We start from the raw sequence: 55,952 nt of genomic DNA, 5'->3' as shown, positions 1-55,952 counted from the left end.
GTTATATACTATCATTGAGTTCATTGATTGTATTATTTTTATGTTTAACATCTTGAATATAACTTGATAAATCCTGAGTTATCACTAACAACAGTCACTGGCATTGGGGTAGGAGACAAGAATCCATCTGTCTATCGCACATGAGATAGTTTAAAGCAGCATTACTACTGCAACTGTGTTCGCAAAGCGCATCGGGACCCTAGACGGCACTACTGCAGACATCGAGAAAACAGAGAGTTTGTAGAGATATCGCTCATCACGAGTTGAGAGTCGAGAGGGCACTGCTACAGCCAACGAGATATACAAGGGGGGTTAAATATCCACACACCTTGGAAGAGAGAAACTGAGACTGCTTCTACTACTTCATAATGCGGTGAGCTCCAAAGTGAGACTCATACTACAAATGAGAAGACAAAAGTTGAAACCTTTGCCGAGTTACCATTCCGAAAAACTGACTAAGTCGGGCATTGAGGGGCACTACAAGAAGCAGACAGACGGGACGAGTCCACCAATGAGAAACGGACGTTATATCGTACGATAGGTCCAAAGGTATATAAATCAGCCCATCGGTTCATGTTGTGAACAATTTAAAATTAAGCAAGGGGTCTTACTTATTCTAAACAATAGAAATAAAGCCTACTCTACCTATACCTGTTGCAAGTATTAAACAGATTAATTATAAATGTTATTATGGTCATTATTTTAATTTATCATATCTATATTAGTTTTTCTTTAATTCGGTTTTTACTTGCTATGTTGACACACACTCCTCTCTACCTAACTATGTTGTATTTGTTATTTTAAACTATTTATACCAGATTTGGTTGTATTGGAGTTGTAGAGTATTAAATTGTTGGGAAATTAGCTTTGTAGATTGTCTATGTTGTAAACTGTTACAAAAATGTAACACTACTTTGTTTTTATTACACCATCACACGACATATGCATTCATGATACACACGATTAGTATTTAAGAATGATAACCGACAACTAACCATGTTTTGAACAACATATTGAGATTAATAAAAGGAATAAGATAAGACAATGGGAAGTAAACAAAGCATTGGCGATTCACAGAATATGATGGTGGGTGGAAGTGTGTCGGTCATATGTGCAAGTGACATTGTTATTCCAGCTTGCATTGTTATTATTGTTGGGGAGAGACAATTAGTAGTGATTGCTATCAATTTCTCTTTGGTATGATTGTAATATTTCAGTATTTGCTTTGGTAGCGTTATAAATGATCATAATTAGTTTATCATGCTAACGACTTCATGAAAAATACTTGAATTTGTTATTTAAACCTCCCTGGACAGCATAAACAATCTTATCACAGCATCCAGGTCTAATTTTCTCTTCAACACATTCCTGCTTTGCTCAAGTAATAGACAAGTTTAATACCAAAAAGAAATAAAATATTATAGTACTAAAAAATCTTTCTGGTGCAAAGAAAAATACTTGTTTTTGGCGGTGCATGCATTACCATTCCAACCTCTAATATTTTCAGCAAATAAGTAAGCAACATTTGAGAAAACCCCATTATGCATCTCATTATTTGTATTTTGGAACAACATTTTTTCTATATATAAAAATGGTCATTAAAGCTTAAAAACATATTTTGTACTCATTTGTCAGTATGAGTGTTTGTTGATATTTTAAAATGTTTTTCTCTAGTAAGTACTATAATCCGATTCCTCTAGCTTTTAAAATGTATTTCAGAAATGGAGGGCAGCAACGACACCTCAACTGAAACATGACAGGACATCGTGAAGCGTAGAACGGGAGGCGGTCGAAGTTTCAACATTATCAGGGCCTAGTTCTGCTCTGGGACCGAAGGCAGCACGTTTTCTGTATTTTAAAAATAAAACAAATGATATATTGCGATGTATTGTTAGTTATTTAATAACAAATACAGCACTTCACTACAAGACTGAAATTCACTGTGAACAGAGATAAGCTAGTCATAACCACTCACATATGAGTAATTTATGTTGACGCTTTTATAGTATCGGTATAACAAAACAGTCACAGAAGATTATGACCACCAAAGTGACATTTATAATGAAATTTAATTATTGGTATCCGAATATGCATTGTTGTATCCCATTCATCAGTCTCACTTCCATAACCTGTTCTTGCTTATACCACCTATACATACGATGTCCAATCAAAAAGTATCCTACCTTTTGGTGCAACGTAAAACTGAAGTTACCTGAAAAAAGCTGGCATTAATTTTCTTCAAAATAAGCACCCTGAGAAGCAACACAACGATTCCAGCGACGTTTCCACTTCTGGAAGCAGTCTTGAAAATCACTTTTCGGCATCGCCATGAGATCAGCTGTCGTTTTTTTTCATAATTGCTTCTCGACTTTCAAATCTGGTGCCTTTCAATGGTTTTTTGAGATGGGGGAAGAGCCAAAAATCGCATGGAGCCATATCTGGAGAGTACGGAGGCTGAGGAACTTGCGGAGTGCCGTGTTTCGCCAAAAAAGTTTGAATGAGCTGGGAAGAATGAGCTGGCGCATTGTCGTGGTGTAGCCGCCAATTTTGAGACGCCCACAAGTCAGGTCTTTTTTATTTAATGCAATAAACGTTGTTCCACTTTTTTCCGTCATCTTCACAGTTAGAGAAAACCGATACGCGCACTTGACTTATCAGTACATACTGAACCGTCTCCGGCGAACCAGTCGGGGGATCAAGATAAGACTTTGTACCTTTCCTTATCATAGTAGGAACTATTGTCGCAACAAATCTTATCTCATTATTGGCAGCAGAAGCCGCGATACACGACGAGGTCGGATACTTTTTGATTGGACCTCGTACATTACAGTTAAATGGCATAGACAATTTTTTTGTTAACCCTTCAAAACACTACAACCTAACCTAACAACAACCACATAACTGTACCTAAACAAAACACTACTTAATATACATACACCTGGTCACTAAAGATATAAAGTATAAAGAGATATAAATAACTTCACTCATCATCGGATTCTGTCAACAAATGCTGACTCTGCATAATAACTTGTTCTTTTTCGGTTTACGTTGACGGTTGTTTATGTCTCGTCACACTGCTTCTTTGTTTATTTGGTTATGTTCTAGGGCTGATAAAACTATGTACACTTTACAATTGTATACTTTACCATAACGAAGCAAAATTTTAGTGATCTACAACTTAGTCAGCATCGTTTCCCTACAGATGCCTAAATGTTCTATAGCACACAATCATTTTATTAAAACATTTGAAACTATAACAAGAGAAAACTATTTTTTTGATATAAAGTTAGTTTTTTGCGATGTACAAAAGATTGTAATTTTACTTCCTAGATTTAAAAAAAAAGACGCTATAAATCTTGTCAAAATAGATATAGAACTGAAATTTGGAAATAATATAGACAAACAGTAGTAGAATCGGTAACAATGTCATAAGGAATAAATCATGATTCTAGCTAGACGCAATACAAGTTAAATTATATTGGTTTAAATTATGTAAAATTCCTCAATTGATATCGTCTTTTGGCTAGTAAATCTAATTTTTGCATGGTCTCTAAAGGGCTAATAAACACATTTTTAAATTCTGACATTTCAGAATAATATCACGTATCTAACAGAACATCTCAATAAGTAAATAATCATGAATATGGTGATATTAATTATTATATGGACACAATGCATTAATAGAGCAAATGCACAGGGATACCTTTTGAGGTTTATGGATTTCATAGCTTTAATTTATGTGTAGTTACTATACTTACAAAGATAACCTAGCAGAAATGCAAATAAGAGTAAATTGAGAGCTTGCTGACCTGTCAACTTCTACCCAAATTAACCAGTGCTAGTTTAAGTGCTAAATTTATTTTTATCAAAATCTCTAAGATGCATGTTCAAGCTTACAGCGAACAACTAGAAATCACACTGTGCAATATCTGGGGAATAGGGAGTCTCACATAATACAGGGATACTGTGGTTTGCCAAGAAATGTTGAACTAGGTTGTAAGAATGCTCTGAAATATTGTTCTGATGAAGCTGCCAAGATTTTGTGGATATTATGACTACTCAGGACATTACGCCAGACTGCATCACGAAGGCAATATCCAAATTCTAGATAGTACTATTTAGTGATAGACTCGAGTGCGTACTCGTGATGTCTACTCCATTGCAGTAAAAAACACAGTCCACAGTCAATGTGACCTTGATTTTGGTTGAAACTTGACATGCTTCATGTGTGTTCCCACTGGAAATACTGCACTTTAGTTTCTGAGTCTTACCCAAATACCAATGATTCATTTTCTGTTATAGGAGTCATTCAGTGTGTATTCTACAATATCCTGAGCAATTTAGTCACATCTGCTTTTGTTCTTCTGAAAAATTTCATTGGATCAAATATTGGAATTACTTACTAAATACTCTGTGTGTGGCAAAACCTTCTGTTAAAATCAAGCAATCTGAATCACTACTGCTGCTTATCTCTGTAGCTTATTCACTGACAATAATGCATGAATCTTCCATCACTAAAATGCGAACTTTATAAATAACTTCAACGTTTCGAATTGTTGCTGAATTTCCAATATGAGGTTGAATTTTTCAAATCGCTTCAACTTGGGAATCACCAAGCTTTTGACAAAATTTGATGCTATATAGTTGTACTACATATTTCGTCCTACTGCACAAAAGAAAAATGAAATGAGCATTCAGCAAGTCAGCTGACTGACACAATATCGAGGTCGTATAACCGACCTGAGCGTGTGCGCTACAGTCGACTGCATCTGTATGCGAGTGCTAACCTCAGATCAGTCACTTACTAGAGTAATAGAAAGTGAGATTGGATCCTTATTGAACACTACTCGTACAACTTTCTTTCAGATCATTTGAAAAGAATCAGACAAGTGAAGAACTTAATTACAACTCAGGAAATGGTCTCTCATGGACATACTATTCAGAAGATGGATTTATTATCTACACACTAAAACTTTTCATATTGTAAAGTCACTCTAATTATTTTGGTTCATTACGTTTTTATGCATCTTTTGTATTCTAAGTTCATAAATAGAGTATCTTGTATCTGGCTGGTATTAATGTCATCTTACTTAATTTTTCTTCACTGTAAATTGTTTTTTTTAGACAAAAATTATAATTAAAAACAACATTTGTCCGTAATTATTGCTTGTATCTTTCCTAAGTTTTATTTACGTTATGTAACTAAAAACGAAAAAAAAAAAAAAAAAATAGTAAACCAAGGCACAGAGCTTAGAACAATTGAGATTTTATAACCTTAAATTATTCAGACGCTAGTTTATGATTGATAAATTAACACATAAAATCTTATGAGAAAAAAGGGAATAAACATAGCTCTGGTACAAGCCGGATATAAAAAAAGTCCCATACAAATTTATTTTATTTTTTAAATAAAGATTGAAAAAAAAAATCATGTTTAAGTTTCAAGTTTTCAAGACCGACACCATATTGGAAAATGATTGTAAATTGTGTGGTGAAGCAATCAAAACTCGTCAATTTATTTGATCATATTTTATTCATACAAGTCTAAGCTTCAAAAATATATGTCAGTAAAAAGTCCATAGAACCTTTTGTGACATGTTGTTATAAAAGTAAAAACCATAGAGGAAAGTTTTAATATTATGTAATAAATATAAATAATAATTCCATTTCGTCCTATGCAATTGTAACACTTTAAATAAAATATACATAATTCCAGTTTTTCTGTAATTAAAAAACGATAACTGTATGATGCATGACAGTATAGTACATAATCAAGAAAAATAGTTATAATCCACCTTATTAACACGTTGAGTGCTGCATGCCAAATCCCGGGCCTAAAATTCTTTTTACATAAAATTCTTATATTAACATACATGGACCTCAGAAATGTTGATAGAAGTCAGCTGAGAAGATTCTATGGTGCTGATAATGACGTCACATTCGGCGTCGGGTAAACCTGTCACCAGGCCCACAGATGAGACACACATAATTTTAATAGTTCTAAGTTAAACAAAATGAAGTATACAGATTTTCTTATTGAAGTTAATTTCTTTAACACTTTTAAAAGTTATTTTTCAGGTTCTGGGAACAAAATTAGTCAATTACAAAAATGTTGGGTATACCCATCATCAAGCCACTGAACTTAGTTTACAAGCCACACACAAAAAATAAGACGAAGAACAAACATTTTTAAGTTAGCACTGTAGGATAATTATTGTTAATGTTTATTTACACCACACATGTTGTTTAAAGCTATTTACATCCCACCTACCCCCATAAAAAGGTCCAAATTTTATTCTTTGTGGTACTTGTCAAAGCACCGCACTACACACAATGCTGGCTCTTCAGGACACTGCGAACAGAAATACATGCTTTCTTTTCTTTTCCCTTCTCTGCTGCACACTCTGCACCTTCTTCCTCTGGATTTTCCACCAGGAGTTTCAGAAATTTTCGAAATGACATGTTCAGTCAATCGCTGTCTTTTTGCTGGGACATTAGGTATGTCGTCTTTTGGTGGAAGAAGTTGCTCAATGATACTCAACCTAAAGTCGTATAAGGGAATTTTCACTTCAGGATTTGCAAAGCAATAAAGGCAATAGGCATTGGTGACAAACATCTGCAATACGTGGACAAAAACCTTTTTATACCAGCGCAGGGACTTGTGATTACACGGGTAGTAAGATAAAAGTTGGTCATTGCGATCAACACCCTTCATTTTGGCATTGTAGTGTATTATTGGAATGGATTTTTGTTTCATTTGTCCACGCCTGTTACTTGCCTCACCCATGTCGTTTTCAAACTCTGTTGATATATAATTGACAACTCTTTTATCTTTCCACTTGCCTACCATAACCCCCTCCGCATAACGTTCTGCTTTTTCTCCCTTCTTGAGTGTAATAGTTTTCAAGTCTGGTGGTGCTTTTTTTCTGTCTTTGCTGAGAGTTCCAGTGCAATAAGTATCTTTTTGCAGAAGTTCCCAAGCAAGTGTAGGACTGTTATAATAATTATCCATATATAATGAATGCCCCTTGTTCAATTTTCCAGTCATCAAATATTTTACTACTTTTGAGGTATGACTTTTCCCTGACAGGATTCGCTCACTCCCACTGTAAACTGTAAAATTAGTAACAAGGCCATCAGGTCCAGTCAAAGCATAAATTTTTATCCCATACTTATGCTTTTTGTTTTTTATGTGCTGCCTGAAGCTAAGCCTGCCCCTCCACAATATCATTCCTTCATCTAGAGAGAGATCTTTACCAGGAGAGTAAACCTGCGACATTTTATTATTAAATGAGTCAATAAGCAGGTTTTACTTTAGACAGCTTGTCAGTGGTTTCCAGAGTATTATTATTGAAATGCAAACACCTCAAAATCAAAAGAGATCTGTCTCGACTCATTGAGTTCCTGAAAACCTTGAAATCAAAAAGTAATTAGTCTTCCAGTAATCTTTAATTCTGTTCAGTCTGACAGTACCCATGTGCAACAATATTCCAATAAAAGTTTTAAATTCATTTACTGTCAGGTCTTTCCAACCCAACTGAGGTTCCAAGTTGGGGCCAAAAAATAGTTCCCTGGCATTGAAGTTGGTAAATTGTATTATATTTTCAATTAGTATAATGTCAAACAAAACCCAAAGCCAATCAACTGGCCTATTTTGTGTTGGTTTTGGCCAAAGAAGTTTGTTTTCCCCTGTAAAAGGGATATTACGATGACCAGATGTAGTAGGACTCCATGTTGGATCAAACATACCTTCTTCACCTGAGTCGGTGTCGTATTCTTCCGCGCTGTCTTCGCTGCTTGAAAGTTCATTTTCACTGTCTTCTGAATTGTTACCAGAAGTTTCCGCCATATTCATGAACAAAGTACTCAAAATAATAACCAAACTTATCACTAAACACAGCACAATACAATGTAAACAATAAAGTATAGGTAATACACTGATATCAGAATGGAAACCTAGACTGGCGCGCACAAAGAACAAAGGAGTAATATCTGAGGGCCTGACAGTGAAAACAACCTCCTCATTCAAGAGCCGAGATCAGACTGAGCCATGCTGCGGCAGTAGACAAGCGTGACGGGTATACCCGTCGCACCGCACCGAATGTGTTAATACTTAACAGTTCCAGGTAAAATTTATATTGCAAGCAAAACAATTTTAAAATTGAGGAATATAAAAAAATACAAATGTTTTATTTTTAAAATAAAGATTGAAGAAGAAAAATGCATGTTTAAGTTTCAAGTTTTCAAGACCGACACCATATTGGAAAATGATCGTAAATTGTGTGGTGAAGCAATCAAAACTCGTCAATTTATTTGATCATATTTTATTCATACAAGTCTAAGCTTCAAAAAATATATGTCAGTAAAAAGTCCATAGAACTTTTTGTGACATGTTGTTATAAAAGTAAAAACCATAGAGGAAAGTTTTAATATTATGTAATAAATATAAATAATAATTCCATTTCATCCTATGCAATTGTAACAATTTAAATAAAATATACATAATTCCAGTTTTTCTGTAATTAAAAAACGATAACTGTATGATGCATGACAGTATAGTACATAATCAAGAAAAATAGTTATAATCCACCTTATTAATACTTAACAGTTCCAGGTAAAATTGAAATTGCATGCAAAACAACTTTAAAGTTGAGGAATATAAAAACATTTTAGTGTAAAGAAAGTAAAAACCATGCTACAATAATATATTATTGTTAATAATTTGTCTAATAATTAATAACAGCGAATAAATAAAGCCTAACAAACAGAACAATAACAAAACGTTTTGGATTTAAATATTTTTAAATTATAGCAATAATTACTGTAAAATTCAGTAAATAATGATAAATTATCAAATAAAACATATAAAAAGAAATGGGTTTAAAAATTAAAAAAAAAGATAGTTAGAAAAATCTATAGCAATTTTATTTGGAAGAAGGAGGCTATACACTGAACTGGCAGTTTTTCCCTTTCCTTATTTCACCAACCTTACTCTTGTGACCAGTGGTTACGCTTCTGGTATGGCAAACTTGGTAAAAAACCACGCCCAGTAAAGCAACCTTAAACCACTGAGGTAGACTTAACCTTAACTTATATATAGTACAGGACACGCAAATGGCAGCAATTCTTCTACCAAAACTTCTGGGGTTTGGTTAAGTCTTATGTCAGTGCTATAGTAAACAGTTTTTTGGCAAAAAATGATAGCCACACCTGTATCTTCAAGCTCCACAACCTTGTATTTGTCTAACAAAATTATTTTGTCCTAGATGAAGTTCAGAAAAATATATCAATGAATCTGTCAAGAATTACTTTCACCGATTTTAACCCATTTGATGTGGTGTAGATTATGGTACAAATTATTTTGCACTCTGCTAAGTCATTCCTGATCAAAGGCGTGCTCCTGATGTCCTTGCTTAAAGTGGATAGAAATAGGGCACGTTTTAGATTATGGTCCCGACAAAATTAAACGTTTAATGTTATACTTTCACCTATTTTCTAATTTATTATGACTAGATTGTATTAAAACATTCAACACTAGTTAATAAACAATAACAATATTTACCTCAAACTGCTGAAAGACTATTCAATGAAAGAAAATTCAGCATTCAGTAGATGAACAGACAACTACATTGCTCTCTACTGGTTGAGAACGATTGCAGTGCAATCGAAAATTTCTAATTATGTGAAAAATGTGTACTTTTATTTTGTTTTTTTAACTGGTGGACCCAACAAGATAATTTTCATGGTAAGCCTGCTGATTTACCTATCTACTAGTAATAATACTTACCTTTATGTTTCGTAGGCAACATATCAAGGTTCTGCCAAAATATTGTTTGTGAAGTACTAATTACGTTTACAATAATTAATGTTGTAACCAACGTAAATCACGTTCCATAATTGAAACGACAACAAAAAGTCAATATCAAGCTGAATTACGACAATTCACTTGCCATCGTTAACTAATGATAATGCGAGTATCAGTCTCTTGTCAGCCCACACAACATAGGGTTCAGATAAGACAAGATAAGATTCAACATGCTAGAGACCTTAGGAAACAAAGGATATTCACTGAATATGCTTGTGATTTTAGTCCATTTTATGCAGGGACATTCGGAAAATATCTATGGTCCGCAATAGATTAAACTTCTTCCAATCTATCCAATAACGTTTCAGAAATTTGTTAACAAAATAGCTTTCTAACTCATTGTACGTGTTGAAAAAAAGATTTAAATAAATATTAGATAATGAAAACAAAAAAAATCAAAAAACGATTAAGATAACTTAAACTGTTATCCCACCACTAGATAGCAGATCATAAATATATGAACAGTTTAAGGTGAAATGTATCATACAAGTTACTCTCGTTACTAGTATTTGGATTGCCTTACCTTATTATAAGAGAGTCTACCTCAGTGGGATATGGTAACTAGTAATGGCCGCAAAAATGAAAATACATGTTTATCTTAAGAGACCATTAACGACAGCTTCATTCGAGAGGAAGAGAACCTTTCCGTCGTCATCAGTGTGAGTGAAATGCCAGCGTTTCAACATTTATATCCTAATTACAGCAGTAACCTATAAATAAATACATTTGATGTGTTTCTCTTATTGTAAACCAATTTTGTGGAACTGTCCTCATCTCTACACAATATTTGATATAGTCTTCTATATACTGGCTAAATGAAACGGATATTACCTAGTTAAACAGTCATAAATTTGAACAGTAATTTTAAAATGAGTATACAACAAGCTTTTAAAATTAAAAGAAAATGTCCATTGTGTTCCTATGCCCTTAAAAAACATAGGACTTTATTTTGTAACAAGGAAATGGCCCCAAATACAGGTCCATAGTCCACGGTCTACATATAACTGTAGTTGAGGATCTCATCCCAGTTAACAGATGTTTGGAACACTTCTTGCTGCAGCCAAAGGTCATAATGTTGCTTAAACTCTTCCGTCAGTTTGACACTGTTCAGAGAGCCAAGGACACTGGTGATGCAGGTGTCTACAGGCTCGTAGTCTGGGTCCTAGACACAAGAGAACGTTGTTGTGAATACTGCACAAGGTAATAAAGATAACTAATTGTCATCAAATGTGTCATTCAGTCTAATTAAATTAATTATTGGCACCTCTCTATGGTGCCTGTTGCCGTCAATTAAATGTTCTCTTTTTACATCATTCATCTACTTCATGTTCACGTAATAAAGGAAAAAAAAAAATCTTAACAGCTTACTTACACATTACAAAACTATATGTAAGATTTGGATGTTACCTACACAATTTATTATTTCCCAAATATTTTAAATCAGGATTTTCATGTGTGGAGGCACAGAATATTGTGTTTAACACTTTCCAACAATTCATCAAATGTAAATTTGATAAAACGTGTTGTATTACATTGTTTATACAAAGACAACAAGTCACTCAGCCAAGCGTTAGAAGCCATTCTGAGGAAAAATGGATTGAATCAAGTTAATTCAATTGGATCGTTGCTGTTCCTGGTCTAAATAAACAACATAACTAAAACAGATATAATAATTATGTCAAATGATACTAAGCTATTATTATTATTTGTAAGTTGTTCATAATACTGATACGGTATCCTGCTCATGGAATTAGGCATATTAACGATTTATCTCCAGACTTTGTAAACAATTGGTTTGATCATAATTATTATTAAAATTGATTTTTGAAAATAAAATGAGTTCTATGCTACTCCTTTGTGTCTTAATATTAAAAACCTAAGTACTGTTGTGTGTTCTTTCTCTCTATTGCATGCTGCTACGTTTTCAGTTTACCTTCAGCAACTTCATCCGAATCCAAATAATAGTCTCGCTTACAGTCCAGATCAGTATTTTAATTCCTAGTTTTAATTCCAATTGTATTTGTCCTGTGGTGGGATTTATTGTTAAAATACTTTAAACAGTGCTGTCTGATAGGGAATATGCCTTGCCCAGTTCCCAAAGATCAGATTAGAACTGTTTGCTACGTTAGAGATAAGCTTATCTCAACAACATCATGTAGCAATAAAATTCAATACTGGTGATCCTCTCCTTCTATTGTTTTGAATTCAACTTCTAATATTTGCATCATCAATTGATGAATTTTTACTATAAATCTCTCATAACTGACCTTAAAGTTCCTTGCACTAAAAAAACCAAGTGCAATAAAACGAATCTCTTATTTGGCAGGTCTATAGACCATTTCAATAATGCTACAAATGATGTCCGGAAAAGAGAATGGAAAACACAGCAATAAGTATCGTACCGTATCGTAATGATGTCATTATGGGCTATATGAGGGAAAGGTCCTATCTCTGGTTCTCTGCTAATAAATTAACTGTTAATAATAACAAGACCGAGGAAATTGTCTTTAGTTTACGTAATTCTGAAAATAAGTCTGTAAAACTACTTGGTATCAATTTAGACTCAAAGCTTAGCTGAGGAATCCATACAAACCATTTATGTATTAGATTAACAAGAGTAATATTTCTACTAAAAAAAACTAAAATTGTATACAAGTCTTAATCTTGTCATTAGTGCATATTACGCTTTTTTTAATGTACACCTTCTGTATGGGGTTTTACTGTGGGGCAACTCTAGTGGAGCCAAGACTGTGTTTAAGTGGCAAAAGAAAGCCATACGCTGCATAGTAGGAATGAGCGACAATGAGTCCTGTAGGCCATTTTTTGAAGAACTGGGTATACTTACGCTTCCGTGTATATATATATATATTACACAGTTTAGTTTTTTTTAAGGAAAATCTATGCAATAACCGGAGCTAGGCTATTCAATAAGTTACCATTAAGTGCTAGATCAATTTCTGTTGGTAGGTTTAAGAATGTTGTTGCAGAGTGGCTCAAGAGAAAAACGTTTTTTCTGTAGATGAGATTTTTAATGCTAATTTTAGTGACTTACAATTTTAAACTTTTAACATAGATATAGATTGTATTTATTTTAGGCTCTGTAAGCCTACATAGTGATATTTTTAATATCATATTTGACTTTGTCAATACAATTTTGTAATTGTTGGACGACAATAAAACGATTCTGATTCTGATTCTGATACCTCCAGTTCTCCTCTTTCTTAGTTCAGCATCTGGAATCTGACACTGTCACAGACTTGACTCCTGGAATCTGGAGTCATTCCTTCTGAAGAGATTTAAAAAAGTCTGTGACAGTGTCAGATTCCTGAACTAAAAGGAAGGTGGAGCTAATAAAACTCAACATTCAATTAGTAAGTTGTCAGTGAAGAACCAATATACCAGCGAAACTAGTGTGCAATACAGAGCAACATAGTCCTACAGTGACGTCAGGATCTTACTCTGCAGACAAGTCTCTTACAATCTTTATGGGAGCATGTATAAAATTAACTGCAAATCACAAGATGGAGATCGGTTCATGTTCAGCCAAACTAATTCGTTTCAGAACATAAACTGCCTTGTGCTCGATCTAACGAAAGCTTAGGAGTAAAGAAGATATTAACAAGTAAGTCAGACAACTCACCAAACTGTTCGTGCTATAGCGTCTTGTGTTGAATCTATCTACAGAAGCTCTTAGAGCACATTCCTCAGCTTGGAAGTCCCAAGGCCTCGCATCAAGATCTGGTCAACACATTTTCACTTATACAATCATTATATAATGTGTAACTTATACATTACAGAAAACCATTTTGAGAAATACATTATTTTATTGCAAGATAACCACACACTATTCCAGTTCGGACTCATGTTACAAAACCACATTTCTAATTTCCACACTCAATCATATCAATTTTCAAATATAACTAGATTTATTAAAGTATAAATTCAAAAAAAGTCATTTTGAATTTATATGAACAATATTTCAAGAATAAAAATTACTCATACACATGTACCTTTTTTCGTATTAGAGAGCAAATTACAAATTGATAATTTAATTTAATTTCAAGCATAACTGCTAAAGATTGTTTTCAGAAGACCAATTCAATTATGAAGAGCAAATCTTTCATTATAGTATGTGTCTATAACATAATGCATGTCTTCATCATTAGAAGATGCTAGCTATACTACATCAGCATCTAACAGATTGTGTTCAAATCTATGACACCTGTAACTGAGTTAAGACAATACAACCTAAGTCGGATTACAATACTTTCACTTGTTCGTGAATAAATACAGCAGACTTGCAGTGATGCATGTACATAAATACAGATCTACAGGCAAAATAAGATTTACTGAACTAGGATAATTTGTTAATTAGGTTATCTATCTATGGTTATTCGTACACAAAGTACAACAAAATCATGTTTTCTCGATTGGTAATTTACGTAAAGCTGATGAGCTGTAATTCGGAAAGATACGCAGCAGACTCACGGTGATCTACGAACGTAAATCTAGTACTAACTGTAAACAAAATTCTATTTTAAAAACTCAGACTATTCATACTAAGATTTTTGTCGTATTTACGAATTTTCAAGTAAAAAATAAGACAAAAATGTTTTTGTAATGAGTAATTTTGCATACTGACGATCAACCGATAACTAATTACGTGGCGAGTCTCTCCAGATTCTATTGTCGAATCCTGTTAATTGATTTTTGGACCTGAATCTTTCTTGAAGATTCTGTAGATTAGAGATTTGGCTTCAGCACACATCTCTAATTATTATCACAATGCCATAAAACTGATATTTTTGACAGTCATAATCCGTGATTTTTTGGCGATTTCTGTGAACCCTCATTAAAATACGTTTCTATTCCGAGGATTCTGTGACTGGTAGACACCCTGTAAGAATAACCGGAAAATTTTCCTGGTCTATCGTGAAAATTCTCTTACTTTACTATGACTTTCTCCACATTGTTAAAATTTCCTGACTATTCCCAGTTTTCTGGTTCCTAAACACCCTGTGATATTAATGACACTAAGAGTAGTTGGAAGCAGACAATTGTATATGTCATAGCACTGTTATTGATAGGCAAATTATTATGACTTGTTTAAATACATATGCTGTAAACAGCGATGCTAAAGATGAGTAAAGCACTCAACAGTCTACAGTCATGTCAATCATCCAGCTGATCCAATTTAATGATGTTCTAAAAATTTCTGGAGTTAAGTATGAAAATAGATTGACATGACAGACACAGACCCCGCAAGTCCATATGGAAAATTTCACATCAATTCCTGAAGGATTAATTTAACATGAGGAGGAACACACAGAGTTGTAGTATGTCACACATATAGCTATAATGAGGATGATAATGGGGAGGAGTAGGAGATTTTCTTCATGCATGCTCTATATAACAAAATACACAAGTTAAACTTAAGGCAACTCCTTTTTTTAACCCGACTTTTTGAATCACTGCCTTTTATATATATATATATATATATATATATATATATGAAGAATTCTACTGATAAAATAAAGAACTATCTATTCATTTATTCATTGTTAGCTACATTAAATGTAGTGGTACAAACAAAAACCAAAAAAGTTGAAATGCAAAGTTGAAAGTTGAATGGCTGAATTTTACATTTCCACATAGACAACCTATGCACCAAAGTTTCAGATTCTTCAATGCCCATTTTACAATTTTGTATTCTTGATAACAACTTAGTGACTTATATTTAGGTTTCCAAGCTGTTTGTTTGAATCTATATCCTCAGTCTGAACCATCTTTTGTAAGTTTGTCAATCTAAACAGCCAACGACTTAATTTATTGTTATATCATACATTTGTAGAGTTGCAATCTGTTCAATAGATTCTTCTACTCTAATTGAGAACATTTGGTTATCAGCTTATTTTCCTTCATTCTTACTAAAAAGTTTTGGCTAAGTTTACATAGTAAGTTTTGGCATTTTAACTGCCTCAGATTTTTGCAGTACATTACCTTACTAACACTGTTTATATCTTCACCTCTGAGATTTCTTTCATAAGTAATTTCCTTCGTTAACAAATAAGTCAGCTTTCAATGTCATTTATACACTAAACATTTTAATAGTTTTCAAACTAATCACATATCTGCTGAATCAAAGAATACCAACAAAAATGCAACATATTTTATGTTTTGCACTGTAGCTAAAATTTGGAAACTGTACAAACTTTAAAACAGATAACTCAGAAAGGAAATCTCTGCTAAGCACTTCAAAAATAAATTAATAATGGTTTACTATAAACAACTTCTCTAATAACAATTTTATTAAACACTTGTCCTATTCTACCCATAAACTAAAGTAAAACAAAATTTCACTGTAAATTCAATAAATTCAGGTTAAATCACACAGCTCCTGCTATATTTAAATAATTGAATTAATTATTCACCAAATATGAAAATGAAGAAATGTCCAAAAACATTATTACAAATTAATGTAATATAGCATTTAACCTGTTGACGAGTGCAGCAAAACATACACAAATGAGTGCGCACAGCATTTGCCGTTTGGTCCTGTATGAGGGAGCACAGCATTTTCCATTGCAGAATAATGACTGTCAGTTCGTTCTCACTGACTTACCGTGACGTCTAGCGAAGATTTTTGGAACTTTTCAGTTGTTCCTAATAGTGTTGCTGTACAGTGTTGCTAGTCCTGTATCGTGGTGACACCTGGTGATAACTTTTAAAAACTATTTTACGGAGGCGGAACACAAGACCCGCTACGCCTCCAAGGTCGCCATTTTATAAGGCCACTCCCCCAGAATGACACAAAGAAGCGTCAACTACTCAGGCAGTGCTATGTGTGCATGCAAACACACCACTCGAACTGGTCAAAGAAGAAAAGAAACCAGCTATGAATGTTCAACATGTGAGGTCGCCCTTTGTATATATCCTTGTTTTGAGCAGTATCACACATTAGCAATGTTTTAAAATGAGGATATTGCTTTTAACAATCTACAATGTATTTTTATATACATTTAAACTATAATAAACAAGTTTATTAACATTTAAAAGTTTTTTTTGTTTTACTCCCTAAAAGTCTGTCACTGGTCAATGAGGCACTCAGTATGGACCGTCATAGCGGCACAGCAAATGCAGTGTGCACTCGTCAACAGGTTAAAGTGAATTTCAATTGTTCTATTGTAAATAAACTACATCAAAATTGGAACTCAAACATAAATTGTAAATATTTTTAAGCTTAAAGCACAAATCAAAACAAGTCTCAGTAATATTATCAGAAAATGGTCGTTCTCAAAAATGTTGTTAGATATTTTAAAAATTATGAAAACAACAGACAATATTAGCAACCAGCATTTATTTAAAATGTTTTACATTTTACTACTTAATAGTTAGACAATTGAAAAACCTACATTCCTGTTCCTTATTTCTCATTTACTGTAACAGTTTTTTCATTCTGAATTAAAATGGTATAATCTATTATTGAATTATATGCGACTAGTGAGTTATGTGTGGGAACAGCTGAACTAATCATTTTCATAGATGGTGCTGTTACAAAGGAAAGCGGCCCATACAACAAAAAGAGTTGTAACATTGGTCCATTATCTAATTCAGCATAGTTAATCAGTGAACTCATTATTTTAGGCATAATTCCTACTCATTTATTGATCAAGTTTTATATTTTTTATTCCACTCAGATGTTTCTTCTAGTTCATCAGTTAACTATCTATATTTAATTAATAATAAATACTGAAAAATGTTGTTCTCACGCACAGACTACCGAAGCTGGTGTTTAAATATTCTCCAATGTTATATTATAGTGGCCTTGTTTGCCACTCAGTGTGGCCTAAATTTTAGGCACCTTGGGGAATAGGGAGATATTTGTCATGCCTCTAACCTTTTATATCATTGAACTAAGATCAAGTATACCCCTGTGAAGAACTAAGCAGTTGCAAGCATGGTATAGACGTGGTCCTGGAAATCCTATTTTGCTTAGATGAAAATAAAGACATTATGTTTTGCTGTTTTCAAATTACTTCACTAGGATTATCAGTCCAATCAGCGATGAACCTTTTAGGAAAATAACAATTTCTTTTAGTGCACAAGTTGGGAGCTAAATATTTTGTATGTAAACAGATTATATATGGGAGATGTAGTTTTCATCCAGACTGTTTTTATAGTCCAAGTACATTTATAGTTAATCAATAGAAAAAATAGAAATGGGTGATCTACTACAAAAATTAATCTTATATTCATAAGACTAGTCTTTAATGATGTACTTGCTTTAAGTGGGTCGGTACTTCAATATTAATACAGATTCATTTACAGTTACAAAGTTTAGGTCTCACACCTTAAGCTAAACAAATGTACTTTTGATAACTCAACTTCCATTTACTTATTCAAGGTACATGAACAGGACATTATTTTTTTATTTATGTTATTTAATGTTCTTTATAGCTTCAAATACCATAGTAGAAATAAAAAATATATAATTCAGTTAATACACTTGAGTCTGATAAAAATGTTCAATAAGACATGTGCATAACTGAAAGATCTTGATTGACAAGTCATGTACATGATGTGATACGATACTTTATATAAATAAATAATAATTCATTTGATTATTACACTTTACTACTTACATAATTTTGTTAATGTGTATAGAAAAATTTACAAGCATGAAAATCTCAGATGTTAAATGTACTGACATCACAATCCGTTAATAACCAAACATAACTTTAACTTCACTAACTCATAATTTTATTGAAATTATTTAAAATTTTCGGTATTAATGCATTTAAGAAACATAATAAATAAATGAATTTATACGCTCATTTCATCCACAAACACAATTCACAGTCAGCAACACGAGAAACAATATTTATACTGCTGACTGATTGTATCTGAAAATGTTAGCGGTGTTTAAATCGTCACTTTACATAAATAACTTCTTCAGAGCCAGACATAGAACGGTAGGGCAAACTGTATATCCTTCCATTCAGTATCTAGCAGATTTATTTATTTCAATATAAACTAAAATGAAAAGACTTTATTCAGTAACACATCTGTTTACATAAAAAGACAAATTTATATACAGTGCATTAGTCCTCAAAAAGACTTAGCGCCTGCACGTGGGAACAAGTAGTATCAAGTCCTCACAACTGATCATTGTCATTATATGTAACTTAGAACAAAGATTGTTTCTTTTTGCCACCCATAGCTTCTAGAACAGTGTTGAGTAATTTTCTATAAATTATGGGTGAGAGGTAACAAGTTTTTTGTTCAATTTATTACATAAAAATTGTAATGTGGTGCAAAAAAAAAATCCAAACTGTGTATGACTGAATATAACACTCGTGGTAGTATTACCCCAAATATGAGTGTTTCCTTACTCTTGCTCAAAGAATGCTAAGTTATGAGAAACGTATAGTTGTGTTCACTGGATTAATGAGAAAGTGTCATTGCATGTGTTGTTAGTGTAGACAACAGCAGTTTCTAAACATATTATGTACATTGTATGCGAAAGTGGGTGTTATGTACACTGGAGGTCACATAGGTAGACCTTGACCTACGTCAATCCATCTCATTAGCATTCATTTCATCCAATCAGTTATGGCCAGTTTCATGTTGACCACAAAAATATATATTTCTTGAATTCTGGTACATTCGAATGAGAATTCAATTTCATCTGGTAACATGTTACTCAGGAAGCCCTGACCATACATTATTTTAGGGACAGAAGCATCATACTTGACCAATTGTCTGCTTCTTGAGGACCAAAACAGGGGAGGTGGAGGTATGAGACACTACTTATACTACTTATCAAACCCATTTCCCCAAAATTGTGTACCAAGATATTAAAAATAATACCTTTTTTGTTAATTGCTCCACCAAGATATAATTTTACAAATTTGCTTCCTCTAACAGGTCTAAATCTATATATTTTAAAAGTATATTGAATAAATGTTTTGGCTACTTATTTGGCTACTTATGTTATTTTTTATTCATATGACTTATTACAGATGTTGCCCAACTTGTGTAACTGCATATCTTGTGGTTTATTCCAAAAGTACCTTGTACTGGGCTTATAGCACAGGGTCTAAGCTTTTAATGTATTTCTGAGATAAGCTTCTTTCACTTTAGTTTACGACCACTGTCATCCAGTTTACAAAATATATACCCTATATATTTAGTATTTGCTGATTACTAAATGATAAAAATATGGTAATTAATACATGCATTTTTAAAATTACATATTTCAGAGTATATATTGTATAAACATTCTTTACTTGTTATTAAAGCTTAAAGGTAGAGAGAGAAGTGAATCTCTTTCGACGCCTAGTAGCATCGATCCTCATATTAATCTATGATCCATTTATTGAATACAATTCATGTTGTTTTACAAATCTTTCTCCGCTATATACAAATTTTTCTTCCAGCTAGACCCAAAACATTATTCGTTCATATACGAAATTTTCAATAATATTTATTGACCTCATTTAAATATGCAATTAATAACAGCAATCCAATCTGCCTTCCTTGTGGTACACCATATTTTACATACTTTTATTTACTCATAATATTTGAAACATTAACAATAAACTATTCTTTAAATAGCTTTCAAGCCAGTTCAAATAAGGACTTCTGACTCCAATCTTATGTATGGCTGAAATTATGTATTAAGGTTCAATGCCTTATACAAATCTATGAGCAGACTACTGTATGCTGCAATTGTTCTGAAACCAAATTACCAGTTAGTTACTAAAAGAATAAGGTACTTATTTAATTTATCTACAACATATACTTTCTTTACCATTTCCATATGCCCAGTCATCATTGAGACGATGCCGCACTTTCTGATAAATAGCACTCATGGTCTTCATATTTGACTTCCTCCACTGGCGACCCAAGTACTTAGTCTGCATTTTGAGGAGCTTGAGGACGTACAGCTGCATCATTGCATGGCGTACTTTGAGAGTCCTCTTGAGGATGGGGGCCGACTTGAACACCACCAGCATCTGTGGGAAGTCCAACAGTGTGTTAGGTCTTTCTTTATATATTTGACTTTTGCTGAAGCAGTATATGAAGCTCCTCAAGCATGCTGTACATACAAATTCATTAAGATTTGTATCACACAAACAAAACATTTGATCCATCAACTGACAATTCTGCAATAATAAATTGTACTCTTCTTTTTATGGTGTATTTATAAAAAGCCTTCCTGTAATGTCCAGTACGTAACAAATAAAATATGGATTAATCTGTTAGTCAAACACAAAGTTTAGGTTAGCTATATTGACCAAACATGATATAGTTGTTCATGTTTAACCCTTTGGACGCCAGAGCCCGATGCTGCTGCCCGATCTGTGATTGCCAGCACCCGAGAGGGCGGTACTACCCAAAACCGCCAAGACCTATTTGTGAACTTTTACAATGCTTTACATTTTGCTCCGTACTACCCTTATTTTGTATGTAAATTGAATTATTTCTTTTTTGTTTTGTAGCTTTTTAGATTGGCTATTGATTAGTGTAGATTAAAAGTGCATTACGAAAATAACTTATTTGGTTATAACACAGTACTTGCTAAAATAAAAGAAATTGACGTAAAATTATCACTTTAGACAAAAAATCTGTACAAAAAATATATTAATTGATAAAAGTGGTTACATTTTATATTCATTACGAAATTACAGAACTTTTGAAGAGATTTTTATAATGAGCATGAAATATAAAAGGATATTAAAATAACTCAAAACAAACATCTGTCTCAAGGCCATTACTGATACCAAATTTTAAATTGATAAAGTAAGTCCTTATTTACTTCAAAACAACATCAAATCAGCCAAAACAAAGTTTTAAGCTTGTAAATAAAATTTTAAATAATTAATTTTAATGGCTAATCACTCAAACATTAGCTGTTTCACATGAACATCGGTGATCCGATCAATTGAACGTTGGCATCCAGAGGGTTAAATTAATACTTTTATATTGATCTTCAAATAAAATTGTTTATTAACCAATAAGCTACGATAGTAAGAGGTGTCGTCAATACAGTAAAATAAACAAAACATACTAATGCTCGGTTTTTCAGGAATTTCCAATTCAGCTATCACACTAATGATTAAATACTGAATGAGCATTGCACAGTTTCATACAGGACAGAGCTGTTCAAATGTAATGCTCAATCTGAACGTGACACTGTTAGGAATATATTTGTCTGCAATTACTGAAGAAAAGTGAATTTTTAACTACCCTATATTTGAACACTTAAGAGTTAAAAGCTCTGGAACACACCATGATACGAGAGTGTTTCCACTTGGTTAGCTTGTTGAGAATGCGAAGCAGGTTGATGCAGCTAAATACATTGCGCCAAGAGTAGAGCTGGCTGTCTCCGATCTCCAGGCTCTCGGCAGTCAACTCCGGCTGGTCTCCAATGACACACGCAGGGAAGTCCAGGATCGGGATGCTACAAATATTGATTCATTTTTTTTATCTCACAGTTCCATCACTGTATAATGGGAGAAAATCGTTTACAAAATAGGTTGCATTGTTTAGCTCATAGTATTTTTAATGTACTAAGAAGGTAAATAACAACAATATTTACATGTCCAAACATTCATCGTAATATACTGGAAGTGCAAACTTACACATTTTTTGAGTTGACATATGCCACAATGTTTTGGTTGAAGAACTTGAGCACAAGGGGTATGCAGTTAGCGAAAACCAGATGTTGAGACATGAACTCGAACTGGTAGATATGGTTGAGCTTGAAGTGCTTGAGCAGTAGCAGAAGTATAGCAGAGACGGCTTTCACAACAATCTCCTTGTGCCTGTTTACATCTGTCCCCAATTTCAGTGACTGTAGGACGGTCATTCTGCAACAGTGAACAATAAACATTTTATGTAGACGTAATTATTATGTTTATATAAATAAATTCCTATGAAAATTTATTTCTGACCCTCCATAATGTCACCCTCTACTCTTTACATATCTATAAACGACTACCACAAGGGTATTTACAGTAATATTTCTAACATAGACAGGTAAACCTACTTTCCATTGTTTGCAGTTAAATTAATACTGTCTAAACATTAATCCTGAATATGTTTTGGATCCACCAGAATAACCTTAAACTACCAAATAATAATTAAAATATCCAATCAATCAAATAAAAGACTATTCTTGTTTGATACTATTTTGAAATATTCATACATGCCCACCAAAAAATAAACTACCAATCTTATCACTTTTACACATAGTCAAAACTCAAAAAGATAAATTAATTTTATATCTAGTTTCAGAATGTTTTGTGTGTTTATTAACACTTTGTACCCTGAGCCCGAGTATAGGTCGGGCCGCGTCGGCAGCGCCTGCTACCGGCGCCCGAGTATAGCTCGGGTCGTGTTATTTAATTGTATTATTTAGTTCAGTCATCTTATTTTTGGATTCAAACATTTTTATTATGTTCATTGGTTGTCTAAGTTCGTATTTGTTGGTTTTGAGATCTCTGGGTCACGTTTTAGTAATGAAATACGTATATTTTTCGTCGTACAACAAGCGAGTCTAGACAGCTGATCGTAGGCGCCGTGGCTGATTGTCGGTACTGTCAGTTTGCTTTGTAGTGTTTTGCGTTGTGTGTTGTTGTGAGTCTTAGAGATGTCTTACTAAGTTTTCTACAAATCTTGCCGACAAATACTGAAGCAAATGTTATTATAATGTATTCTAAATGTGAATTTAACTGTTTGTAAATAATTAGAACTTTAGTTTCTTACTGAATGAAGTAAAGGCAAATGCAAACAATGTGAGGTTATCCGTGTGTTTTGTTTTGTATTTACACTCGCTTTGTTCTTTCTTCTCGACTTTCCGTTGATTTTCTTTTATATTCTTTACTTATTATTTTCTGGGTGATGAAATCAAAAGTGATGCAATTCGCGACTGCAAGTATGCTCACAAAAAAAACAAGGAAGCAACTGGCAAAGCTGGAAGGAAGGAAACATCCTGGTGGTGCCCAGACTGTACAGTGCCACTTTGTGTACCATTGTGCTTTAAAAATTACACTAAGGCGAATTACCTGAACTAACAAGCTATGTAGCAAAAACTATTTTTGTATTTTTTACATAACATTCAATATTATGTAATAATTTTATTTAGAAAATAAACCTTATTTTTGTATACATTTAAAAAAAGAATGTTTCTCTATCTTTAAAATGATATACAGTATGAGTTTATAACATAATTACTGTAATAACACAGAATTTTTAAAAACATCATAAAACCCCCAGGGAGCCACGCCGAAACATGTATTAAGGGCCCAGGGTACAAAGTGTTAATTATATACATTTATAATAACAATATTTTTATTTAATTTTCATGCATAAATAATATTATACAATTGCATAAAAAGACTAATCAAAACATTTTTTAAAAACTCAACGTACTATCACGGATACATAAGTGCTCAATGGATAATACAAGCATACAATAACACAAGGCTATTCATTAAAGATTGTAACACTAGAAACAGTCTTTATCAGTATGATACTTACGGCATCTCTTCGGGTAAAACATCAGCCATTATGTTGATGGAGTCGGTTTTAGCTTTTGATGTTGGAGCAGCTGCCAGCAGTATCTTGAGCAAAGCTATCATGTATTGTGGTAGGTTTGGTAGAAGACCCTGAAAATTTACACATATTTTACACAAATCAAACATATATAGTTTACTCTCAGGTTTGTTAACATGGTATTATATAGTCTTGTTAACTTTTTTAATATAGGTTGAAATAGTAGTCTACAACCAACAACATGGTACAGTATGTGAAATCCTATCCCAAGGCAATAACAAGAGGGTTGCCTCAGGGTTCACTTCTTTGACCAGTTCTTTTTACTTTATTTACCTATTATATGCCACAAAACCCTGGTGATCTGAACACTTGTTAATGTATGCTGATGATAATACAATAATAGTAGGCGATGAAACCGCTGTTAGTCTAAAAGAACACTCTTCCCTAAGTCTGAATAAGGCCAATCAGTACTACAAGGAAAATGACTTGGTTGCGAACAATTACAAAAACAAAGCAGATATTTTTTGGAAGGGGAAAAGACACATTAGGTCTGGACAATGTAGTGCAAGAAGGCAAGGTTAAACTGCTAGAAATGACAATATATGCAAACCTCACTTGGACACCTCACATCAATAACTTGTGCAAAATAGTTTCCTCTGGTCTATATGCTGTGAAAATACTTAAACAAATTGCTGATATGAAAACTGCCAAAACAGCTTATTTTGGACTGAGTGAATCACATATTAGATATGGCCTTATTATTTAGGGTGGAATTTCACTCACCAACATGGAATGAGTATTGACTCTGCAGAAACGAGCTATAAGGGTACTTGCAGATTTACTACTTCTATGTACATATTTTAACCCTTTGAGTGCCGCAGCGTTTTGCTATATGGTATGCATAAAATGCTGAGCGAAAATGCCTGATTCTGCAAGGGTCTGGTTAAAAATTCATAACAAATTTATTTATTGGTATAATGTCTTGGGTTTTTTTTTTTTTTAGATAAATATATTTTCTTTATACATATAATACATTGATCACTTATTTAACGTTTTTATACAAATAAAGAAAAGCATTAACAAAAACTTTATGAGCAAAAACATTTAGTTTTTTTATGTTGATACAACTCAGTGTTATTGAAATATTTTATTTTTTCACTTTTAGTTGTTCTATCTTATACTCCATTTAATTCTTTACAAAAAGACATACAAACATTTTTTTTATACTTATAAATAAAGTTTGGAAAATAAATATGAAAATATGAACCACTACAAAACTAGAAATTTTCTAACCTAACCTAACACTCTGTGTATTGTCTACACTGATAATGCTTAAATCTAATGCCTGCAATACTAGGTCTTCATTGTCAGCAATATTTTTATGACTCATTGTTTATAAATATCACTGAACAAACACAAAAACTATACAAACATATTTAGTAAAGTACTCGATGCTTACGGTCGCCGTAACTCGCGGCCAAGTCATTGTTCTACTTACACACAGACTAGAACAACATACACAACGAAATAATTTGAAGATACTAACACTACAAACCCATTTACACTTAAAAACTTTCAATATCATTTGTGAAATAAACAGCAGCGCAAACTAAACACGTGATGGCTCGTCCACGTAGCGGTCGATTCTAGACTTGACTGACGCGCTCACTTTACAACCGCTGTAAAAATCAGAATCTAACCAGAATGCAAATAAACCTACATAAAAAGTTACGTCAAAGCCTCTGGAATGCGTATGTATAGTCATTGAGCCAATTTAGATAAATACTATATCAAATATAAGCGTTACTGCAGAAGTCGCTAACAGCGATTCTGGCATTTCTTTCATATAATGCGGGATCGCTGACAGCGATGCTCCGGCACTCAAAGGGTTAAAGAACTGGGAGTCATGACAGTGGACAAACTGCACATTCAAGAGATAATCATGTATGCTGACATTAAAAATCCACCACACAACTACATCCACAGCTGTCATACCAGACATCCTTCATCCTTCGCTACACCTCAACATCGCCTCACTTTGTACGAAAAACAACTACTGTACATTGGCTGCAGACTACATAATCATCTCCCAGAACAAGAATGAGAGGACAGGACCTGAAGACGGAGCTTAGCAAATGGTTTGAAAGACCCTACTACAGCCTAGCTGAGTTCTACAATGACAATTGTATACCAAGATAACTTATTCAATTTTCCTATGCAACTTTCTGAAGTAATATAAATTGTACTTATACATTCTGTAAACTGTTTTGATGCCTTTGTATTTCTCTATGAAATCACAAAAAAAATAAATTAATTATTATTTACTAAAATGCTAAGCGGCGACAAATGTACAATACGATATTATGTTTTTATTCAAGTGATACCTGGTAAAGAGTTTCAGTGGGTGTCAGAGCTACAGTGGGCTCCTTCACTGATATAGGACTCTTCGCAATATCCTCCTCTTGCTGGACTTGGATCTCTGCCAGGGAAGTATAGATGTGCTGAAACAAAAATGAATCGTTTTCATTGTGTTCCATTGAAAAATTTTAGTGAAGGACTAAACATCAAAGGCTACAAACAGATAACAAAATCTCTTTTCCACTCGTATCAAATGTAAACCTTAACAGGCCAGGCAAAACTTAAGTTTTGTCAATACTTTGATCAAAGCTAAGAGTGCCTGATTAAAACAAAAACTAACAAAATGACCTTATGTCAATACTACACTTTGATAAGCCTTGCTGGTCTCCTTCCAAATTGCTTTAACTTTTGTGACCTAGATTCATCCAAAACTTGTTGCAACTAATAATTCTGTATTTAAATCAGTTTAAAATATTTTAAATAAATGGTTTTAGCTCCAGTACTCCTGCTTAGTGCAGCACCTGTAATCTGACGCTGTCACAGACTTGACTCCTGGAATCTGGAGTCATGTACGTCTGAGATCTGAAAAAAGTTGGCGACAAAAAGCTCAAAACAAACTCTGCATCATTTCAAGATAAGAGATACATAGACTACAAAATCAAGTGCAATCTAGATGAAGAGGTGTTCATCACTGTCTCATCAGGTACACAATTGAGTGCACAATATTTTTGACACAATCCCAAAGCACAGTGAAGCAACCGAGTTTTCTACACATAATGTAGCTATGGTGTGATGGGTTGAGTCAATTTAGAGAATGTGTAAAAATATTCATAAAAGTTCATATACTCGCTTTTATATTTAAAATTTAGTTACACTGGCTAATCGGCAAGACTTAACACTTTGTTATTTGTCTTTAATTCAAAGACATAACTGAACTGATGAAGTATTTTTATATTGATAACTCCTAAATATTTAATCTAGAACTTGTAATTTTATTGTTACCTGTTTCAAAACTCGTACTCCTTCGTGAATGGGCTGTGGCAGTCCAAACAGAGATTCTCTATCTCCTTGTAACGGGAAGCCTACAAACTTGATTCTAGTATTCTCTAGAAACACGTCTAAATCCTTCTGTCGAACTTTTGGTATCCAAGGCAAACCTGCAATAAAAGCAAAGTGTTACAAGAGTGTGAAGTAAAAGTTACTTTATTCCAAAGGAATTTCTTCTTGTAAGATATTTAAAAACAGTACATAATAAGTTTGTAAGAGATACCAGCAAAATCTGTGTTAAATAGGGTAATAATAACTTTTTACTTATATATATATACAATTCAACTTATTATACTAGTGGTCAGAAAGTGAGAAAAATCAGTAGAGATGTTTTTCGTTGAGAAATAACAAGATTAATGCAACAAAAAATAAATTAGAACTACTGCAACTAGTTTTTTACATTTTTAATTAACAAAATAACAGGCTACAAATTTAAATGCTCAAAATAGTAATGACCAAATCAAGAATGAAGAGCTTGTGAATCAAGATTTACATCAGTGTTGCTGCAATAGAGCGAATCAATAATCAGAATCAAATCGCCCAATTCTAACTCGGTAAGATTTACATACAGAATTTATCAATTTACCTTTAGCAGGAGCAGGTGTCATGGGGTGGGGACTGGGAGGTTGTGGCATGTCTCCTGTATCTTCCATGGCTTGTTGCTCATCAAACTCCCTCATTTCCTCATCGGTCTGCTCAAACTCTATACCCAAAGACTCATCTAGTGAACTCTGTTTCATCAGACTCTGTAAAGATATTACATTTTAGAATGACTTCCTGAGGTGAAATAATATTTTCAAACAAACTTTTGTGTATAGTGATGCTGAAAGAATGATATAATTTAATAAAAACAAAAAATTAATATCTCAAAAGCCTTTTTAGACTTAAGGGGTGTCAGGTGGCTAAAAAAAATTTCCAGATTTTTTTTAATATTCCCGAATTATTACTGTGTATTTTACTGAAAACTTCATTCATTTATGACCATTACTTTTTTAGTTATAAATTTTTTAAGTTGCGCTTGCTCAACAAGTTTTGCATGTTCACTCAACTCCCAGCAGTATCACTTGTTAGAGTACAGTTGTATTCTTAGTTGCTATAGTTACTTGATTTATCATTTGGTTGCCTTTGCCTGTAATATTCCCAGCTGTTTTCATTTGACATTTGTTCACTAAAGTGTGTCTGTTGCATTTCATATTGTGATTTGCTTACCAACAAGCATTTATTTATTTTCAGTTCTTTTAGTTCAAAAATGCCTAGAGCAGTCGGTAAAGTATTCAAGAAGCGTAAAAGGGTGTTTATTGGTACACCAAAATGTCGTGTAGTTAGACTAGAAGAAGTGGAGGACAGTATAAACAACGCTACTAGTGAAGTTAGTCGTAGGCCCAGCATACCTAATTGTGAACCTAGTATTTCTAGCCCTACACGTTTTTTATGTTTTCCGGAAGTTAACATTTTTAAGCTTTAATGTACATTTTCTCAAGAACTGAGATATCTGAATGATTTTTTTTATTTTTCTTTAGCTCATTCTCCTCTTTAATTTGTATGGAGAATATTTTTTGCAACTATTTTATTTTATTTTTTAGAGAATGAAAAAACTAATTTACATAAGATTAGTCAATTTAAAAAAAAATCATAAAAATACCAATATTAACCAGTAAACCATCTATGTAAATTATAGAGAAAGGAGTAGGCTTTAATTTAAAACAAAAATTAGAATTATGGTATTTGTACTTATTTCAAAAAGGTACATCAAAGACAGTCAATTTAACATTGTAAGGATAGAGACACCCGACTCCCCTTAATTGTCTAATGATCAAATAAAGATGTGTGAGTACTTTTCAACTAGTACCAGTTGAAACTGGCTACTAGTCAGTACAACATAACTGACAAAGAGCATTAGGTTTTGTTTATAATTGGTTTTTCATTTCAAATGGTACTTACTGGACACCTCATAGTTATGTACCAATTATCTACAGCAGGGGTGCCCAACCTTTTTTACCCAAGGGCCACATTGTAAAGCCTTTATGACCAGGCGGGCCAACATCCCAGGGGATTTGGAACCCCAAACAAAACGTATTGCCCGGGGTTTGTTCCAGAAATCTTGTGCAAAATATGAGTTTTAAGGTTATTTGGCCCTTGTTTCCTGATTATTGCAATTTCTTATTGTTTATTTGTTGTTAGGTAAAGGTTTATAATATATTATGTTTTTAGGTTCTTTTAGTAGAAATAAATATAAACCCAGACTTTTGGATATTTGCTCTAATTCTGAGGGAACAATAAAAAAGTCACCAATAAATTGAATACATTGATTTTAATTAATCCTACTAGGATACTAGGACATACTAATTACGTGGCGAGTGGTGACCTTGAGTTGGGTAGGTGTTACGTCGCCGCACCGAGCGCTGTACCGTGCTTTACGCGCGCTCTATTTGCCAGCCGGCGGCAACCACCACCGTAGTCAGTGAAATCTGTCTGCAACTACTTTACTTCTTTCAACACTCATACTCCACCAAATGAATACGGCTCGTTCTACGTGAAATCGGCTGGACTGCTTGGTTCTCAAAATTTGTATTTATTTAATATTTCAAATGCTTGTAAACAAATTTGGTTGTTTAGGCAACAACGTGGGCCACATAAAACTGACTCGCGGGCCGGATTCGGCCCGCGGGCCGTAGGTTGGGCAGCCCTGATCTACAGTATGACTAGTAATACATTTTTCCTGTCATTTCTGGCCAACACAACACTCGGATACAAGGTTAATTTCAGAATATTTATTTATCGGACCAAAGTGAGAGGATAACAGGAATTGTTTGTTAGTGGCAATAAAATTGTAGATAACTGGTAGTTAATCAGAACAACCACAGGTAGCAGCACACTGTAATAATTATAACATATTTAACAATCATGCATTTTACTATTGCAGGTCCTATATCGCCAAAAAGAAGCCACATCTGGATTTATGGCCGTGGCAGTTCAAAGAAAGGTCAAAATTACGTTGGTAGTTATTGATAAGGAATTAAAAAAAACGTTAATAAAAAAACGTTAAATACCCTTCGGAAAGGCCTGTTGTTACGTTTCTGGTTCTGAGTGTGAGCCTCGAGTAAGTCTGCCGCACAGGCCGGTGGCGATGATGCCCTCATAGTGCGTACCACTGCGATTGTGTCTTCTTCCAGGACTGTGAGCCCAGCTTGTTCTCTGTACTTCCCTGTAAACCATATCTACAGTTAACACTTGCTGAACAGTAAAAAGCCTGCCTCACAGTAGCATTCTTTTGTTTATATTTTTTTTTATGGGAATGAAGGCAGAATACTTTTGTGGTGTATACGTTCACAAAATGCTAGACCAATGTTCATGTTCATAACCACAGTGGCACAACTAGCAATGTTGAGAAAAGCTCTGGCAAAATTGCAACGAAAGCTAGAAAGAACAGCTAACCGTGGAATGTATATTGCATTTTGAAAATAAGTTTACAGCAATAAAAATATTGTTCTTAATGGTACTAAAAGATTATTTATTTTGTCATCACATTTGATTTCATGTGTATAAAATATTAGACACCGTGCTGCGCTGCTGACCAACAACCTGTCTGGTTGGAAAACGCCTGCTTACTCTTGGGTTATACAGTTAATCCACAAGCTAAAATTACGAGTTATATTAAAATTTAGCTTGTTTATTTCTGTGTATAGACATATCAAGCAAATTATTAACAAACAATAACCATGTTCTGTGTCTGTAAGAATGAAAAAAGGTACGGTTTTGGCACTTTACTGCTAAACTGCAATTTTGAAAATTAATTATTCATTGTTAAATATGCCAATGAAGGCTCAAAGCCCATATGAAAAGAGCTTAGAGGAATTGGTTTTATAAACAATATTTAATTTATTACAGCTTCCTCTTGCAGTACAGGTGCAAGTGGACAAGTGCAAGATCTTCGCAACACTGCCCTCAATAGTCTGGCAGTTCGCGTGTTACAACAAGCAGGCACAGCTGCAGTAAATTATCAAAATCTGTTCAATTAAAGTGGTGCTAAAATGTATAGTTTAAACTTTTATTTACAAAAATAAATAGCCTTTAAAATAAAAATAATGACTATAAGCTTAATAACGTGACCAATGCCAAGTTTGTTTTTAACCGAACCCAGTTAAGAATAAGACTTAAATTGATTATTTGACAACAACTTTTATCCATATATTTCTAAAATTACATATTCTAAATTGGTGCAATTGTACATATCTCGTATAAGACTTTGTTCTTAATAGGATTACAAGTTTTCCTGGTTATGAATGTTAAAAAATGCAGTTTGGTTGAAAAGCACAAAAAAAAATTAACATTTTTTTTTCTTACCAACATGAAAACTTGAATTTAATGTTTGTAAACAATGTCTAGACGCAGAAGTAATAAAGCTAAATATTAATTTAACTCCTGTAATTTTCGCTCAACTAGTTAATTTGTGGTTAACGTTCAAACTTAGTTATCTATAATACTTTTTGATGCGAGAATAGTATCCAACAAATGTCCATGCTTGTTACTGTGACAGCGGTGCTGGTCACACATGTACGAACAAAAACGAACATTGTACACATCTAAATGTCTTGTCTTGGCGTGTGTAACTAGAGATTCTTTGAGGTTATGTTATAGTCAGATTTTAATTTGACATGACAGACATTCGTAAAAGGTTAAGTAAAACCAATTTAAGCAATTTGTTAATTATCTCTATTGAAGGCACTAATAAAAAGGAATCCATTTTAATTAGGTTTATACATTGGTGTTACAAAACAAACAAGACTACAGATTTAATAATTGAATGGTACGGCATAATTAGTTGTTTAAAGATAAACTGATGTTAAAAGTAACTTGTTTTATAAAATAATCACCATACTATTTTATTTTATTTTTTTACTGAAAGAAAACTTTATGTATAGTCTTACAGTACATTTACAATGTTATTTTCTAATGGTTTTTAATCAGCTCTCTTCGCAAAAATTTCCATTATTGAGGTTTTAAATGTTTTAACAATATGTTTATTATTGTAAACATTGCTTCTGGAGGTTAAAGTATTATAGAACTTCATACTGTTTTTCGATAAGGATTATTGAACTATCCGTTGAACAGCAATGATATTAATAAGTGCAACTGGACAAATAATTTTGCTACAAAATCGAAAGAGCCTGTAACATTTTCGCTAAGAAAATTTTCATCTCAGCTTAAACACTGCTGATGATATACCTTGACTTATTATGTAAAAATGAGACTTAGTACAATGCCATATGTCAAAATTTAGTAACAGAATAATACATATTCGAAAACCAATCTAATCGGCCCTCTGAATTTTTTTAAAAACCTGCAGGCTGATGTCATTGGCCCTCAACACTTTTTGGATATATCCGCAGGCCGATCACATCGTCTCTTGGCACTCAAAGAGTTAAAACGAGCTATTTCAAATTAATTATAAAAATAAAATGTTAAAATCAATAAATTACACTTCAAAATATTACGTTTTTGTATAGATATTTGACTTACATTTGAGTTCGCGAAGTACGCTGATGCCACCTAGAGATACCAGAATCATCTTCCAGAGCAACAACAGCACCTTCTTCATTGGAAAATGAGGTGCTGAGCCACTACAGAATCTCGTCACCATTCCGAACAGCTTCACTACTAACAGCTCATCTCCTATGGGATGACCTGCCACAGAAACATTCACCTCAAATGTGGGTTGTGTGGTAACAATAATATTTTTTTATATAAATCTCACCAAATACAACTTGTATTTAAAAGGAAGATTTAAAAATTGACATTAAATAATACAAGAACGGATGGGTTAATTATTTATTCAACACATAATGTAACAATGATGGGAAGGGTTGATGTAAAGAATTTTGAGTTAACATTGAACTCTTAAGACGCTTTACTAAGAGCAAGATGTACTAGATCTTAACTCAACATTCATATTGATTCAAGTTAAGTTTTGTATTTTTACTCCTCATCTCATATTTATCCTATCATATTTCCGAGAAAACCTATTTTCAGCAAACTAGTGGTTATAAAAGTACATATAATGTTATATTTTCAATTTATTGCATCAATAAAATATCTTTCAAAATATTCTGCAGATTGAAGACCAGGATTTTTTTCTGCAGAGTTTGCAGTAGTACATTGTTTCCCTTATAACTAGAATGTTGGATGTTGTTCGATACTGCGATTTTGCCGTTCCACTTGTATGTCCAACGGCATAAGACATTGTAATGTAATAATGTTTACTTCATTTTTAGCTGGTCTGCAATGTTTCCAGTAGGTGCTGTGATCACACGGAATTCTCAGGAACTAATAATGACAGCTGGAGAACGATTTCCACCAACTGAGTTTTGTTGCTTTTGAGGTTCTAGCCAGTTTCTAACCTATTTCCAAACATGTTCATATTAATAACTCAATATGTTGTTACCGAGTACGTTTTTTTCTTTCTTATTTCAAAGTTATTGCTGAATCAGAGAATTCATTTACAAGAATATCAAAGTGATAGTGATGATGTTCTTCAAACACTGGAAAATGTAAAAGACAGTGACAGTGATGATAGCCTAGACCTAGACTCAACAGCAAATAGTGGTGGTGATGATGGATTGAACAACAGGTTGTCTGTTTTGAAGGATCTCATATTCCTACCTCATTGCTAGGTGGAAATGATTTAATACATGTTCCTAACAATGTATAAGGAAAAATGGTGTGCAATCACTATAGGAAACATCGCAGACTGGCTGAGAATTAAGCAAAATTAACGTCATTACAATGTCAGATGCTGTCCAATAAATAAGTAAAACGGTAAATCCAGATGTCTGACATACAAATCGCTAATTGTACCAAAATATTTATGGTAGGTACCAGTGACACATAACGGCATACCTATTCTGTAGTTTATACATAGCCCCCAGTACCTCTAGCAGCATGCTTGCCACTGGGTGATACTTGCAGACTTGCCTTTTCTGTGATTTATCCCCCCCCCCCCCCATGAACTTCTGAGCAGAAATGAATCAACCAATATCCTTAGGGGGATCTTTATAAGACCTAAAAATAATCGCATTTGAGATATAGTACATCTTCAACCCCTGACCATAAATGGGGAATTAAGGAGTAAGTTCACATTTTAAAATGTAAACACACATCATGTGAAATCTCATTTTAAATGCCTTATAGTTGAAGATAAATGCTGCAATTTAAAGGTCCCCATCAAGTACAAAATAGCAGCCTGTTGAAGATTTAATTTTTAAAATATGCTAAAACTCAATACTTTTGCTAACAAAATATGCGTTTTAATAATTAAATTACAAAAATGTTTAATTTAAATAAATAATTTTTTTGTATTTTAACTTTTAACCCTTCAAGAGCGTACAATGGGAATAGACTTACGCTTAACATCAACAAGCATGTGACGGGTATTAACGTCCAAAATAATTTCACTCGTAGCTAGTAACGAGTATACACGCATGTTTTATATATATATATATATGCCTATAAGGTACAAAATATCCCCAGCAGGGTTCACTTCTGGCTGGTTTATACCCTCCAGTTGAGCCCACACTGGGCACAGCAAAAACTGATTGTCATGATTGTCATTTAAATCTGGGTAATCTTATGGATGCCCAGGAGCGGCACTAACCGCAAATATCGAGATTCTAGTATGCAAGGGTAATTCGATAGATCTAGTCTACTGTTGGAGATGACCGTTGGAGTTGGTGGGGTTCATTCCCAAAGTGTCAAAGATTCTTGCTAGCCTAGGTATAAGGGTGTACCACCCCCTGCCTGCTTTGACTGGAGAAGCTAGTATGTTCAGAGCTGGCTTCCCCTTCTTCCAAGGGGACATGACTTGAGAAAAATTTGTACTACCTACTTTTAATTATGCGTGCACAGCAATTATAATTCAGCTGTCAGAAGGTTAAAATTTCTAACTGACTTCCCTCTCCAATTCACCATTTAGGGTTGGGTGTTTAAGTTCTCATATATCCCAAAAAACCAAGATGTTTTGTCTTATAATGATCCACCCATGGATATTGGTTGATGTATTTCTGTTCAAAAATTAATAGGGGCGGTAGGGGGACTTCTAGGGCACCTATACAATCCAAATGCAACCTTTGTGGTATGTACAAATGTACTTGTTATGTCATTTGTTCTCTTTGTAAAACATATTGATTTGGTTTGACTTCGTTATCGGTGATTGATAATTTGAAAAGATAACAGTACTACAGACATTAGCCACTGTTATATGGTACAACTACAAAAATATGATATTACTTTCAACTTGTCTGTTAAGGTGCCTTATTACAACAAATAAAACCTTATTTGATATCAATGTAGTTTCATTTAAATTAATAAAAACTTACTGATATCGTGTTTAAAGGCTTCCCCAAGCCTTTGCCACTCGGGTGAGTCATCTTCGCCCATGCAACGTATCACTTCAGCTATGATGTACAGAACACTCAAGATGACGCGGAGGTCTGTGGAGTCCGCAAGACTTACAGCCAGTTTTCGCATAGCAGTTGAGGCTGTTGCACTGTTGCTACAATCACCATGTCATTATTGATTTATGAATAAATATTGAAATCTTATATGTAATCTAGAACCTTACAATTATAATCTTAATTGTAGTGATGCGAATAAATATAAACAGACGCACAGACACTGGGCCAATTCTTTCAACGAATAATCTACAAGATAAAAATTGACTCAAAAAACAACCAATTTAAGACATCAAAGATCATTGCTTTCAGAAATCTTCAAGGAATATTTTCATTTAATAACTTGTTATATAATGATTTTTATGTGCTTGATAACAAAAGCATATTACATTAAACATTTTTTGAGGAATTTTGATTGTATAGGAAATTAACATAACTTAGATATATAAATAACACACATTAATATGTAGATAACTTACATAAAGCATTACAAATAATTTTATAACGGTTAATTTAGATTTTTACAGATTTTGGTTTCGAACAACGTAACAAAATCCGAAACCAAAACATCCAAAATTAACGAAAAAGGTGTTTTTCCTAATGGCTATTGGCTGCTATATATACTTTACGAGGTGTGTTTGTAAGTACTGTTTTGAAATTCTGCCACTGTAGCACTGGGGTCGGTGTCCTGCGCCTGTGCACTGTCTACTTTCATCTGTTAGCAAGCCACAGATTACAATGTAGGGAGCTGGTGGTCCTTAACCCACAGTCTTTTAGGCAGAAGTCACAGCCATTAGGGAATGCGCTTGTGAGAATTTTTGTCTGCGGTATGAGACCAAGCCGATCAATATCTTCACTGACAGCTAGGCAGCACTGATGGCGTTGGACTCTTGTGTGTTCAACCCAAACTTGTCTGGGATTGCTATCAAGTTGATTCTTCCCATCCCAGAATCAACAATGTGATTGTTTATTGGGTTCCTGGTTATGAGGGGATTTTTGGGAACGAAAGAGCTGATGCCCTGACCATCTTGGGCTCAGCGTCCAACATGACTGGACCTCAATCGCGTTCTGTGGTATTTCTAGGTGTGAATCCCTTAGGGGCTGTCTCGAAATGGTTTCATGTTGAACATAAAAGAAGGTAGAGGCTGCATCCAGGTCTGAGAATGGTCCTACAGTCACCTTCTCTCCTTGAGCAAATCAGTGTCTTCTAGGGTTATGGGTCTGATTATGGGACATTGTCATCTGAGGAAGGATCTTTACAGAGTCGGCATTCTTCGGGAGGATCCGCTCTGTAGAATGTGTGACGAGTAGGAGGAATTGCTGAATACCTGCTCTTGGACTGTCCTGTAATAGCAAAGGAGCGCTACGCTATCTTTGATAGTCTGGACAAGCGTGGTGAATTTTCTCATAAAGACCTGATCAGTTGTTTTCGGTGGTTTGTAGAACTGCTGAAACTGTAGATTGGTTGACCTCATGGTGTACTTTTGGAGTGCGTAAAAGGCCTTTGAAGCTTAAGTGCATGGCCTTAGAAGAAGAAATCACAGATGCAATTACGGTAAAAATCTATTGTTTTTAAATCTGTTAATGCATATATCAAATGCCCCCGTGAATTCAGAAACTCGTTGACTGTGAAGGATGTGCTATTATTTGTTTTCTTAGCGCTAAAGACATGAAAACAGTTGGTATTCACCATTAAAATTGTTAAGTGGATGGACAAAACATTAATAGAGATGGAATGACATTCAAATGGGTATGTGCTTAAAAGAAAGCCAGAAGAATTTTCAAGATGAGAAACAGAGTGGACGACCCCCAATGATCACCAACAATTTGGTACAGAAAGTGAATTATAAAGTAAAATGAACAGACATTACACAATTTCTTCATTATCAGAAAAATTATAAGAAATGTTCTCTATAACATTTTTATTGAGAAACATGTTTTGCTGTATGAAAATGACCGTGCACAAACAGCAAAACTAAGATCTCATCACAGCATTTTCTTAGGAACAATTAATCTCCCACATAGCTTGAATTTAGCACCCATATCATTTGTTTTTTCATCAGAAGAAGCATCTTAAAGGTCAGTGCAGCAAAGACAATAGCATACAAATGACAATGTTGTAGTCGCTGTTAAATTAGGTAGTTATTTTTTATGATGACAGTTTATTAAAGGTTGTATTTAAATATGATAAGTGCCTTAATACTTATGACAATTATGTAGAAAGTAGAGTACAGTAGAACCCCTCATATCCCGGCCTCGGTTTTACCGCACCTCGGTTTATCCGGCCACTTCCCGGAAGCCAATATCGAAATTTATTTACCACGGCTTGCAGACGCGCAGTTGCACGCACTAGTCTCCCACGACTCTTGCGTTATTTTGGTGTATCTATTTGTTTACATTTTCCTGTGTTGTCCTCAGTTGAGCTAATAGGTTTAACCTGTAAACAGTTCGTTGATTATTTCCAGTGCGGTTAGTACAGTACAGTACAATTGTTTTGTTTCGTCAAGTGCTGTGTACTGTAGGTTGGTTTATCCGGCCGAATCGTTATCTGGCCAGGGGCTCGGTCCCGTGGTGGCCGGATATGAGGGGTTCTACTGTAGTAGTAAGTGTGAGCTTTAATATGCAAATAAAATTGTTATAACAAGTTTACTAGATTTTTTTGTACATTAAAATGGTACTTATTTAAAAAAACACACCTTGCTTTATCAATAAAAATTGGAACTAAAAATATAATGGAACCTAAACCCACCAATCCCAAGGGCATTGATACAGATTGATGCAATCAAAAATCTAAGACAGCCAAGTCTGTGTTACCAAAATTAAGTGTACATATATTTCTAATATTAAAGTTTATAATGTCAATGACAGCATAAGTGGACATTAAGTGTCTAGCATGGAGTTGTATATAAGTTTATTCGCTAAATTCCGCTTAATTAAATCATTACCATAGGAAATTGTCTTGTAGTGTTTAAGTTCATAGAATAAAGTTACTTCATTTAGAAATCTGCATTAAAAAGAATTTTATCATCTGGTATGATTAAAATTTGGCTTATTAAGGTTTTAACGAACAATACATGATGTTACAGACCTCTTTTCTCTCAAATTATCTGAATCCAGGAAATAAGAGCTAACTTGCATTGTATAAGAATACAAATACATGTTTTGTGAAACAATACAAGAATCTTTCCTGAGAGAGTAATTGATTGTACGGCAAACCAGTATCAATGGGGTTCAAAGGGGTTAAGACTTTCACAAATAGGTGTTAATATTAAAAGGTACTAATTAAAGGCAAAAATACTAACTCGATTTCAATATTGAGGAGTTCAACAAAAGCATGGAACACACCACATTCATACAAAAGATAAACGTTGTCCTTGGTGCAAGCTTGCTGTTCCTTGTCCGACTGCATTTCTGCCCAGCAGCCCTTCAACACAAGATTGTCAGAATCAGAATCGGAAGCTTTATTTCATAAACATCAAGTTTAGAAAGTGAGTACATTAACTTAAAACAATATTTTTTTAAAAAACATACAATGTTAAATATTTAGAGTTCCATAATTTCTGTACAAAAATGCATCAATTGAGTAAAAGGATTTGTCAATGAACAATCCTTTAACAATACTTTCAGCTTGTTCTTTAGAGTTGTTGGTAGGGCATTGAAAAATTTCTCCCTGACATAGGACGGCTTTCTCTGGAAGAGTGCTAGGCGATGTATAGGTGGGGTAAACTGTTGGGAGTGCCTTGTATTATTGAAAACCAAGTCATTTTTTATAACAGTATTCTTGTGCTAAGTTAACAGATATAAAACTTGTTATTTCTAGTTGCTCTGTGGTGCTATCACAAGTCAGCAAAACAGTGTCATCAGCAAACATTACAACGTAACTATTGTCTTGGAACATATTTTGGAAGGTCAAGGGTGAAGAGCACAAACACTGGTCCTAGGACAGACCCTTGGGGGACACCTCTCTGCATAGGTGCTCCCTCATATTTAACGGTTCTTGTTTCTCCATTTGTGGTTTCTTTAATTGAACAAGTTGACTTTGTTTAGACAAACAGATACGAAACCATTTTGCTGCCACACCATGCACCCAAAAACTATCCAAGACAGTCAAACACCTTACTAAGATCTAAAAATACACTTGAAACAGTATTTCCAATATCTAGATCATTCATAATGAACTCTACAAAATCTGCAAGTGCTGTATTTGTAGTTCTGCCTGATAAAAAGCCATGTTATCTTTTGACTAGTAAATCATTTTGAGTTAAGTGCTCAATTAGTCTATTAATGACTACCCTTTCAAACACCTTTGAAATAGAACTTTGTTTTTGCAATGTATACGCTTTGACGATCTTCAAACATGAGGGGAAAATGCCTTCAGCCATATATTTTTGATTAATTTTGTCAGAGGATAAGAATGTTCCTCTTTGCAATAATTTAGCAGTCGTGATGCAATGCTGTCTATACCTGAAGACAGTGTAGATTTCAATGAGGTTAAAATGCTATGTATTTCCTTAAATGTTATAGGTGTGAGATTTTCAAGATTACAGCTTCTCTCCATGGAGGTACTATTTGACAATATCTTTAAAGTTGACCTCATATAAAGTCAATTATTCTGTAAAGACCTCTTTGCAATGGTAGAAAAGTAATCATTAAAATGATTAGCCAGTTGTAAGGTGTCCTCAACTTTTATTCCATTGATGTTTAGAAATGAAGGGGTGCAAGAAAAAGCTTTTGGAGCTCTTTTACTGTTTATGATTCTCCAAACTGCTTTGCTTTTGTTCGATACTTCAGATATAAAAGTTCATGTTCAAACCATTTATCCAAATTGCCAAAAATTACCTAAAATTAAGGGAGCTATAGGTCAAAAAGGTTTGGGAATCCCTAGACCAAGGGATTGTTCTTAAACTTGTGGCATACTGTTTAACAGAACTAGTAGTTCGGGTAGTTGACTAAATTAGACATTAAAAATTCGGATTTGCCATTCAACCATGCAACGTTAATAGAATGTTAGCAATAGTTCTACAACGTTTTATGAATATAAACAAATCAGAGTTTATTTATACATGACAATTCACCCTCACCTGAGCCAGGTAAAGGAAACAGCGAGCAGCTTTCATTCGCAAAACCTTATTGGAAACTTCAAGTTGATCCAGCAACTTAGCGATTATGGACTTCTTTTGTTCCATTGTTTGTTTCTGCCAACACAGCTTCAGTCCATACATTTCCATCTGGTATTCAAACGCCTAAAAATATGAGAGTTTTAACAACATCAATCACATATTTACATGAAATTTAATACTATAAAGTGTTTGGCAACCTAGTACTTCAATGATATGTTTGGCAAAAACTACCCGTAACAACTAGTTAGGCTAAACTATTCAATCACGTTGGGCAATGCGAAGTTCCTGTTTTTTCGGACTAGTGTAAAGTTTAAAATAAATTTACAAACTGCATAAAGTCTATAGGTAAGCATTTCATTTCAATGTGCATATTGTCAAATATCACAAAATAATATGTATATTTATTTGCTCCAGAACATTATTTGGTTTTATAGAAACATTTTTAACTAAACAAAATAATAATCAGTCTATTTGAGGAACTGTTCTGTTTATTGGACACTTGTATAATATGATCTGTTTATTTAACCAACAAACAAACAGCCAGAAGTGTGCTGACATGGTATTAGGCCACAAAGTTATAAAACGGACAGTGATCCTGATTACTTGCTCATTTTAAGATATACCAATATTCCAGATACCAAACAGTTATATTAAAATAGTTTCCTTTGAAATGTAAAAATAAATTCATCTGTAGTTGAGGTAAAACGTTTAGTAGAAACTAGTTTATATTTTAATTCTAAAAAAATAATACAAAAATAAAGAGAAGCAAAGCTTTTTCAGCCTAAATAAAACTGCTTTCATGGCTTTGCACTGGAAGCCAGCATTGTTTTACAAATGCTCTTTGTGCACAATAGCTACTTGTTTATCAATTTATCAAGAGAAGCATGTATTTCATTGCCATCCTGAAAGAGAAGCTTGGCCACAGAATGCAGAGCGTAGGGTGGTAAATTTCTCAAGAACGACACAGAAACTTTTCCTGCAAAACACTCAACTTTTCCTCCACCTAACCTAAGTTTAATAAACGGCTCATACTCAGGCCTATACTCTAAATTTACAATAGCCATTACAAATAACACTGATTCCAGCATAAAAGAACTATGACAATAACAATTAACAATCAAAAAGTTATTTTTGTTCTTCAGCAAAATTATTCTTGAGTATTGATGATTTGAATAAACAAAAGTAGGTATCAAACCTTCTATAAAATATATTAATGTTGTACTTAAAACAGCAGTAAATTACAATGCAGTCTTCTATAAACTCACTTTAACATTGAGTTGAAATTCTGGTTGTTCTGTGTAACTGTAAAGTTCGGCAATCTCATTGGTGTATGTGTCTGCGTCAGCGTATACATACTCCAGGTCGGGGCAGTCAGTTCCTCCCTGCGGACAGACATTCACAACTTTCAAACTTCTGATGTCCTAATACTTATAAGGTCCTTACTTAATACTTCTGATGTCCTAACAATTATAACTAATTTCTCTGAAACAGAAGTACAGTAAACACATAAATCACACAGATCTTGAGTTAAAGGAGCTTAACCATCGCATCTTCGAAGCAAATAAAATTCTTGCTTGAAATAAAGTTAATTAATACTGGTTTCATAAAAACATTTAGGTTTGTAAGGCCTTGGACCTGCTGTCTGCTAGTAAAGAAAACCTACCAAAACTTTCAGAAATAACTGACAAAATTGCAAACTCCCCATCACAATAGATTTATATTTACCACCCCTCTTTCTAAGTTAAAACTGAAGGAGTCAGAAAGAACTATAATAGAATACAGAAACAAATAGAATATCTTTCTTGTGAAACTGATATTAATTGTATGGAAAAGTTGGGTTTTCATGTCACAACATAGTTTGATATTAATGTTAAGAATTAAAAAATACTTAACTACAAAGATAATGGCATATTGGAATTTAATATGACAATCAAACATATATAACAAATAATTAAATCAGGTAACCATAAACATGATTTTTCAAAGTGGACAATATGAGATGATGGAGAAGCATGACTATTGTTAAACTTTTCCGTTGTGTGTTGTTTCTGCCACACGCCCCATTATTGGTTTACTGCTCTGTTTATTGATTTTTATGAGGTGTGGTAATGGAGAAGCACGCCTTTTGTTATTAATCATTGTGTGTAGCTTATGTCACACATATCATTATTTGTACGCATCATGCCTATCGTACTTTGAATATAGCGGCGTGTTGAAATAAGTTCTGCATTTTAAATTCCCACCAGTTGCGAAGTGCGAAGAGAGATAAGGATATTGTTGGCAAAAAATCACAAACCAATAAAAAATTATCACCAGACTTGTGATATGTACGGTAAAGGAATAATAAGTGAAAACTGAGTAAGGCAGTGGCCATTGATTTTTAAAATGGACAAACCAGTATTCACTTGAGCATCGCAGTGGTAGGCCTATCTTTTAAGTGATAAATTGGTGGCAAAAATCAATGAAATAATCCGTGAAAATCGTCATTTCACGATTAGGAAGTCTTTGAACGTTTCCTCCAAATTTCATAGAGTTTAGTTCATGAAGAGTGCTTGGTAAACTTGGTTACCACAAATTTTGTGCCAGGAGGTTCTGAACATCCTAACGGAAGACCACAAAAAACAGAGACTTGTTGCAGCACTGACATTTTTAAAGGCAAGTGGAAACCGTCATCGATTGTATCGTAAATGGTGACAAGATTTAGGTAAATTACGTCAACTATAAAACAATATGGCAGTCAATGGAATGGGGACACACGCATTCACCCAGGAAAGCGAGGAAGTATCTGCAAACGCTGTCAGCAAGAACAATTATGTCTAATTTGTTTTGGAATGCTCAGGGAATGATTCTCGTTCAGACACTCAAAAACTCAGCAAGAAAATTTTGTTTTTTCACAACGCTTGTTGACACACAGCCAATCGTACCCAAGAGCTCTTGGAAGGTTTTAGATGGGAAGTTTTCAATTATCCGCCGTACAGCCAGCATTTTATTCCGACCGACTACCACCTGTTCCCAGCGATGAAGATAGCTCATTACGCAATAATTTGCCACTGACGCTGAACTGCATGCTGGTGTAAACCAGTGGTCGAACTCACAGGCAGCAGATTTCTACAGAGAGGGTATTGAAAAGCTTGTACAATGTTATGATAAATATTTTAATTTAAATTGCGATTATGTAGAAAAATAGCTTGATAGATTAGTACAAGTAGCTTACAAGCTTACTTGATAGATAGTAAAAAAGTAGCTTAAAAATGTAAATAATAAAAATTGTTATTTTCACTTTGCTAATTTTTTATTTTAAAATGTCTGTTACTTTCTGGGCAACATCGTATTACACCTACAAAAAAGTAATGTTGGATTTGAGATCTTAACATGACCAGACCAATTGATGATCAATATTGGTCAAATAGTTTGGAACAGCCTGGGATCTTACATAAATCTACTGGTTGTTGAGATTGAGAGAGAGGGGGGGGGAAGACAATGATCTTGGGAGTCCCTAGAATACTGCATGAAAACTCCATACATTTGTTTTATATTCAACTGTTAAATGGCAATACAGATATTTTAGAACTAAAAAATTTAGCTAGTCACATTCTAATTCATAGAAGGAACCAGTATGTACTGTTTTAAGGTGGGTAATTTGTGTTGTTTAAATGGGCAAGCATGTAAATGCTGAATGCACAATGTAATAAACTTGATCAGAAGGCATATACAGTAGACCTGAAACAATTTAAACATGTGATCTTCAACTGGTTTGATTAAATCCTTTCTATTCAATCAATTAGTACCTGTCTTGACTTGTAATCTAGGATGTGAATTTTAACCCTCCAAGTGATAGCGGCTCAGACCGAGCCGTTAGGGACCCCGTCTGAATCGATAACGGCTCGGTCCGAGCCGTTCGTGAAAAAACGACGTAAAATAATAACTAGTATTGGAATTCAGTTATATTTTATACTAAACGGTTTAGAAAGAGTTCCTTTACTTGATACTCTATATCGTATATTTTCAAGCAGATACAAATAAACATTATATGGAACTTGTTGATGAAAAGTACATTTTTTGGCAGTTTTCGATTTGTTTATGATGGTGAAAAACATATTCAAAATCAATTTTCATGTAAATATAAACTACAAGTGTTATACATCTTTGTGTTCAAACTTAAATTGTGAATCTTTTGTATATAATGAATTTCAAATATGTTACTATGGAAATTGTCAAAAATAGCCTCAAAAATATAATTTTTGTTGGAAAAATTTGTTCTTCAAGGTCATTAGTAAATAATACAATGAAAAAATTTTCTTGGTAAGTTTTTCTGTATCATTACCATTTAGTACATATTATAGTGAACATTTTAATATATAATATGTTATATTTCAGGTATATTTGATATGTTTTATGAATTAAAACAAAAAACACTGCGCATCATCATAAAAAGGCCTATCACTGTAGAGTAATATGAGTATCACTTGGAGGGTTAAAATGGAACAATTATCTATTTTATGGTATAAATATCTTATTTGTTATTTATTTTATACACTTTATTTGTTATAGTATTTATCTTTTGTATTTTTGTTACTGTTAACTCAACAATTGTCTTATTTCAATATTTAAAAAATTTTGTTATCCATTATAACTTGTATTGTGACTCTTGTTAAAAATGTTTCATATTTGAATTCGATTCTGATGTTAATTGATCCTCAATTTTGATAATGCCATATATTCATAATTTGATTGTATTATTAATTGACAATGTCCATTGCTTACAATGCTTAAAGACAAAAAATATATTCTATTCTAAGAGAAGTTGATTGCAGAGTATGTATTGTTGAATTAAAATCTTGGACATTACAACAAACGAGTAAGAAAAGGATTTTCAACAAATTAGTTGTAATTCGGCACTAATTATCAAGTTTCATATTAATTTTAGTATCTTATTTATTATAGCATAGAAAAGAGCTATTGCCTGATAATGAGCTTAGTGTGACATGGATTAGTGTCCTTAGTGTATGCTGCAGCCAAAACAAACCAAGAGTACAACAGAAAAGAGCTTTTGCCTGATAATGAGCTTAGTGTGACATGGACTTAGTGTCCTTAGTGTATGCTGCAGCCAAAACAAAACAAGAGTACAACAGAAAAGAGCTATTGCCTGATAATGAGCTTAGTGTGACATGGATTAGTGTCCTTAGTGTGTGCTGCAGCCAAAACAAAACAAGAGTACAACAGAAAAGAGCTATTGCCTGATAATGAGCTTAGTGTGACAAGGATTAGTGTCCTTAGTGTATGCTGCAGCCAAAACAAAACAAGAGTACAACAGAAAAGAGCTATTGCCTGATAATGAGCTTAGTGTGACATGGATTAGTGTCCTTAGTGTATGCTGCAGCCAAAACAAAACAAGAGTACAACAGAAAAGAGCTATTGCCTGATAATGAGCTTAGTGTGACATGGATTAGTGTCCTTAGTGTGTGCTGCAGCCAAAACAAAACAAGAGTACAACAGAAAAGAGCTATTGCCTGATAATGAGCTTAGTGTGACATGGATTAGTGTCCTTAGTGTATGCTGCAGCCAAAACAAAACAAGAGTACAACAGAAAAGAGCTATTGCCTGATAATGAGCTTAGTGTGACATGGATTAGTGTCCTTAGTGTGTGCTGCAGCCAAAACAAAACAAGAGTACAACAGAAAAGAGCTATTGCCTGATAATGAGCTTAGTGTGACATGGATTAGTGTCCTTAGTGTGTGCTGCAGCCAAAACAAAAAAAAGAGTATAGCAGAAAAGACAGTTGAGGGCGTGGCCTATTCAGCCCACCACTTGGCCTCATCCAACCAGAGATACGCTGGGTTGCCAAACTGTCCACCCACCAGACAAACACTAAGCTTGACTCACCAATGTTCTCAATCTTTAATTCTGGCACTCCAAAACTATATAGGGGCTGTTATTAATCAGATATTATCTTAAAAGAAGTCTGAAAATATATAAATTTGGTCAAATATGATTTCTATAGGCCCAAAATTAAGTTAATTAATTGATCACTCTATACTTCTGTTGTAAAACATGTAAACAAACTTCTTTCTATAGTATTTTTCATCTCGTAATGGCACATTAGAGTTATATACGTCTCAAAATAAAATGCTCATATTTATCATAAATACACAATTTCATACTATCCCAATAAAAACGTGATGTAAAAATACATAATCTGTACACCAATGATGTCTTAAGGCCTTCAAATAATATTAAATAATGTAAGTTAATAACTATTAAAACCACTGATAACTATTCATACTTCTCTTTATGATTTTTCTCTTCTTCTTTTTTAAATAAACAACAAAAGAACACATTTTATATAAGCTGACTTATCTTAAGATTTATTATTTTTTGTTAGCTTTAGACTATTGTGAATTTATATTTTGTATTGGCTAATTAATACAAATTCAGAGTGAAAAATGAGTGGGAATATTTTTAGAAGACATAAATTATTCAATATTAAGTAAATTTCTTTTTTTATTAAATGTTACAACACGACAATCCACTAATTTTTAAATATGTCAGTAATTTGTAGTACTTATAAAATATTTTAATACAATCGGAAAAAGAAAAGTGTCTCATCATTTGTCATGTTTTGTTGAATGAAGGATTTTTGAAAGAAGTTAAGTGGACCCCAACCGCCTTCATTGATGCTCTCAGGTATAGCGTATACCTGTAGTTCAAATTTGAAACTACTTTCCAATAAAAATGCCATTGTCTTTGAAGTATTTCAAACATCAGAAAAGCTTTTAAAACCCACTTCATCCCAAACTGTCATCAATGATGATATTCATTAATCAAATACAATTGTGATCCTTGGGTACTTTATTAAAGAAGTGATACCTTGAAGGGAATAGGGCAGGCCTGCAAGGTGTAAGTCACAAATTTCTCTTACATTAAATAAATGTGTTAAAGTAAGATTTAATAATGCTGATTATATTATAGATTTTCAAGCAACATCACATTTTATAAGATTAACTTCAATGCATGCCTAATTATACATTAGAACTAACTTATGGACAGTGACAATAATACCAGCTAGAATATAAAATATCCTACTGAATATGTTCACTTTAGATAATACTGTGAATATTAAAAATAATTTTGCATTATCAGAGTAGGCTTTCATATATTGCCTGGACCTATCAGGTAACTATTCAATTTTTTAGTTTCCAAATAGTTGGGAGTCTAGTTTGCTTCAATTGTTAATATATATAAAATCATAATTAAATAGTCACTTCAGTCTGGTTTGTTCAATATTAACTTAGATTGATTTAAGTAAAACAATCTAATTTAAAATATACATTTATAAAAATGTTTCTTGATATTTTTAAATAAACCACTCACTTTCTATATGAGCAGCTAGCTTAAAATTGAGTGTACACTTATCTGAGTGTTTTGTGGTCAGAACAGTTTAGTTATGAACCATTTATCGGTTTGTTCAGTCTATATGACAATGGTGTTTATTCGTCTTACTTCGTAATCACGTTTTTCTACAAATAGGAGGTTGACTTACGCTCATAACAAGACCATATGATGCCCGTAGAACAATGAAATATTAATATGTGCATGTACATTTTTCCTTACTTTTATCTTTAACCTGGCTATTGCTGTTCGTAACACTTTATACAACAAAAATCAATAATATTTAACAAACAATCAGTTAAACTACGGAGCTGTACCAAGTACCTAGGTGTTTACCATTAGTAAATATGTTTAAATACACTAGGCCTAACACACGTCAATATGGCAACTGTAATCTATTTGTTCTCACACGTTGACTGTAGTGACGCACTGACCTACACCCACTCTTACGAGATCCAGCGAGTATCCTGATGTGTATACACAGCAGTGAGCACGATGAAGATAAAAGCAATCCCTATATTTATATTGTAATATGTCTGGGCCTACAGCTACCATAAGGATTACACATTTCTGACAGTAAGAACTTTTGAAAGACACAGATTAAAATATTATTAGATTGGTATAGATAACCAATTCCAGGAAAATTAAATTAACTTTGATGGCTATAGTATTAGAATTAGCCTACTTTGGACACACATCTCTATTAACAGTGCATACATAATGAGATGTTGGTATTTATATCATAAACAGGGGTTATTCTTAGAGCCTAGGCATAACAGAATGTATATAATTACCTACCTAACTATACATAAATTACCAATGCAATATACAAATACACTTACATCGGAATCTTGTCTTTGTCGTCGAAAAATATCGCGAAGTTTTGGAAGACCTCTTTTACCATTTCCATTGGGATCAGCATTGGAGAATATTATCCAGCTGTCCTTATCCATGACTTTCTGGTTAGTTATTAAAAATATAGTTCCATTTTTCTTCTTAAACGAACGAATTAACAGTTGAGAATTTTAACACAGTACACTTTGGTTTTATTAAATAAAAATAAAAATTAGTTCTTAAAGAATTTTGAGTTAACTTAGTTCCTTCATGCAACTGTATAAACATTACAATTACAAATACAATACAAATGCACAAGCCAGACGAAAACATGTAGGGATAATAAAAAAAAATCAAACAGCTAGTGAGAGACAAAAGACATAGCATACCGAAAAGACTTAAGGGAGAGAAAAAAAGCACATCTCAGTGAATATAATTTTAATAAAAGGAATCAGTGCCTACAACGACATAATTCTGAAAATCGTAAAGTAAAAATGCTTGGCTAGGAAACTAGAGTGATACATTATCCTGTGCTACCAAATCGCTTGTTTTCAAATTAAATACTAACTTTAGAATTGTAAAATATCAATATCAAACATTTTTGTGCAGGTTTGCATTTTTCCTTTATTCATTGAAGGTTTAGTCCGATTAATTATAGCGAATGGATTTAGGAAAATGGTATAATTAATGTACAAAAATACGTTCTAAAAAATAAACAAAGGGCTTGTAAAAGGATTCAATAAACTATTTTTATTTGAGGCTTTTCTGGAATAAAATGTCTATTTATACAATTTATAATTGTTCAGTATATTAGGCACAATACCTATTTTTAATTATGCCACGTTTGAACAAAGTATGTTATAATGATGCTAAATAGACTTCTAGCTTGATTACAGATGTTTTTATTTTCAATGACTGTAACAAACGAGGATATAGTTCTGGTATATCGAGTACACGAGACAAATTTCTTAAGCAATGTATTGTTATTACAAGCTCGAGGCTAACCTGATCACTCCGACCATCCCATATAAAATCTGAATCTATGGTACTAATCATAAAATTATTTTGTGTTTACCCACGGAAAACTAGGCTTCATATTGGAGGGGGGAAATAATCGCAGAAGACGTATTTTTAAAGTAGGCTACCTTATTCGGGATAGTGATGGGGGAATCGAATACGGAGTATTTAAAAACACCCTTGAATTCGAATACTTTATCTGCGTTGAGAACTTCTGACAAGTCTAGACTTTTATTACTTCCTTCCTCTCTTGGTTATTTTGAACTGCCCATGCCAAAAAAGTGGGAAAATCCTTTGTTTTTTTGCCTCCTTCAAATATGCCATACCCATGGTACCTATGATCTTTAGAAAAGGTATATTTGCTTACCTGCTCTTTCAATCCCGTCTGAAAGAGTCTTTTTTACTGCAGGTCTTGTCACCAATGTCGAAGAAATACATTGGAGCCAAAACCCTCAATCGTAAATCTTGTTATATTTAAACACGACAACATGAAGAAACAATAATTTTCACTTTATTGTTTATAAATATATACATTCATTCAAAACCCTACAATGGATACTTATATGTTAATACGAATACAGCTCATGAATATTTTATTTGAATACTATTAGTCCGAATTAACGAACAATGAATGTTTGAATTCAATTCTTCCATAGAAGTTGTATTCGTTTCAAAAGTATTCGAAGATATGAATACCCGGGCTGTGTTAAGTGAAAACTCTCTAATGAATATTTTTGTATGTAAATACGAATGCAGGTCTTGGATGTTTTATTGGAATACTATTAATTTGAATGAACGAATATTGTAGATTTGAATTGAATTCCTTCGAGGGAATTGTATTCAGTTTAAGGCATTCGAATACGTGGAATACCCGGGCTGTATTCGAACACTATTCGATTCCGTATTCGATTCTCCCATTAATAGTTCGGGACAGAACGCGGCTTTCTCAAGTGGGTTAAGCAATAGCAGGACGTATCCCCATTATCATGTTTAGAGAAGCGTTAGTATAAAGCCCGGGATGTAGCTATATCTTTCGCCCTCAGCGCGGGCCTGAACTATTGGCCGGCCTAGTCTATCGTGGAAGATGATTTATTATAATTCTTCTTAGATTTTTATAAAAATGACTAGTAGCGAGTAGCAATTGCTGGACCTTTCGCACATTAACTTTAAACTTGGTTGGAACGTAGTTGGTAACAGTGAGCAGGACTACTGCGCTTACACATCGCACCGGGCAGGTGATCATCATTACCACTGTGATGTTTTATTTTTTCTTGGATCATACGTTATAGAATAGACTGCAAAGTTCTGCGGTGAGCTAAGTTATATGGCAAGCTAAAGGCCACGTTTGCTCCTTGAGACGCTATTGCACCATCACATTAGCTCATTCGCGGACAAGCTGAAAGATCTGTCAAAAGATCCGTACTGGGCCACCGGGACATAACTTGGTGTGACCTCCAGCCTGGAAATTCTTGGTGCCCTTCTGTTCCGAAACATATTTAACAGTATAATTAACACCGTCTTGAGTAAACATAGCAATAGTTTAAATTAATATAATTCAATCTGCATCATTCTAAGACGAGGCTTATCGGCGATATTGCCGGGCGGAAAGATGTTAAAAGATACGAAGTGTGAGAGAGACTACTGGCATTAAAAAGTGTGGTTTCTACTGCAAGATAGGCATTATTTGACAATATCTTTGGAGTATTGACAGACCTTGAAATAGTTTTGAGTGATTACGTCGCAAATGTGTTTATCGGATTATCTTCAAACAAAGAAATCTAGACTACGCCCATGTGTGGAGGAATATTGAGTCTTCTCTTAGTAGACTAAAACGTCTTCGAGACAAGTTGGTTGAAACCTTGAAAGCAGCACAAAGCTTTGTTTTGAAAATACTAACGATACTTGAAGAAAGAGCAAAGATCGATGAAACTCTTAATTAGTTCATTAATGGCAAAGCAATAAGAGAGAAAAAAGATGGCAGTAAAGAAAATGGCAGGAGAGTCTGCTGAAGACGGCAGTTGGAACTTCTCCCTAAGTAGAATTAAAAATAAAAATCTTCTTCGTAATTATGGATAGGTCTGTCCAAACTATGGAAAGCCATTTTGTACAACACAAATCGCTCTATTTGGATTTGACCTATTTCTACCGAAAACGATTTAAAAGAATCCCAATAATCTCTTCCTCCTAAAGTATTAAAGGAATAGGAATATTATTTTAACGTTGGTGAAGAAAAGCTGAAAGAAGTACTTATCTCTTCCATGAATGTACGGTCCCAGATTGAAAATGCAAGCATGAACGCCGACTATCTGTATTAAAATGTACCAGACGAAAATATCGATGAACCCAGTGATGATGACGATGATCAAGAAGAAGAAGAAGATAATGATGATGAAGATCATGAGGTCCAGTGCAAATCGTCGGTAAAATTTAACATTTCTATCAAGTGTGGATATAAAATTATATTAGAGTATAACATGTACTGTTTAAAATACCCAGAACTTTCAGAAGTATATTCATTTCTATTAATCATCCCATCGATTCAAGTATCTTGCGAACGAGCATTTTGTAAATCGAAACTTATCAAAACCAGATTGAGATCGTCGTTGACAAACGAAAATTTAGAATCTTTATTGTTAATGGACTTAGAAGCTAATATTTTGCACTCCTTAGATCCAAACGCGTTGATTATTTTTGCTCACTCAAAGATCATTACATTTGTGACAATATTTGATTTTTTATTTTCCTTCGGAAATTAAGTAGTAGATGATGATATTTTTTATATTTTACATATATAAAATAATATTTACATATATTTTTATAAATGTATGTAATGTAAAATGGTTCGTCTAAATTTTCTATAAGAGATGGCAAATATCTAAAATGCGCACATAATTTGGCAAACTAATATAGGCAATTAGTTTCCAATACACTACTCCAATAATGACCATCACCTTCCATCCATGAATATATTTCTCTGCAGTCGATGTTGATTCGTGGCCAAGTCTTGTTTCAGATTTGTTTCGCTTTGGATTATCGAAATAAATTCAATTTTCATCTCGTCACTATGTGATGAAAACCAACCCTTTCCTTTGCCTTTGGAGCAGCTGTTGTAGACTTAAACATGTTTGGTACCCAATTTCCTTGTTACTGGATCATGCCCATGGTTTTTAAAAGTACCGACATTGTTTGTTGAGCTACTCCCAATATTGCTGCAAGTTTTTTTTGTGTTCGGCAAGAATTCCTTCAGATATGTTCTCCAATTCTTTGTCTAAAAAAGTTTTTATTGTTTTTTATTCTCCGTGTCAAAATCGCCATCCTTGAACCACGTAAATCAAAACTAGCCCTCGCCACTCTATATTCCCCGCTCTTTCGACGGTACCCAGCATGGACCTATCAAAATAAACATTAATAAGGTTCAAGATAGACTCGCTGTGATATGAACTCTAGTGAGCTGACCATTAGTGTGCAGATCTCAAGCACATCGTCAGTGAAAAGGCAATTGAATGCTGTGAGCTCGCGAGCCATCCGAGACCGACAACGCATGCCTTACTGCGCTCAACTGACGAGGAGAACTTGCGCATTCCGTATATTCAAGCACACTGCGACAAGCTGATCCTGGAGAGTCATAGAAAGATTGCTAACATGACACCGGACCTTATCACGACGGTAAAGGTGTTGCAGACTGACGTGTAATGTCTTCATGTTGTGATGTGACTTATGGAGTCAAGTTTGTCAACGGCGAAAATCTGGGTTTCTTGCAGTCTGTTGGTGGAGCTAAATGCGGCTGAGGCGATCTGCATATAAGGCCAGTCAACCTTCCTGACACCGATACTACCACGCCTCCTGCCGTTAGAACTTCAACACTTCCAACTGTAATTTCATCTTATTGTTACTCTCAGTGGCGTAGATAAAATTATGTTTTGAGTTTAATTTGGCAGCAAGTGTTGCCAATGAGCTACATTTTAAATATAATTTTATTGTCAAAAGAAAAATATCAGTTTTTATATTGTTTACAAGAAGGTAATGAGCACTTCATAAAAGCCAGTAATTAAAAATATAAAAAGATACACACATAGAAACGTTCAAAATTCCATTGTAGAGGGATCCAAAGATTCAAGCCTACTTATACAAATGATATTAGGCTTTTCAAAACTGTGTGTATCAATAACAAAATTTAAATTTCACACTATTAGATAATAGATAATCTCTATATCACCGTAATAGATAATCTTTACAATCTTAACCCTTTTGAGGCCAGCTCCGCCCGCCCGGGTACTGCGCAACACGGCCAGTGCCGCTCGCGCGGGTACTACCCAAAAGAGCCAAGGCCAAAAGCACTGTTTTCGCACTCTTGTAGTTAAAGCATCATAACTTTTTTTGTTTATCGCCCAATCGTAATGGTTTTTGTTTTGTTTATTAGCCTACTAAATAGCGCTTAGTATTTTGGCAAGATATTGCACTTAGATTGCAAAATATTGTTGTTTAACAAGAAAAGCAAACGTATTTTTAGTTTATGTATTTAGTCTTTTTCACTTTGAGATATAAAAATAGGATGAAAGAAAAATATTTTTGCTGTGGGAAACAATTGTAATTTGTTACTCACTTATATTTGTATACACACACACAAAATTATATTGTTATATTAAAAAAAAAGTTTTTTACATTAATTAAAAAAAAACTGTTAATATCTAAAAAAAATATTTTTTTGGAAACTGTTTATTCACACATTAGTTGTTGACAATATTTTGTTTTGACTGACTATAACTACAAACTATAACTAATATAAACATAAAATCAACTTTAAAAACTACAATCTATATTTTACTATGGAGAAAGACAATAATAAAAATGAAATATAAAAAAGAACTTAGGCTACAAATTTTGTGTTTAGCAAGTATGTTTAAGAAGACACAAAGGGTGTACACCCTTGTTACACTTTTTACAAATAAATCGGGTCTTTTTTCTTGTCCCCCCTTTGCTTGTGCTTGCTTTGCTGCATACAGCACAATTTCTTTCCTTTTTGTCCGGCAGTTTTTGTAAAGGCTCATCACCAACGCCCGCTCTCTGCCTAGGGAGTGCCGCTTGGTCACCAAGCCACTCAGCTGCAATACCGTCAACAATGGACACAGTAAACTGAACTCTAGACATGGGCTTGTCGGTATTCTCTTTGTAAAGTATGTACAGGTTTACAATCATTCTGCCAATTACATGAAAAGTGACCTTTTTCCAATACTTCAAAGTACGGCGTTCGTCTAGATAACAATAAAGCATCTGGTCAGACGAGTCTACGCCACCCATGTATGAGTTGTAGTT

General features: G+C 33.7%; 1 protein-coding gene across 1 annotated transcript; it reads right to left on the bottom strand.

Moving 5' to 3' along the window:
- Positions 1 to 5,514: 5,514 nt before the first annotated feature.
- Positions 5,515 to 49,946, bottom strand: LOC124369881 (striatin-interacting protein 1). Its single transcript, XM_046828019.1, has 17 exons — positions 49,631 to 49,946; positions 42,665 to 42,781; positions 41,361 to 41,522; positions 39,582 to 39,703; positions 36,205 to 36,380; positions 33,353 to 33,517; positions 30,883 to 31,037; positions 28,419 to 28,578; positions 27,788 to 27,942; positions 26,812 to 26,928; positions 24,413 to 24,540; positions 22,513 to 22,740; positions 22,160 to 22,331; positions 20,679 to 20,883; positions 13,506 to 13,603; positions 8,591 to 11,027; positions 5,515 to 5,795 (listed from the first exon to the last, which is right to left on the bottom strand). The coding sequence occupies exons 1-16, from the start codon at positions 49,739 to 49,741 to the stop codon at positions 10,860 to 10,862; spliced, it is 2,439 nt and encodes an 812-aa protein (XP_046683975.1). The 5' UTR covers positions 49,742 to 49,946; the 3' UTR covers positions 5,515 to 5,795; positions 8,591 to 10,859.
- Between the last annotated feature and the right edge of the window lie 6,006 nt (positions 49,947 to 55,952).

This window comes from Homalodisca vitripennis, chromosome X, assembly GCF_021130785.1.
Source record: "Homalodisca vitripennis isolate AUS2020 chromosome X, UT_GWSS_2.1, whole genome shotgun sequence".
Lineage (NCBI taxonomy): Eukaryota > Metazoa > Arthropoda > Insecta > Hemiptera > Cicadellidae > Homalodisca > Homalodisca vitripennis.
The sequence above is the reverse complement of the archived record's forward strand: the minus strand, read 5'-3'. Positions and strand labels throughout refer to the sequence as shown.

Excerpts from the sequence above, each read along its gene's own strand:
- LOC124369881 (XM_046828019.1), bottom strand. The coding sequence starts at position 49,741 with ATGGATAAGGACAGCTGGATAATATTCTCCAATGCTGATCCCAATGGA. Across the intron at positions 42,782-49,630 it reads GACAAAGACAAGATTCCGAT|GGAGGAACTGACTGCCCCGA; the intron begins GTAAGTGTATTT and ends GTCTGTCCGCAG. Across the intron at positions 33,518-36,204 it reads AGCCTTTAAACACGATATCA|GTCATCCCATAGGAGATGAG; the intron begins GTAAGTTTTTAT and ends TTTCTGTGGCAG.